This window comes from Pelophylax lessonae (assembly GCF_965119305.1).
Source record: "Pelophylax lessonae genome assembly, chromosome: 2".
In the NCBI taxonomy this organism is placed as follows: domain Eukaryota; kingdom Metazoa; phylum Chordata; class Amphibia; order Anura; family Ranidae; genus Pelophylax; species Pelophylax lessonae.
The window spans coordinates 400,446,950-400,519,038 of NC_138769.1; the positions used below are offsets into that span (position 1 = coordinate 400,446,950).

A 72,089-nucleotide genomic window follows, 5' to 3' on the forward strand; every position below is an offset into this window, starting at 1 on the left:
TCTATTAGTGTTGTAGCATTTTGTACCAACTAACCATACTTCCAAAGTTGTGCTTCCTAAAGACCACTTAAAAAGTACTTGTGTCACAGCAGGATCAATTATAAATGCTCAGAAGAAAAAAAAAAAACAAAAAAAAAAACATGAAAACAGAAAAGGGATGGACAGCATGGAAAAATGTAAGAGTGTAAATGAAATACACCAAACCAATTACCTAGAAGCCAGCCTAGACAAGGCATACAGACTACTTTCTGTACATGCAGCCCTGGAGATGCGAGTTGGGCACCAGGGGGATTAAAGGCACCTTGTAGTAATACATGGCTTCCCCTGCAATCGTTCCTGGCTCCTCCCCTTCGACAAGTGACCCCAGGAGGCCATTTGCTATGGGGGCACTGGTGTGTGCTCACTCCCGAGCCCTGCTCTATGCATCCATAAGACACAAAGCCGCAGCTCGGCCCCACCCCCTGCTCTCTCCTCATTGGTTATGATTGACAGAAATTAGATGAGGAAGTCCCGTGTCAGCCAAGGCTCTCGCGCATATTGCTGGATCAAGAAGGGTTTCAGGTGAGTATAAGGGAGGGGTTTGGGAGTAACAGCACACAGGTTTTTTTTTTGATACCTTCATGCATGAAGGTGAAAAACCTTCATCTTTTACAATCACTTTAAATTATGTTCCCTGAAAAAGCAGAAAAATAATTCAAAACATCATGTCAAATAAAACTATTTTATTGTCATCATTTAGCAGAAAACCCAACATACTGTATGTTTATACACATGATGACATTTTGTAACAGTGTACAAATATATTTTATGATGTTCATTACATTGAGAGATAAAGTTTTTGTGTTTTGTTTTTTTTCCCCAACCAGTCACCGGATAACAGCAGAAAGTCTTATCCCAGCTACCGCAAACACCCAAACTGATTTTGAAAAATCAGTTTGTAGTCTATAGCTGAGTGTCAACTGTGCTATTGCTGGTGTTCCTGCAATTCACCAGCTTTGCTGTAATTTTCAAATGTAGCAGAATAACACACTAAGAACGGACTTTAAATGAAATCAAATAATAAACAGTCCCCATAAAGATAAACATGATTTGCACATAAATGAATCCACATGTTCCAAAAGTACTTGGCTAGGAGTTTGTAACGTTTCTCCGCTTTATCTCTTATGTAACCATATTAAAATGGCAAAATATTAATTACACAAAAACACAATATTTGTGGCTCAATTGTAACATTACAGTTGCAATAATATGGGAAGAACAGTACAAGAAGACGGAGAAAATAAAGTAATAGAACTCAACTGTAGCAATGAAGACTGGAGAGACCAGGCAGGCATTTTTTTTCGAAGTTTTCATGAGACCGAAACACCTGCCAAACAGCTTTGCATACTATTGATATAAACATAGGTGAACTGCTTTATCTACTTTGTGATTCTGTCCAGCCGATCTTGGTATTTACATATCCCTGCCACACTTTTTTTTGCTAGTTGAGTTATACAGCCCTGTTCGGTCACTTGTCTGTTCACTGGAGAATACATGAGCAACATTCACTCTTTTGAGCCATTGTGCAGTGGGTAGGTGCTTTTTGACAGATGAAGCTATTCAGATACATGTAATCTTAGCTGTTTTATGTGGTTGTCTGCCTGAAGTTATTTTAAGTAATATGTTAATAGGGGACGCTTTGCTAACCTACAGGAAGTGTTTTAAGTGAAATTTTAAAATTGAAATTCGATAAGCGTTTAATCTAACCAGCAAAAGATTTGTATATTAGCTTCCATAGTGTCATTATCAGAACTAGTCTCTTCTGTTGGCTGCCACATCTGTTTGTCTTGCGGGGTAAGGAGGCGGGAAAGTCTTGGTTACTGCTCTGCAAAAACGATTTATAGGATAAAGATTCAGGACTGCACTTTCACAGAGGCAAGCTTGATGCCCACTGAAGCCCAGAGCCCTGTAGAGTGTAAGTATGTGTGTGAAAGAGCTCAACAGCTTCTGTAGTGAATGCCAACTGTAATTACTCCTGTAGCACAGTCTGGGTCCACAACAGGCAAAGATGAATTAATCTGTTATGTGTCAATTCACTTGCTCCATGATTCATGAATCACAATTAACCAGCATGTACTATGTTATCTGCTAATCAACAGACAGAAAATTGAAGCATATATGACTAACCAGAAGATAAATGAGATTTGTGTAGTCCTGCATACATAAGTGCCCTGAACTTCAATGGGTGCCATAACTGATCTGTAAACATTTGGGACCAGTTCACACTGCCCCACACACTAAACTGCAGTGGTTTAGTGTGTGAACAGTGCTCTGTTTGGCTCTGCTGAGCTGGCTGTAGGGGGTGGTGTGATGCGTGTTTCAGCACATAACACAGCTTCCTTTTTTTTAATTGTATGAACTTTATTTGATGTGCACAAGTGTGACACTTCATTCATGTCACTGTAGAGCAGTGGGGTGTGTTGTGCTGCTGTAAGGTGACATACGATCCTGTCCAGTGTTCTGCGACAATATCCAGCATGTCTGCACTGCAAGGCACCTCCAGAGCACGCTGCAGTGTGAATAGGAAACATAGAAAACAATTGTTTTCTGTGAGTTCTAGGGGTGACCAGCATTCTTACAGTGTGGTACAAATGAAGGTCACCACACTATGTGAACAGGGCCTTAAAGAATGAAAAAACTAGCATTTGGTTACAATGCACAGACGTATATTAAACCAGTCCATACCGATATGAATTATATGTAAATTTATGGCTTTAGGTTGAGCATTAATCCATTCGTTTTTTAAGTAAAGAATGAGGAAAGGAACTCTGATAAGCATAAGCCTTAAGTGACTTGATATTTCTATAGTTCCCATAACATTTTACCTCTCATATATCTGTATATAATTGTACCCAAATTTAAATTTAGAAGAGCTTTTTACTGGCGGTGAAATGATAAGCAACACTATTTTTACAAAGAAAAAACAGAATGTAGTAAATATCAGGTCTCCCTATGGACAGTGGTTATTACCAGATCAATTGTCAAAGAGAAATCAAAACAGATATGAAAACTGGCCAGTATACATAAACACACAAAGAATTATGAATTTCACTAATAATTCTTGGAAATATGTCTGTTTTGGGAGTTTGTATATGTTCAATCATTGCTGAAGTAATCCACAGATACATTTTTGTCAGTTGAGGCACCAGGAGGACATAGTGGATTACTGTAGAGGAGAGCTTTTCAATGGGATCATAATTCTGGATTCCATCTCCTGTATAAGGGGAACTAAAAAAATAACAAGTTAATAGATTGGAAATGCTTCCACTTTAGTGACAATATTGCATACAGTAATATGGGACAAATAAAAGGATCATCAAGTTAAAAAAAAGTTTTTGTTGCTTACATTTGCAAATAAACAGCAAGCCCCACCTCTGTGAAGTCAGTTCTCACTTATGGGAAGTTACAAACACACACACATACATACAGCATCTCACAAAAGTGAGTACACCCCCTCACATTTTTGTAAATATTTTATTATACCTTTTCATGTGACAACACTGAAGAAATTACACTTTGCCACTTTGCTACAATGTAAATTAGTGAGTGTACAGCTTGTATAACAGTGTAAGCTTTCTGTCCCCTTAAAATAACTCAACAGACAAACATTAATGTCTAAAGTGCTAGCAACAAAAGTGAGTACACCCCCAAGTGAAAAATGTCTAAATTTGGCCTAAAGTGCCAATATGTTTTGTGGCCACCATTATTTTCCAGCACTGTCTTAACCCTCTTGGGCATGGAGTTCATCAGAGATTCACAGATTGCCACTGGAGTCCTCTTCCACTCCTCCATGACGACATCACGGAGTTGGTGGATGTTAAAGACCTTGCGCTCCTCCACCTTCCCTTTGAGGATGCCCCATAGATGCTCAAAATAGAGTTTAGGTCTGGAGGCATGCTTGGCAGGTCCATCACCCTCAGCTTCTTTAGCAAGGCAGTGGTCGTCTTAGAGGTGTGTTTGGGGTTATGTTGGAATACTGCCCTGTGGCCCAGTCTCCGAAAGGGAGGGGATCATGCTCTGCTTCAGTAGGTCACAGTACTTGTTGGCATTCATGGTTCCCTCAATGAACTCTAGCTCCCCAGTGCTGCCAGCACTCATGCAGCCCCAGGCCATAACACTCCCACCACCATGCTTGACAGTAGGCAAGACACACTTGTCTTTGTACTCCTCAGCTGGTTGCCACCGCACACGCTTGACACCATCTGAACCAAATAAGTTTATCTTGGTCTCATCAGAACACAGGACATGGTTCAAGTAATCCATGTCCTTAGTCTGCTTGTCTTCAGCAAACGGTTTGTGGGCTTTCTTGTGCATCATCTTTAGAAGAGGCTTCCTTCTGGGATGACAGCCATGCGGACATATTTGATGCAGTGTGCGGTGTATGGTCTGAGCACTGACCGGCTGACCCCCCCACCCCTTCAAACTCTGCAGCAATGCTTGCATCTATTTCCCAAAGACAACCTCTGGATATGACGCTGAACACGTGCACTCAACATATTTGGTCGACCAAAGCGAGGCCTGTTCTGAGTGGAACCTGTCCTGTTAAGCCCCTGTATGGTCTTGGCCACCGTGCTACAGCTCAGTTTCAGGGTCTTGCCACTCTTCTTATAGCCTAAGTCATCTTTATGTAGAGCAACAACTCTTTTTCAGATCCTCAGAGTTCTTTGCCATAAGGTGCCATGTTGAACTTCAAGTGACCAGTATGAGAGAGAGAGCGATAACACCAAATTTAACACACCTTCTCCCCATTCACACCTGAGACCTTGTAACACTAACGAGTCCCATGACACTGGAGAGGGAAAATGACAAATCGGGTCCAGTTTGGACATTTTCACTTAGGGGTATACTCACTTTTGTTGCCAGCAGTTTAGACATTAATGGCTGTGTGTTGAGTTATTTTGAGGGGGCAGCAAATTTATACTGTCATACAACCTGTACACTCACTACTTTACATTGTAGCAAAGTGCAATTTCTTCAGTGTTGTCACATGAAAAGATATAATAAAATATTTACAAAAATATGAGGGATGTACTCACTTTCGTGAGATTATATATATATATATATATATATATATATATATATATATATATATATCCCCAAGTGCACCTGTTCCCATTTTATTGCTAGTTTTAAATTGATCAGAGGGGCTCCCATTGTTGCTTTGTTGGATTAGGTGCAGATACATATGGGAGTGTGTGTGTGTATCATGAGAAATGTTGGGCTTCTGGTGTGTTGCTTTAAAGAGTAAAGGGCTACCTCTAGGAAAGCCTATCAAGTTCTACATTGCATTTTAGTCAATTGAAAAGCAAGGGGGATAAATGAAGGTGTGTGGAAAACAGCCGGTCCCTAGTTTGAAATAGCAGACTGGTGGGTAAGTATTTCAAACTAGGGACTGGCTGTTTTACACACACCTTCATTTATCCCCCTTGCTTTTCAATTGACTATATACAGGGATGGAGACACTGTGCAGTGCTCGCCAGTGTCTCACTTAAAGTCCCAAAATTGCCCATTTCTTGCATCTTACCAGGGATGGAGACGCTTGCTTTACAATCGGGTGTCTCACTCAAAGTCCCCATTTGCCTTTAACATCTTTACTAAAAGGGATAGGGGTGTGTGTTTTCCAGCTGATCACATTTAGTTTGCACCCTATGGCTAGTATACAGCCATTAGTTTTTCATTGCCAGTCATGGATTGGAGCAGATGGGGGAGGATTGGGCGATCTCCAATCCCATCTGTTTCCCATCCATCCATTAGCATCATGTCCTTCCTTTGTGAAGACACTAAAGTTGAGCAGTGTTAGGTTCTGCAAGTTACACAGGATGCCTTGTTGTTGGCCTTGCAGCTTCCGCATGCATTTGCATATGTGTGTTAACTAAACTCCTGTTTTTAACCTACATTGTTAGACAGGTTTATTTGGTTTGTTAGCAGACTGGTGGGTAAGTATTTCAAACTAGGGACCGGCTGTTTTCCACACACCTTCATTTATCCCCCTTGCTTTTCAATTGACTATATACAGGGATGGAGACACTGTGCAGTGCTCGCCAGTGTCTCACTTAAAGTCCCAAAATTGCCCATTTCTTGTATCTACATTGCATTTTATGTCCAATAGTTCTGAGGTAGAGGCCACACTTTATTGAGGTCCCTTGACATGGTAGGGATTTTTTGTATTCCACAGTAACCACAAAAAAAAAAAAGAAGTGCTGGTGTTATTTAAATGATATCTGTGTATACAGTAGGTATCAAAATGCCTAAAATATAGTGCATTTTTATTCCAAAAGACATTTGAAAATAGTTTTACCAAGTTTATTTCAAATGATTACAAAACCTATAAAAAAAACATTTCATAACAAGTTGTGTTTTGTGCAGTCATTTCTCATTCGACCTAACAAAAGCTACAATACTGAACACAACAAATAATAGAATCATAGGAAGAGGTCTACTCAAAAACATATACCGGTACTTTAACCGCTTGCCGACCGCCGCACGACTATTTACTGTGGCGGTCAGCCCCTCACAGGCAAAGTGACGTAGTACTACGTCGCTAGCCTGTGAGGGTCTCAGGAGTGAGCGCGCACAGTCACGGACCCCCCCGCGTGTGTGACCGGCGGACCCGATCGTCCGCCGGTCACTTGCGATCGTCGGTGGAGAGGGAGAAAGGCAGGCGGCTAATGTAAACAAGCCGCCTGTCATTCTCCCCTATGTAGGAATAGTGATCATACGGTTCTACTATGTAGGACCGTTGATCACTGTTACTACACCTCAAGCCACAGCCAATCACAGTTAGAATCACGTCCCTAGGGACACACATAACCCCTCCCTCTCAAAAAAAGTTAACCCCTTCACTGCCAGTGTAATTGTACAGTAACAGTGCATATTTATAGCACTGATTACTGTAGTAATGTCACTGGTAACCCCAAAAGTGTCAAAAATGTCAGTCAAGGGTCTGATCTGTCCGCCGCAATGTCGCAGTACCGCAAAAAAAAAAAAAAAAAAAAAAAAAAAAAATCGCAGATCGCCGCCATTACGCGTTAAAAAAAAAAAACAACAAAAATCTTTCCCTTTGTTAGTAAACGCGATAACTTTTGCGCAAACCAATCAAAATACGCTTTTTGCGATTTTATTTACCAAACATATGTAGCATAAAACAAATTGGCCGAAAACGTTAAAAAATTTTGATTTTTACATTTTTTTGGGGGGGGGGAATTTCATATAAAAAAAATGTGAAAAATATTGTTATTTTTGCAAACTTGACGCTCTTTTTTTGTTTATAGCGCATGATCAAAAAATCGCACAGGTGATCAAATACCACCAAAAGAAAGCTCTATTTGTGGGAAAAAAAGGACGTCAAATTCGTTTAGGTACAGCGTCGCACGACTTCGCAATTGTCCGTTAAAGTCACGCAGTGCCGAATCGAATGGCCTGGTCAGGAAGGGGGTAAAATCTTCCAGGGCTTAAGTGGTTAATAGGGAATTTTTACAGTGCATCTGGAAAGTATTTAAAGCGCTTCACTTTTTCCACATTATGTTATGTTACAGCCTTATTCTAAAATGGATTGAATTCATTATTTTCTTCAAAATTCTACAAATAATACCCCATTAATGACAACCTGTAAGAAGTTTGTTTGAAATCTTTGCAAATTTATTTTAAAAATAAATAAATAAAATCACATGTACAGAAGTATTTACAGCCTTTGCTTAACACTTTGTTGAAGCAACTTTGGCACCAATTACTGTACAGCCTCAAGTTCTTTTGAGTATGATGCTACAAGCTTGGCACGCCAATTTTTGGGCAGTTTCTCCCATTTTTCTGTGCAGGACCCCTCACGCTCCTTCCTGTGTGTGGCGTGGTCTGCCAAGCCCGCCCGCCTATTTGGTCCTCAGCTCCCGTGGGAGACATACAGGGTCATGTGTCTGCCCCCAGTGCCAGTTGCAGTTAAGGCTACATTGTACATTTTGGGAATTGGGGAGCTCTGTCTCCCCTTCCTTTTCTTTTTTTCTCCCCCTTTCCAGTTTTTAATATTTGTGGTATGTGTAAAGGGAGCGCTGATAAATGAATCGATTAAAAAGCTGCAACTAAAATCAGATTACCCAGTGGGGATAATTAAGTGTACAAATAATTATGTGAAGCTTATAAACATAAATATGTAAACAATAGTGACACCAATATCAATAATATATAGCATGAGATCTAAAACATAAAAGTCCATAAAATTCATAAAAGGTCCATATATGCAAAAGTTCATATAAGTCCTTGAATGAAGAGATCCCAATACCAAACAAGTGATTTCAATGAAAACAATGAGGGAAAGGTGTTTCAAGGTGTTTGTTAAAGTGCAGGTATTCCCCTTACCAGACGGGTGAAAAATAAGGTGCAATATATCTCCAAACAAAAAGATGCGTGCAGTGATATAGATAGCCCAGCTCTGCCCACCTCGTGGCCGATTTGAGAGTAGATAAACTATTACCAGATAGCATAAAGCTTAAGGTGTATGGATGACTTCTGGATATCTTTCAGCCCAATTGTAATGACCGTTCCCCCAAGCTTGCGGCTCCCTGTTGTCCCTTGGAAGTCAAACTTCATCCAGGTGTTCACAGGTGATATCCTCTGCACTGCAGCCACTTCCTGTAATGACCTGCCCGCCTATTGGGTCCTCAGCTCCCGTGGGAAACATACAGGGTCATGTGTCTGCCCCCAGTGCCAGCTGCAGTCAAGGCTACATTGTAAGTTTTGGGAATTGGGGAGCTCTGCCTCCCACTTCCTTTTCTTTTTTTCTCCCCCTTTCCAGTTTTTAATAGTTACCATTGCTGCTTTCTCTCATACTCAATTATTTTTATAGATTCACGTCATGCATCTACTTCTGATGAAATGGCAATTAGTCCACGAAACGCGTCAAGTCTGCTGATGTATTGATTCCAATATACTACCTACTACTTTGTATACTCTGCAATGCTGGTCTCTATGAACCTGGACTTGGGGACTATTTACCAGTTTTATCATTATTTAATTTTGTTCTTACATATTATACATGTTATGGTTGTACAAATTGTATTTATCATTAAATGTGTGACCTTGTCCTGTCAACCTTGTCATGTCTCTCATTCAAAGTCCCAACCCTCCTTTATTCTCTACTTGAAACAGGGATGGAGGCGCACGACATCACCAATCGGGCGCCTCATTTAAAGTCCCAAACTTTCCCCTCATTTTGCAATCAGGTTGGACGGGGAGCGTCGGTGCACAGCCATTTTCAGATCTCTCCAGAGACGTTTCAATTGGGTTCAAGTCTTGGCCATTTAAGAACATTCACAGAGTTGTCCTATAGCCACTTTGTTACCTTGGCTGTGTGCTTAGGTTCGTCCAGTTGGAATATGAACCTTCACCCCAGTCTGAGGTCCACAGCGTTCTGCAGCAGGTTTTCATCAAGGATGTCTTTGTACATTGCGGCATTCATCTTTTTCTCAATCCCAACTAATATCCCAGTTCCTGCCACTCAAAAACATCCCCACAGCAGGATACTGCCAGACATGATGCTTGCCATTCAGTTTGGTGGAGTGCTGCAGAAATGGTTGTTCTTTCAGAAGGTTCTGCTCTCTCCATAGAGAAACACTGGAGCTCTGTCAGAGTGACCATCGGGTTCTTGGTCACCTCCCTGACTAAGGCCCCCAATCACTCAGTTTGTCCTGGGCGGCCCACTCTAGGAAAAGCCTTGGTGGTTGCAAACTTCTTCAATTTATGAATGATGGAGGCCGCTGTGCTCGTCTGGACCTTCAATGCTGCAGAAATGTTTCTGTACCCTTCCCCAGATCTGTGCCTTAAAACAATCCTGTCTTGGAGGTCTACAGACAATTCCTTGGACTTCATGGCTTGGTTTGTGCTCAGACATGCACTATTAACTGTGGGACCTTATATAGACAGGGGTGTGCCTTTCCAAATCATGTCCAATCAACTGAATTTACAACAGGTGAACTTCAATCAAGTTGTAGAAACATCTCAAGGATGATCAATGGAAACAGGATGCACCTGAGCTCAATTATGAGTGTCATGGCAAAGGCTGTGAATACTTATGTACATGGGATTTTCTTTTTAATATAGTTGCAAAGATTTCAACAAACCTTTTTTCACATTGTCATTATGGGGTATTGTTTGTCGAATTTTGAGGAAAATAATGAATTTAAAACATTTTGGAATAGGGCTGTAACATAACAAAATGTGGAAAAAGTGAAGAGCTGTGAACACTTTCCAGATGCATTGTACATTTAGAAATGGGTTTGATGGTAATCTATTATCAGGCTCGCTAGCCAGCAGACCCAGGACATGTTTTTCCAACTTAGGCAGGAGTAGAGTAGAGTAGAGTAGAGAGGAGGCAGGATGCATATTTCTGCTGGGTCCTTTCCTTACCCCTGTCCAGAATTATGATTGTTAGATATACACCCAGCACAACTGTGACAGGCTGAGTGTGGCTTGGGGCAACTAAGATAGGCTCTCTGTAAATTAACATGAAAAATCTAGTAACTTGCTAATGATAGAGAATTTCTACTCAGAGGCCTCTAATGGGAAGTTAAGTAATCTCAGCCTGGCTGATTAAGATGGCGCATACAGAAGTCAACCAGGAGATAAGTCTGCCATAATGTGTATAAATGCTGTGCATACTTGCACATTACAGCAAAACTCTGGGGCACCTCCAGTTTATTTCCACTTTAACCACCGGGCCAATTCTGACACTTCTCACATGCATGTAAAAATCATCATTTGTTTTGTTAGGCAATATTTGTTAGAAAATTAATTAGAACCCCCAAACATTATATTATTTTTGAAAGCAGAGACCCTGGAGAATAACAATTCCAACAACCACCATTTTATATGTTGTACAGACATTTTTAAAACTCAAATTTTCAGGAAAAAATACAATTAAATTTTAGTGCACAAAAACAATATACTATACATTTTTTTGTAAAATATAAAAGATGACGTAAGTAACATGTCACGGTTTAAAATTGCATACGTCCATGGAATGATGACAAACTATGGTACCTAAAAATCTCTATTGGCAACACTTCAAAAGCCTTTAAAGGTTACCAGTTAAGAGTTCAACAGGAGGTCTGGCACCATAATTATTGCTCTCACTTTGACATTCATGGCAATACCTCACGTGTGTTGTGCAATCGCTATTTACATATGTGTACGCGACATACGTATGCATTTGTGTGTGAGCAAAGGGGAACTACATTTTTTTTATTTGTTTTACATTTTATTATTTTAAACTTTTTTTACACTGTAAAAAAATATATAAAATTGTTATCAATTTTATTGCTATTACAAGGGAAGAACAATATCCCTTGTGATAGCATGGGCACTGGCAGGTACTCTTTACTGAGAGATGTCAGGTCTATTAGGCCCCAGATCTCTCCTCTACCCTCAAAACAGAAATTTGATAATGGCTTGTAAACATCAAACCAAAACCGAAGTTACAAATTCCTTGTCACTTCTGGTTTCTTATATTTCAGAGGGGAGGCGGGTACAGATGTACTTTCCTCCCCTCTTCGTTAAGTACTGTACAATATAGCAGCGGCCCTGGGCTCCTCGATCACATGGAAGAGCCCAGTACAGGTGATTGGCTGGCGAGTTGCGCTGGGAATTTTCTTTGGTTTTGGTTTGCGTTGCCCTTCCATGTGCTTCTTGCTGTGAAGAGCAGTTATAGGTGGGGGCAGTGACCAGTTGTTTATTACTGATGCAATATTGGTGAGGGACACACTGCACACCTTATCTGCCATTGTCCTGTTCACCCCTGTGCCTTAAGGGGGGCTGAGCTACCTCCAGGCTCAAATGCCCTCTAACTATCCATTAGAATGCATGTGCTTCCACTGTGGAGGCTCTCATAAATTTACAAGAATTAGGACTGCAGAAATATTGGGATGCCTTGGAGCGGCTCTGCAGCTTACAAATGTATTTCTAAACGTGTGCTAACTTTATAAACTCTGTTTTGAATGCAAATGGTTAGACAGGATAGACAGGATAATTTGGTTGCTAGCAGATTGGCTGGCGAGTTGAGCTGGGAATTTTTCTTTGGTTTTGTTTTCCAGTACAGGTGATGCCTTGCAGACGTGATTGGGTGGCTGGACAGCCGCTCAGCTCACTTTTACATTAAAGCCCATCACTGGCTAAACATTTTGGTACCAGAATCATGGCTGCAGCTATATCCATAATTGCAGTACAGCCACTTCAACCAGAGGGGATACAGGTACATCTTAAGGGGTTGAAGTGGTGTGTTGCATTTGATAGGGATATAGATTATATACACATACAAACACTATATATATATATATATATATATATTACACATACACACACACACAGGGCTTGACAAATTTGCCTGAAATCTAGGAGCCAGCTAAAAAAATTAGGAGCCAGTTTTTTTTTTTTTTAACAAACAACCAAGCTTTATTTACAAAAAAATAACATACTAAATTTACAAATAAAGAGGACTAGAACCCCACTCTCCTCTATAGGGCAATCGGATGGAAACAGACTGTCTGTCTGTTTCCATCCGATGCTATCTGATCCGATCCACGGGATGGATAGAAAATAGAACCACCATCTGACTGTTTTTGGAGGACAGGATCAGATGGCGGCAGATTACTGCTCCATAGAGGAGACTGAAGGGTCTGATCAGGTCTGCCTGAAAAACTGACAGGCGGACTTGATCAGACAGCACGTGTAAAAAGGGGCCTTCGGCTGCATGGCTGTGGCATGGCAATTAGAAATAAAAAAATATATATATATTTTTTTTTAATAGTTTAAAAAATAAATAATAATAACCACACTCCCTGTCCACTTACCTTTAAGCAAAGGTAAGTGGACAGGGAGATGAAGCCTGCAAAAATTTACCTCTCATCTCCTCTTGGGAAGGAGATGGACAGGCAGGGGAAACAGCAATTAGTGACTGCTTGTCAAACTCCTGGCCACCACAAGAGGGCGCCAGTTCCCCGTTCTCTCACTGAAGAAGGCTGAAAAGCCGCGGCCTCAATTATCGGATGGTGTGGTAGTCTGTGCACTCGGGGAAGGGGGGCGCAAAAAATGACAGGACACCTCCTGCAGTGCGCCCCAGGTCGCTAATTCTAGTCGCCAATGCAACATAGCGCCTGGGGTTTGTCGAGCCCTGTGTATATATATATATATATATATATATATATATATATATATATATATATATAAAAATGTATGCCCGGGTGGGTGTTTTCTAACTGTGGGGGGGGGGGGGGGGCTTATGGAATCAACATAGGAACCTGTGTTCCTAAATAGGAGGAACACAAGAGCCCTTTGATGATTGCTGAGTGAACAACGGTCTGCTGTGTTTGCACGGGGAGCGATCGCGGCAGCCGGCCCCGCGGATCAGCATCTCCACCCGCGAATGGGCGCGCGTGCCCCCACGATCGCTACCACAAAGCACTGTACAGGTACGGCAATTTGCGGGAATCTGCTGACTTGCCGCTGTACATCTGCGGTGGCTGGTTGGTGAGTGGTTAATAGGAAAAATTTCATTTTTGACTGGCGTTTCCCGTTATTTTCCAAAATGTAAATATTACAGTTATGATCAAAGTCTACTGAAAGTATTTTGTGTTTTGTCATCTCTTACCTGTATAGTAGACACATTCATCCCAGCCATCTTTCTGCCAGGCTGAATTTCTAATGTCATCCCTGCTCTGTAAGTCTTTGTAAGCTAGAAAGAAATTATAGTAGCAGGTAAGAACACAACTGCAGCCATGGCCTAAACACATTAATTGAATGATTACACCTACACATTTAACCACTGATCAAGGAAGGCCAAATATACACACATTTCAATTTGCTGACACTAATAATTACTGTATTGATGCAACAGGCAACAATAATAAAATTACATCAGGCATATATGGGTTGGCTTTCTAGCTCTACCAGAGAATTTTAATCCACAGTGAAAGGCTGGTGGACCACAAAGTCTACATACAGCATTAAGAGTGGATGTGTGCTCCTATGAATCGATGTGACTGTTTGGAAGATGTGAACTAGTGGGCAAGGTGGTCTCACAGGGCAACCATTCTCCACTAGGCAAAGACACCGTCTTGCATAGTGCACTTGGCTCATTATGAGAAGGTGGTCACAATCTCAGCTAAAAATTAAGCTCACATCTACAAAATTCTACTCCTTGTTTTTAAATTAAAAGGTAACCTTAAACCATAAAATGACAGCATTTAGATACACATCCTTTGAATGCAATGCGTTATCAAAAGACTAAAATTACTGATACTATCATCCTTTAACCCTTTTACTACTACCGATGTAGAAACTACTTTGTCAGCTTTGAGGGTGGGGCTGTTGGGAGTGTGTGTAAATCTGTCAGCTGTCAGATGGAAGTAATCCGGTGGCTATGTAACAGGGGTAACCCCCAGTTACTCCTGGTCCCCCTCCCTTTAGACCACTGATGTCTCATTAAAGAGAAATTGTCACCAAAGTGCACACATTGCAGTTCACATCACACATTAATTCTAAAGAAATAGAATTCCTGGACTTTATGTTTTTCAGCTTAACAATTCTTAGATGTGGTAGCCGCATTTGTTTTCTGTATATGTAGCAGTTAAAGGGTTCAGACAGACAATTTACTACTGACATGGGTGCTTACAATGATCAGCTTTTATTTATTTTTATATAGTTAAATAATAAATGTATGTAAAACATTTATCACAAGCATCAGACATCAATAAAAACCTGTTTAAACACCATCCCACTTAGATCACTGTTTAAAGTGTTACTAAACCCAGGACCCTGCATTCACTATATCTGGTCTCCCACAGTACACAGAACATGGAAATGCAATTATTTTAGTAAATATAAACTGCTAAATACTTTTTTTTTTTTATCAGCAGTATATAGCAGTCTTGTGACGTATCAGTGTCCGGCCGAGCACTGGGTAAAGCTTGTCGTTTTCATTCTGTTTTGACTGTCCCATGAGGCCACATGAGTGCTGATAGGCCCTGTGCTTATCACAGTAAACCTCGCAAAAAAAAATAAAGCAGCAATATACACCAAACTGAGCATGTGCAGAGAGACACCAAGGCTCTGTACTATCAGCAGATGAATTGGGGACAGTAAAAGAAGGGAAGGATCTTTTTACACAATACAGAGGATTAACCCCTTAGGTTCCACAGTGAGTATAACAAGCTTACGTTACTGTATATACACAATGATTTTACTGTTGTGGGTTTAGTAACACTTTAACTGTTCAAAACTTAAAATTCAAAAGATACAAAAAATTAAAACATTTTGATCAATAAGAGTACCTGCAGTATACTAAAAATAACATTTTATTCATTATGAAAAATGCTGGTTGACAAATCAATTTTTAACTTTCTTGTATCTTTTGAATTTAAGTTTTGAAGCATTAAGCAATGATCTCAATAGGGCGGTGCTTGAGTTTCAGACAGGTTTTTATTTTTATCTGATACTGTGTTACTAGAACCCTTACACTTTGACCTGCAGTATCTTGGAGAGGAAAGTGGCTCAGTCCTTGGAGGGAAAAATGTTTTTTACTTTATGGGGTTTGTACACCACATAGTCACTGAATATGTTTAGACTACCATACAAAAGCCTTTAGTTGTACTTTTATGGATGGAAAACATCTTTACCCCACAAATGATGGACCATGTAGAGTTGACCAATCTGTGAGAAAAAGCCAGCCACCGCTTCACTGCCATCCTGTCTATACCTTATGGCTCGAGCCCTGCCAAACAAAGAAAAATGCAGGTGAAATTATAACAGCTAAAAATACATTACATTATTCAAGCCTGCATACAGGCTCTTACCTGTAACCATGTTCACATTAAGAGCAGCTAAATTCTCTGCAGTGTAATAAATTCAGTTCTGAATGAAGGGTTCATTTACAGCTCTGCACAGTGTCAGAACTGAACATTTAAAGTGAATTTTCCAAGCGAACAGAACATGACTCTGAATGCTAATCTCTCTATTGGATTTAGTAACCATCAAAGGGGCCCGAGATTCATTTGCTATGCTGTGAATGGAACTCACTCAAAAAATTGCATAGAAAGGTGCAAGCAAACCATACACACAAATGCCAACATAGTTGAGGGGAAAACAAAAAAAAGTCACATGCTTGATTTCAACAGATGAAGTATAGAACTAAAGACGCAAATCTTTAAAGAGGAATAGTTCTCCATTCGTTTGCATTGTAAATTATTATTTTTACTTTTTGTATAGGTTCATTACTCTACCAAGCCACATCAAAACATCAGACTTCAAATTGACTTGGTGTTCTCCTATTAGAACGGGTCCTGTGCTAATCAATGGCGAGCGACCGAGCGCGACTTGTCAGGCTGACAAGTCGCCTGACAAGTCGCGCTAGTCTGAATGGGGTCTTATCCTCTATATCTGTTAGTAACAATTGTCCTCAGGACTGAAAGTGGTTTAAAGTTCTAAAGTTTTTACTGGAACAAGAATAGAGGGATTGCCTGAAATGGGTAAAGTTGCAGTGATAGATTCTAAGAGAGAAATTCAGTCAAGTTGGAGAGATTTACTCTTAGGTGTTGAGTCTCTGGGACAGGAAGGGATGTGAAATCTCCTGCATAGCACACAGATAGCAAAAAAAAACCTGGCGGGTTTTAACCCTTCCATACTCTATCCAAAAGAAAAGGGTAAAGTTTATCCAAAACTTTTCCAAGTACATCTGCATCAAAATTCATATAATTTCTTACTACTAGCTATGTTATTAAGGATTAAAATGTTACTATTATCGCTAATTTTTTTTCTTAAAAAAAAAAAAAAAAAAAAAAGGGCCTCAAGCCTCATGCACACTGGGTGTCAGAAGTTCTTCTTTAATAGCGTTTGGCATTTTTTTTTTCGGTTTTTAAACGCCCCTCTATGTTAGCCGATGGGTCACACAAAGGCATTTACAGGCGTTTAGAGGCAGAAAAGAAACATCACTTGCATGCTCAGGAGAGAAGCATTTAAGTAGAAAAGATGCCCCACAAGCATAAACATGCCTAAATGCGTTTAGCACTTAAGAATTCATTAATTTCAATGGCCAGAATAAAATAATTTTCTAGTTAATGAAATGAATGAACACCCAAAAGCTTGATGCACCTAAATGCTTTTGTAAAACACAGCTTTCTGCATGTTTTTTAAGAGCTGCTTTTCTTTTGCCTGAAGAAAAGACATTAAGAAGAGCTGGGCAAATGCCCAGTGTGAATGAGGCCTTATACTTAAGTGATAAACAAATAAAAGTCTAACAGTCTGTGTCCTTACCAGTGGTTTCCCCATTCAATCATAGTTCCAGGCTGGAAGAGAAAAAAAGCATGTCCCATGTAGCACAATGGAAATGTATGAACGATAGAGCTAACAATGTAAACTAGCTACAGAAATCTTATTTATTTAAAATTACAAAACGTGTTACATATGTGCAGCAAGATGCAGGTGCCAGCAAATGAGTATGATCTGCTATGCCCCAGGCTACCTTCAGGCTCTGCTACAGGTAACTGCTAACCTCACAGTATTTTTATATATTTTTTTGCTTTCCTAAATCTTACCTTACCTTGCTCAAGGCAATTAAATTATGCAAAAAAAAACACAGAATTTTTGTAAAATCTTACCTGTAAATTCCTTTCTCTGAATCCTCCGACAGTCGCCGCCTCATCTAAGTCATCACTATTGGGTATTGTCCACCTATCCATAGGAATAGCTAGGCATATAGACAGTCAAAAGACAAAAGGCATTAGCATATACACACCCACGGGGGCTGTCCCATCTGGTCAATACCCCCCCCTGCATCACCACTCCCAACTCAGTTTGGTAGCATAGCAGTAAGTAATAAGAACCCTAAAAGAGGGGCGGGGACTGTCGGAGGACTCAGAGAAAGGAATTTTACAGGTAAGATTTTACAAAAATTCAGTTTTCTCTTACGTCCTCCGACAGTCGCCGCCTCCTCTAAGTCATCACTATTGGGATGTCCCAAAGCAGTATAGACATGAGGGGTGGGAGACGCAACAGTAGAAAAGGCAACGCAGTACCCACATCAGAGAAAGGAATCCTATATGCACCGTAAGAACCAACTGGGCAACAGAAAAAAACAATGCTCAACAGGAGCAACAGTCCAGGAAAGCAAATGCCAACAGCCAGGAAACCAGAGAAAAAAATGCAAGGGTCCATCATGGCACAGCCGCACTGAGAACTTTGCGGCCAAAAGAAGCATCAGATGATGCCAGAACGTCTACTTTGTAGAACTTGGAAAAAGTGTGCACCGACGACCAAGTCGCCGCCTTGCACACCTGGGTCACCGAGGCCCGATGCCAACAGGCCCAGGAAGTACTCAAAGACCTGGTAGAGTGCGCCTTAACAGGGAAGGGCGGAACCCGTTCCATCAAGGCATAGGCCTGCTCAATGGTCTGTCTGATCCACCTGGCAATAGTCGCTGCCGATGCAGCCATGCCCTTCCGAGGTCCCTCAGGAAGGACAAAAAGAGAGTCCGCCTTCCGAAAGGATTCCGTAGATTTCAGGTAAACCTTGATCGCCCTGACAACATCCAAGGAATGCAAAGCAATCTCCTTTGGATGCTTAGGCTTTGTACAAAGCGAAGGGAAGACAATTTTCTCATTAAGGTGGAACTCAGTGATTACCTTGGGAAGAAAGGACGGGGGTGTTCTCAACACCACCTTATCCTTATGAATTATCAAGTAAGGGGAGCGGCAAGACAACGCCGCCAGCTCCGACACTCTGCGAGCCGAAGTGATCGCCACAAGAAAGGCAACCTTTTTCGACAGCAGAGGCAACGATATCTCCCTGATATTTTCAAAAGGAGCACGCTGCAACGCGGACAGGACCAAGTTCAAGTCCCATGGAGGTAAAGGCTCCCTCCTAGGAGGAGCCAAATGTCGCACACCTTGAATGAATGTGAGCACCAAGGAATGAGACGCCACAGGGCGTTGGAAAAGGACCGCCAGTGCTGACACCTGGCCCTTTATAGTGGCCAGTGCCAGGCGCTGATCCACTCCAGACTGGAGGAAAGCCAAGATTCTCGACACCGAGTAAGAACGAGGGGAAAACCCCCTGGACTCACACCAGGTGAAGTAGGCTTTCCAGGTACGGTAATAGATCTTACCAGAGGAAGATTTCCTAGCCTTGATCAGGGTAGGGATAACCTCAGAAGATAGACCCTTGTCTTTCAGGACCTGGGTCTCAACAGCCAGGCCGTTAAAGCCAGCGACTGTAAAGCAGGATGGAAGATCGGACCCTGAGACAGGAGATCTTCCCGCAGAGGCAGACGCCACGGAGGCGCCACTGCCAGGTGAACAACGTCGGCGTACCAAGACCGGCGAGGCCAGTCCAGCGCCACCAGAATCACCATGTGCGGTTCCGAGACCAATCTGCGAAGGAACCGGGATAGTAACTGAATCGGAGGAAAGGCGTACATCAGACGATACTGATGCCAAGGGGCCACCAACGCATCCGAGGCGTCCGCCAACGGGTCGCGTGGTCTTGCCACGAACCTTTCCGCCTTTCGGTTTAGCCGGGATGCGAACAGATCCACATCTGGGGATCCCCACTTCGCACACAGCATCTGAAAGACCTCCGGGTGTAGGGACCATTCCCCCTGGTCCAGGGTCTGGCGGCTCAGATAGTCTGCCTGCCAATTCTCCACACCTGGAATGTGAGTCTCGGCCCAAGACAGGATGTCGGTCACCTCCCGGGCCGCTCGAGCACTCCTGGTGCCCCCTGGTGGTTGATGTAAGCCACCGCGGTGGCATTGTCCGTCTGTACGCGAACAGGCAGGCCCTGGAGACGGTCCGACCACTGGAAGAGACAGAGTTTTATCGCTCGTAGTTCCAGCACATTTATCGGGAGGGAGGATTCCTCCTCCGACCAAGTGCCCTGGGCAGACAGGGTGCCCAGGACTCCACCCCAGCCCGACAGGCTGGCATCCGTGGTAACCACTGTCCACACCAACAGGCGGAAGGACTTGCCTTCCGCCACCGACGGGGACTGGATCCACCACAGAAGAGCCAATCTGGTCCGGCGACTCAAGGAGACCTCCAGATCCAAGGACTGAGGAAGTCTGTCCCACCTGGCCAGGATCTCCGTCTGGAGAGCCCGCGTGTGGAACTGGGCAAAGGGAATCGCCTCGAAGGCTGACACCATCAAACCCAGGCCCCGCATGCAGGCCCTGAGTGACGAGGACGGATTGTCCCTGAGGGACCGGATTTCGTCCCACAAAGTCCGGAGCTTGTCCTCCGGCAAGAATACCTTTGCCTGAGCAGAGTCCAGAACCATTCCCAGATAGGGAAGGCGAAGCGACGGAGACAACGCTGATTTTTGAACGTTGATGGTCCACCCGAACTCCTGGAGCGTCTGTACCGTGATGGACAGATCGCGCACAAGGCCCTGACTGGCACGCAATCTCAGAAGCAGATCGTCCAGGTACCCCAGGACCGCAATGCTCTGGGCCCGCAGCAGGCCCAGAACCGGTGCCAACATCTTGGTAAATATCCTGGGTGCCGAAGCGAGACCGAACGGTAACGCCACAAACCGGTAGTGGTCCTCTGCGATAGCGAACCGAAGGTACCACTGATGACCCTCGAAAATGGGGATGTGCAGGTACGCATCCTTCAGATCTATCGAAGCCAGTAATTCTCCTGGGCTCAAGGAGGCCACAACTGAACGGAGAGACTCCATTCGAAACTTCCGAACACGCACAAAGCGGTTCAGCGCTTTTAGGTCCAGAATAGGATGCACTTTGCCCTCCTTCCTGGGCACAGTGAACAGATTCGAATAAAACCCCAGAAACCTGTTCCGGTGAGGCACCAGGACAATCACCCCCTGAGCAAGCATGTCCTGCACCGCTTGATGCAAGTCCTGCAGACGCCCCGGAAGCAGCTGGAGATTGGAGGGAAAAAATCTGTCCGCCGGCCTGGAAAGGAATTCTATCTTGTAACCTGATCGAACAATTTTCCTGGACCCACCTGTCCGAGATCCGGAGCAGCCAAGGTTGGAGGAAACCGCGCAAACGTCCCCCCACCCCAGAAATGGGTGAGGGCGCCCCTTCAGGCAGAGGCGGAGTGTCCCTCCGAACCGGCATTGCCGGTCTTCTGCTTACCCGCCCAGGGTTTCTTCTGGTTGCCCTGGGCCTTGAAGGGCTTGCCCTTGGATTGGTTCCGAAAGGCACGAAAGGACCCCTGATTTGATCTAGGCGCAGAACCCCGCTTGCCACGGAAAGACTTGTTTTTCGGGTTCTGGGGTAGCATAGTGCTCTTACCCCCGTGACGCCTTTTACCAGGGTATCCAATGCCTCGCCAAACAGGCGAGAGCCAGCATAGGGAAAATCAGCCACAGTTTTCCGCAAGGACTGGTCGGTCGACCAGCTCTTCAGCCATATCAGTCGCCGGTTAAGTACCGCGACACTCGAGAGGCGAGCCACCAAGGGGGCCTCATTTAGGGCTGCATCACACAGATACATGACTCCTTGATGGATCTGGTCCACCATTTGCAGTCGTGCAGGCGGCACGTCATCGGACACCAGGTTGCTTCTAAGCACCTTGATCCAATCAGCCACCGCCTGAGCCACCATAACGGACGCGAAAACGGGTTTGAGCAACGAACCCGCCACCGAAATGTCGGGCTAGAGACTCCAACCGCCGGTCCGTGGGATCGAGGAAAACCGGGCTATCCTCAGTAGGAACCAAGGTAGCCTTGTTCAGCACGGCCACAGTGTGATCTACCTGTGGAGGCACACACCATCGCGATTCCGTAGCCGGCGCAAAAGGATAAAGCAATTTGAACCGACTAGGTACCAGGAACGGACGTTTGAACGTGCGCCACATTTCATTAACAGTGTAATGGAATTCCGCTGGGCAGGGAAAAACCTGCGCAGACTTGCGGGTCCTGTGCGTCCCAAATGAGGACACAACGCCCGGAGGACAGGGCTCATCCTCTAAATGTAAGGTTTCCTTAACAGAAACAATCAACTCATCCATGGTCGCCCGTTCTTCGGGTGACCCTGGGGAGGATGTGTCAACACCCTCCACCTCAGCCTCCCCCTTAGACCCCGACTAAAGCTGGAGGAAACTTGCTTTCCTGAGAATCCATGGCTCCAGATAAGAAAAAATTACAGTGCAAAAAATTAGAGTACTGTCCCCTTAAATAGCGCTGCGGAGTGCACAGCCCACCGCTACTGTTACAGCTATGAAGACCCCCAAAAGGAGAAAGAAACTGAGCCAGAAGCAGTATACAGAAGAAGACAGAGGGATAAACTGCAGAGCCCGCAGATCGTTGCTACCTTTGCCTGTGCTGTCTGAGAGGAAGAGGCAATGCTGCTGGAGGGGGATGGCCATAAGCCAGACCCCAGGGAAAATGGCTGCCCCATAGGGATGCATAGGAGGCTACGCCAAGATGGCCGCCGACATGCGGCCGAACCGATCGTTCCACCGCCCACAAAATGGCGGCGGATGGCGCCAAAATGAGCTGTATACTTGCCCCAGAGGGGCTATACGCTTGTGCATAGTAAAAACATGGCGGACCGCGTGATTTTTCCCCCGCAGCGGTTGCCGCACAACACACAGGTCTGTACCCCCAAACATGCACCTAAGGTGACACAGGGACAGGGACCCCCCGGCAAACATACAGATCTGCACACAGCGAACCCCGCAGGGATCGCACAGGGAGTCACACAGGCGCAGACATGGGGACACACAGCAACACAGACTGCCACCCCAGGCAGAGGCCCCACACAGAAAGTACTTACCTGTACCCGATGGCGTGGGGGAGCTTCTATGCACGGATAAACCTCTGTCCTCATCTGACAGGGAGTGCCGTGAGCCAGGGACATGACGCTGCAGTACCGCAGATAAGTCCTGTGAGGTAGCCACCTCACGGCTGCATCCCTGCAGCGAACAGGGATGGGTCGTTCTTAATGCCAGGGCGAACCATAGCTGAACGCTCGATGGCGGGCTGGGGGTCCATCTGACCCTCTGTGCCCTGGAGAACCAGGGCGGCCAGTCCGAATCCCAGCACCGCATGATCCATCTTCATCCGAAGAATAAACTAACACTAAAGCTGACAAAATAAACAGCTAGTAAAGTGAGAGAAAAAAACTGACATTTAAAAGGAAAATCAAATAAAAGATTTAGGAAGGCTGAGACCGAAGCCCCAGCACAAGGTAGCCTGACTATTCCTGATGCTAGGCAAACTAAAACTGAGTTGGGAGTGGTGATGCAGGGGGGTATTGACCAGATGGGACAGCCCCCGTGGGTGTGTATATGCTAATGCCTTTTGTCTTTTGACCAAGTCTATATGCCTAGCTATTCCTACGGATAGGTGGACAATACCCAATAGTGATGACTTAGAGGAGGCGGCGACTGTCGGAGGACGTAAGAGAAATTGGATTTTTGTAAGAACTTACCGTAAAATCCTTCTCTCCAAGCCCTCCGACAGACGCAGCTCTCAATGTTTCTTCACAAATGGGTAATGTGCCATCTACAGGAGTAGACTAGGCAGTGAAAGCTTTACACTTGACAGGCCTATAGGGGCTGTCCCACATGACATTACCCCAGACACACTGTGCTCACTAATCAGTTTTATAGCAAGTAGTGAAAGAAAACATAACCAACCCCAAAATAGAGGGGCGGGAGCTGCGTCTGTCAGAGGACTCAGAGAAAATTATGCTACGGTAGGTTCTTACAAGAATCTAATTTTCTCTTACGTCCTCTGACAGACGCAGCTCTCAATGTTTCTTCACGAATGGGACGTCCCAAAGCAGTGTAGGCATGAGGGGGTGGGAAGAACGCAACCAAAAACAGTTAACGCATTTCCAAGGCCAACAGGGTAACAGAAGCTCAACCAAACCAACAGGAGCTAACGCATTTCCAAGGCCAACAGGGTAACAGAAGCTCAACCAAACCAACAGGAGCTTACCCCAAAACGAAAATCGACCCCTGAAGAGAAAAATCAAGTCTCTTTGTCAAACAGCAGCCTGCAAATCCTTGCAGCCAAAGGAAGCATCCGAGGATGCCATTAGATCAATCTTGTAGAATTTTGTAAAGGTGTGCACAGACGACCAGGTCGCCGATTTACACCCCTGAGCCACAGAAGCCTGATGACGAAAAGCCCAAGAGGCACTCAGCGCTCTCGTAGAATGGGCCCTCACAGGGAGAGCAGGAACCTGACCCTTTAATGAATAGGCCTGAATCATAGTCTGTCTCATCCATTTTGATATGGTTGCAGCAGACACAGCCGAACTCTTACGAGATCCCTCAGGAAGGACAAACAGAGAATCAAATGTCCAAAGGGATTCCATGGCCGACAGGTAAACCCTGAGCGCCCGAACCACATCCAGCGAATGCAAGGCAAATTCCTTGGGATGCTTAGGCTTAGCACAGAGCGAAGGCAAAACAATATCTTCATTACAGTGGAAAGCGGACACCACCTTAGGAAGAAAGGATTGGTTAGGTCGCAGAACAACCTTATCCCTATGAACTACCAGATATGGCGAGCGGCAAGACAGAGCCGCCAACTCAGACACCCTGTGAGCAGAGGTGATAGCCACCAAGAAGGCAACCTTCTGAGACAGCAAAGGCAAAGGAAATTTCTCTGATATTCTCAAAGGGAGGCTGTTGAAGAACGGACAAAACCAAATTCAGATCCCACAGAGGTAAAGGGGACCTCCTCGGCGGAGCCAGATGACACACCCCTTGAATAAAAGTGCAAATCAAGAAATTATTCGCCAAGGGACGTTGGAAGTAAATGGCCAAGGCCGACACCTGACCTTTAATCGTGCTGAAAGCTAAACGTTGCTCCACACCTTTCTGCAAGAAAGCCAAGACCCTCGCCACAGAAAAAGAGCGAGGATGCAACCCTTGCATCTCACACCGGGCAATGTACATCTTCCAAGTACGATGACATATCTTCCTGGAAGTCGCCTTCCTAGCCCTCAACAAGGTAGGAATCACAGATTCAGAGAGGCCCTTGTCTCTCAACACCTGGCCTTCAACAGCCAAGCCATTAAAGCCAGTCACCATAAAGCAGGATGGAAGATCGGTCCTTGAGACAGCAGATCCTCCCTCAGAGGCAGCCACCAGGGTCCGCGTACCAAGACCTGCGAGGCCAATCTGGAGCCACCAGAATTACCTGCACCTTCTCCACCGCCAACCTGCGGAGGAACCTTGACAACAGCTGTATCGGAGGAAAGGCATAAAGCAACCAATAGTGGCTCCAAGGCACCACCAGTGCGTCCGCAGGGTCGGCCAGAGGATCTCGAGCCCTGGCCACAAACCGCTTAACCTTTCTGTTTAGACGAGATACAAACAGATCCACCTCCGGAGTTCCCCACCATAGACACAGGAGGCGAAAAGCCTCCGGATGCAGGGACCATTCCCCCTGATCCAGAGCCTGATGACTCAGGTAATCCGCCTGCCAGTTCTCCACCCCTGGAATGTGGACTGCAGAAAGAAAGTGCGCCTCGGCCTAAATCAGAATCTCAGCCACTTTCCTGGTCGCCCGTGCACTCTTGGTGCCCCCTTGGTGATTGATGTAAGCCACAGCCGTCAAACATTTCTCAAAAGAAAAGAAAAACTGAGACCAGAGTCCCAGCAGGGAACCTAGGGGTCCTACTCCTAAAACTAGGCAGCAAGAAACTGATTAGTGAGCACAGTGTGTCTGGGGTAATGTTATGAGGGACAGCCCCTATAGGCGTGTCAAGTCAAACGCTTTCACTGCCTAGTCTACTCCTGTAGATGGCGCATTACCCATTCGTGAAGAAACATTGAGAGCTGCGTCTGTCAGAGGACGTAAGAGAAAAGACATTAGCAATCACAGCATTCTAGATATACTAAAAAGGACATCAGAAACTCAATTTCCTCATACTTCAGAGAAATCCTGTTTAGGGTACAGAACTCATACAGATGTCACCAAGATACTTGTATGAGAATAAGGTTTTAAAGTTTGACCTTGTGACTTATGTAGTTTTAAAATAGCATTGAAGAAGGTGGTAGAGAACAAAATCGGAGGAAACCTATTAAAGTGGAACTAAACTTCCATCACTAACTTTTACCTATAGGTAAGCCTATAATAAGGCTTACTTATAGGTAGTGTAAATATCTCCTAAATGGGCACCGTTAAGAAGATATTTACTGTACATGCAGCCAGTGACATCACTGGCGCATGCGCGCTGAAGGAACGGACTGCCGTACCAACATTCCTTCAGAGCTAATAGTAAGGGGTGGGGGATACTGCGCTTCTAGGAAGTGTTAAGACTAGTCTTAAAGTGAATACTCAATTGTGAAATAATAAAGAGTGATTCATGTATAAAATGATTTAGTCCCTCAAGAAAGGGAAATTGATACTAATATTATATAACAATAAAGTGCATTAGTGTAAACAATCCAAAATTAGATAATAACCATTAGTACTCTTATCTCCATAAAGATACATACATCAGGTATAAAGTGCATTGGTGAAGTACATATTTAAATGAATAATACAATTAAGATAAGAGCATTAACTTGTATTATTCATTTAAATATAGACTTCACCAATGCACTTTATACCTGATGTATCTTTATGGAGATAAGAGTACTAATGGTTATTATCTAATTTTGGATTGTTTACACTAATGCACTTTATTGTTATATAATATTAGTATCAATTTCCCTTTCTTGAGGGACTATAATTTTATACATTAATCACTCTTTATTATTTCACAATCGAGTATTCACTTTAAGACTAGTCTTAACACTTCCTAGAAGCGCAGTATCCCCCACCTCTTTTAGCTTTTTTACTGCATGGTTTTCAGTACCGATACATGCAGCATCTGGGAAGGATCTTATTTTATCACACATTTCCTCAGACAGCGCGTGACTCATATCTTTATTTTATAAATTCCTTCAGAGCTGTGCCGTAAACTGTGATGTCATTGCGGCTCTGGGCAGTCACAGGGCTGGAGTCTATGAACCCGGAAGCAAGATGAGTGACGATGGGAGTGCCTGCAGCTCTGTTATCTCGTCACTGGAATAGCTTTGTTTTGAAGGTAAGTTTCACAATGTGCTAGTATGCTAAGCATACTAGCACATTATGACATTACCTTACAGTGTAAGAAAAAATAAATAAATGTCCAGCGGCTTACAACAGCTTTAAGTGGTCCAGAAGCAAGAGCTGCAGAACTGAACTGAAACATGATGTATTTACAAACATAGTATATACTACCCAACAGTGGAGTTTCAGTATGGTGTGAAATTATAATTTTAAGTATCTGAACCTAAAAGTAATGGTATCCTGGCATCATATGTAATATGTTTATTAGTTACATCTCTCATGCTACAATTGAAGCACAACTATTGCTCTGAAATCTAGTACTGTCTCAGCTCACCAACTTTCTAGCAGATACAGCAAAATCCTAGTATTAGTGAACAAGTATTTTTCCCAAAATCCAAAATGTAGACATATTTGTCTGAAAACACAGTACATGACAGACATGAAAAACCATTGACTATTATTATGTATTTTCAGAAAAAAAACAACCTACCCTCAGCTGGTAGGACCTCAGCTCATATATGTTGGGCCCTTGCCTTGGGACAGGTTCATTCCAGAAGCTGAACTCTAGAAGCAGCTGATTTTTACGAGACAGCAACATGTTGCCTCGTTCTTTGCGAAACTCTGTGAACTCCTTGGAAAGAAGAGAAATCACAAAATAAAGATGTAAATAACAGCAAGAACAGGGCATCCAATAAAAGTGGAGACCTCACTAGGCTAATAACGTCATTTACTGATAAGTCAGGTTCTTGCTTACATTTTCTAGCCAACTCTAGAAAAAGACCAGTTGACATTTGAGATGGTCACTGCCATTTTTATTTTTTACAAATCTGGTATCAGTAATAATTCAGGAGATCATTGAAGAAATGTAGCAGGGTAAATATGGAATATGAAAAAAAAAAAAAAAATGGCACTGTGGTATACAGAAGGAGGAGTCTGTTACTTGGGTACACCTGTACTGGGTGCTTGCAATATTACTTTAAGAGCAGCGCTGCATGGAGGACACCTTAAGGTGCCATAGCATATATTTATTGTGACAGCTCACATACCTTCCCTAAAAGTTGCCCGAGGTTAAAGTGAAAATTTCTACTTTTTATAGGTGAATTTTGCCATAGGCCTTGGCAAGCCCCACTAATGCCGACGATCAGTCCTGGCCATAGGTTGGTAAAGCACCAAAAGCTGTCTTGTAGGGAGGCGGCATACAGTGCCTTTGAAAAAGTAATGACACCCCTTGAAATTTTCCACATTTTGTCATGTTACAAGCAAAAATGTAAATGTATTATATTGGGATTTTATGTGATAGACCAACACAAAGTAGAAGGAAAATGATAAATGGTTTTCAACATTTTTTACAAATAAAAATTTGAAAAGTGTGGAGTGCATTTGTAATCAGCCCGAACTAAAATCTAGTGGAACTAATTGCCTTCAGGAGTCACCTAATTAGTAAATAGAATCCATCTATATGCAAATCAATCTCAGTAAAAATACAGCTGCTCTGTAAAGCCCTCAGAGGTTTGTTGGAGAACCTTTGTGAACAGACAGCATCGTGAAGGCCAAGGAACACAGCAGACAGGTCAATGATAAAGTTGTGGAGAAGTTTAAAGCAGGGTTAGGTTATAAAAAAAATATCCCAAGCTTTGAACATCTTATGGAGCACTGTTCAATTCATCATCCAAAAATGGAAAGAGTATGACATAACTGCAAACCTACCAAGACATGGCCGTCCACCTAAACTGACAGGCCAGGTAAGGAGAGCATTATTCAAAGAAGCAGCCAGGAGACCCATGGTAACTCTGGACGAGCTGCAGAGATCCACAGCTCAGGTGGGAGAATCTGTTGACAGGACAACGATTAGTCATGCATTCCACAAATCTGGCCCTTATGGAAGAGTGGCAAGAAGAATGCCCTTGTTGAAAGAAAGCCATAAGTAGTCCTGTTTGTAGTTTGCGAGAAGCCATATAAGGGACACAGCAAAAATGTGGAAGAAGGTGCTCTGGTCAGATGAGACCAAAATTGAACTTTTTGGCCTAAAAGCAAAAAGCTTTGTGTGGCAGGAAACTAACACTACACATCACCCTGAAAATACCATCCCCACCTTGAAACATGATGTTAGCAGGGACATGGAAGCTGGTCAGAGATGATGGGAAGAAGAATGGAGCTGGTCAGAGATGATGGGAAGATGAATGGAGCTGGTCAGAGATGATGGGAAGATGAATGGAGCTAATTACTGTTCAATAGTAGAAGAAAACCTGTTTGAGTCTGCAAAGGACTTGAGACTGGGGAGGAGGTTCACCTTCCAGCAGGACAACGACCCTAAACATACAGCCAGAGCTACAATGGAATGTTTTAGATCAAAGCATATTCATGTATTAGAATGGCCCAGACAAACTCTAGACCTAAATCCAATTAAGAAACCTGTGGCAAGACTTGAAGATTGCTGTTTAGACACTCTCCATCCAATCTGACAGAAAATTAGCTATTTTGCAAAGAAGAATAGGCAAAATTTCACTCTCTAGATGTGCAAAGCTGGCAGAGAAATACCCAAAAAGACTTGCAGCTGTAATTGCAGCGAAAGGTGGTTCTACAAAGTATTGACTCAGGGGGGCTGAATACAAATGCACGCCACACTTTTCACATATTTGTAAAAAAAAAAAAAATTGAAAACCATTTATCCTTCCACTTCACAATTATGTGCCACTTTGTGTTGGTCTATCACAAATCCCAATAAATGAATTTATGTTTTGGGTTGTAACATGACAAAATGTTGAAAATTACAAGAGATATGAATACTTTTTTAAGGCACTGTATCCCTCTGTTAATTATTTTCAGCTCTTACAACACTGGAAGTGAAATCTCACAATTAAGGTATGCCCTGGCACCTTATGTTGCCAGCTATACCATGCTGGCCATAGTCTGCACCCATTCTAGGTATACAACTAAGTGTTTACCTCTGGAAATTATTGGGTAAACTAAAGATTCCTTTTTTTTTTTTTTTTTTTTACATACCTAAGCCCTGTCAAGTGCATGTTGGACAAGCTTTTTACACATAGGGAGTACAAACACGTGATATAATTCTCAATAAAAAAAATTTCATCCAATGCCAGCATATTCATGCGATTTGTTGTGTTTTTCATACATTGTCCTGTTTTTTATGACAATTACTGTAAAAGATTGTTTCAGCACTGTAGAAAGTGAGTAAATGGAGGGCTATATGACTAACATTACACACAAATACCTAAGGAAGAGGAACTTAACCTAAAAGAGCAGCATACCATATAGTAGTAACTATAGGGAAGGCTTACCTTGTTTTTTCTGAGTTTATTCATCACCTCTGTCAGTGCTGGATATCCTCCCTCATACCTCCACAAGTGAACTGCAATGTAAAAAAGTCATGAAAGTCTGTGCACCACACATTCTTTCAGGGTTTGTAAAATTATTTAAAAAGGAGAAGTAATATTTATCCATTTTATCCATTGCTGAGAACGTTAGGTATTGTTTTAAAATGCTATTCCATTGAACAGTTTTAGAATGTTATAGAATTCTAAGGTCCCTTCACACTGCTATATTGCATTAAGTCAGGCCACTCATAAATGGACTACTGTAATGCAAAAAAGTAGGTGCATGTACTATTTTTTCTAAAGAACCTTTAAATGCACCATAGTGTCTTACCCCGCGTTGTCGAATGCTACAACGCATGTAAAAGGTGCATTGGGGGACCATGCAGAATAGCACCGCACCAATGTACAGCAATGTACCCTATTGATCCCTAAAAACAAACTTACCATAAAACCCTTTTCGTTCATTAACGTAAACAGTTTATTGCTTGAACATACAATAGTAATCAAACAGTAAAACGTAAAAAATATAAAGTGCAAAATCCTGCAAACAGGAATTTAAAATGCAACATACAACATAGCAGCTGAACTTGAGAAATTCTCAGTGAGAATAAACTAAAAAGTTGGTCAAACAACAAATTGATCACACATACAGATAGCATTGTAATTTGTAAACATGTAGTCCTGTGTCACACCACCATCACAATTTGATGGTGGCGTGCGACAGTGACACTGGACTACCTGTTTACATCACAATGCTATTTCTGTGTGTGATCAAGTTGATTCACACATGACACAAACATGACCTGTGAATGGTCACTTAATCAGCAATGGCAAATTCTCTCTCATGAAGACAAGCATTTCTGCTCTCTCTGCTTTAAGTCTATTTCTCTTCTCATCCACAAACTGTGCTGAACACTCTCTCAATTTCTGCACTACTAGTGCAGGGGGCAATACAACATAGCAGCCTGAACAACAACTTGATCACACATACAAATAGCTTTGTAAACATGTAGTCCAGTGTCACACCTCCATCACAATTTGATGGTGGCGTGTGACAGCGGCACTGGACTACCTGATTACATTACAATGCTTTTTCTTTGTGTGATCAAGTTGATTCACACATGACACAAACATGACCTGTGAATGGTCACTTAATCAGCAATGGCAAATTCTTTATCATGAAGACAAGTATTTCTGCTCTCTCTGCTCAGAAGTCTTTTTCTCTCTTCTCATCCACAATGCTGGAAACTGCTGAACACTCTCTCACTTTCTACACTAGTGCAGTGTATTTTGTGGCAGTGGCAGCAAAACAAGGTAATCTGTATTTGTTGACTCCCCAGAACTAGTATGGGTTGTCTGAGGCAGCGATGGTTTTCGCTACAAAATATCCATGCAGTTGGACTGCAGGGCTTGAGCTGCTTGCTGCACTGGCATCTAGTTCAAACTCCTCCACAATTTGGTCAAACTCTTGCATAAAACTGCTCGGTGCTGCTGCTGCTTCCACCCAAGGGAACTTGTCTTGTGGTTCTGCGGCCTGTGATGCTCCAGCTGTGCTGCTCCTCAAGTCTTCCTCTAGTTCCCCTGTCAGTGCATCTTTTGCACGCTTTGCAGATTGTGCACTTGTAAAGTATCTGAAACAGAAATAAAACATAGGTTAGGCTAAATATGAAACACTTGATGACACTAAAAACCCTGAGGCTGATTAAAGTTATATATATATATATATATATATATATATATATATATATATATATATATATATATATATATATATATTTTTTTTTTATTATGAATTTGTATAATAATAAATTATATAAAGAATGTAAGCCTATATAATTTATATTCTAATATATATATATATATATATATAACTATACTATAGATAATGACAATGACATTATGTCTATATATTATAGATAGATTTTTTATTCTCCTCTCCACAATAACACTTCTACGGTATTTGATGAGATGCCATGCTGTAAATTTAAACATTTAGAAATTCTAACACTCGATGAGCTAATGTAATAATTAGGTTACACAATCTTACCTGTCTTTATATCGCCGGTCAACCAGGGTGGCAAGTGCATATAAGGGTTATCTTCCACAGTGTCGAAGCGTTTGTTGACAGCTTGAAGCAGGGTTTTTATTGTTTTCATGCCAGTATCCGCATTGCCTTCTTTAGCAAGGATGCGTTTGAGGACGGTGACAGCTGGAATGACGTAAGCGGTGGAGGCAGTCGATGAGCTTACTTTCCTTGTTAGCTCTTCAAATGGTGCTAGAACAATGCTCGTTTTTTCTAGCAAAGCCCACTGGTTAGTGGTCAGTGTACTGGGCAGGTCATCATGGTCAGCAATGTAAGCACAGAGGACTCGCTTCTGTTCCAGAAGACTCTATCATCAAGTACTTCTTGTTGCAGGCGTTTAGGTTGCATTTGCATCTGGAGCTGGATATCTTGCATATCTTAAATACGCAAGTTGAGAATGTTTAAAAAATGCCCCACAATTTGTCTACCGATTGCAATGGCATACCAATTGCAATGCCCCACAATTTGTCTACCGATTGCAATGGCATCGCTCACACTCTGTTGTGACAGTAGTCCCTCATTGACTACAAGCTGCAAGCTGTGAGCAAAGCAGCCTAAGCTCCGTACCCCCATTGTGTCCATGGGCTTTTTCATGTTGCTGGCATTGTCTCAGAGTATGACATGCACTTTATTCAAAGGAATGTGCCACTGGTCAAGTATATCCTTAATTGTAGCCGAAATGGTAGCTCGTGTCCAACCAGTGGACTGTTAAACTTAAAAGCGACATTGGACACACATCAGAGCACCATACATCTGTAGTAAAGCTCATAGCCTTTATATCTTTAATCTCTTCTGAGACATGTTCGCAAACTTTTTTGTACAGTTCTGGCAGTGCGGTCTCGGAAAAATACTTGCGTGGTGGAAGAGAGTACCTCGGCTCTAAGTGTTCCAGTAGGCGACGGAAGCCCTCATCTTCAACAACTGACATTGATTGAGCATCTAAAACAATGAATTCTCAAACTTTCTGTGTTATTGCCGATGCTTTCAAACTTTCCTTTGGAAACTTTTCGCGTTGTTGAAATGCATACTGCATAGTTAGTTGCTGCTGGGCTGTATTGTCCGCTCCTTTTGTTTTGTTGAGCTGCAGGAATTCAGCGTGCTCCTTAGCATGGTGTTTATGGATGTGCTTGATTAAATTGGTTGTATTGAACTTTGCTGCAATATCACCTCCCCTCGAAACATTTACTTTGCAGACATTGCAAACAGCCTTCGAACTAGTTGGCGTGGCAAGTGTGAAATATCTCCACACAACCGACTCTTTGGCGCACTCCATGTCCGACACACACGTGAAGCTGATGAATGACGTAGGTTCTGCTGCGACGAAACCGATCGGCCTGTGGATCTGTTAATTTTACTGATCCCAGATCCAGTTATTTTGCCAGTATCGAGGCCGATATATGATCCTAATATCGGATCTGTGCACCGCTACTTTGGTTCAGGAGTTTGCAAAGGCTAACAAATATCCCCAAACTCTGATAAGTGGGGGCATCTCCTCATTGAAAGGAGGACTTGCACGCAAGGTTGGAAGGTTTTGGTGTTTAAATCATGGACTTGTGCAAAGAGAAACAAAAAAGAGTGTTTAGTTCCAGAGGAAAAAAGGTTTTCCAACGTAATCCTTCACTTTTCTTTTGCTGGGGCAAAAGGGTACTCCTTCCCCCTAGCTTTAATAAAGTTGATCAAGTGCCTGGGTACAGCCATCAAGGCAGTGCTGAGGAACAGCCAATCTGGAAAATTGTCTTGAACTAAGTAACTTGATTGAAAACATGTCTTAATAAAAACAAAACAAAAAAACAAACAACCTATGGTTGTTTTTCCTCCACAGAAAGAGAAAAGTCATCCATTCTGATAGGACACTAGCTATACTGCCTGTTTAACTTTTTTTTTTATGTTGTTCGTATCTAACTTTTGTGGCAGTATAACTCCATGTCCTAGATTTCCTTCTGACCGTGTCCCTTATTGACCAATTAGGTAAGTTCATATTACTTTACACTGAATTGGTCATGGGAACATTTCAGGGGCTGGCAACGCTGATCTCTTTATGAAACTGCTAGCTGCCTGACAGTTCTGACCCACCAGCCTCAAAATTTTAAGTCACTGGCCCTGAACAAACATGCACATGAAAAAAGCTAGAACTCCTTATCTGCATACTGGTTCCAGGAAAGTTTATTGCAGCAAGAGAGCAAGCATTTTGGATGTAATTCCAACATTTTACATGCTCATTCCTTCACATTTTTTTCAATTGTATTATACTTTTGTAGATTAGCTACTAGTAGTAGCAACTCCATGCTATGACAATGGGAATAAATTGTTTTCAAAGAAATCGCCAATTTATAAGCTTGAATTGTGAGAAGTAGTACATCAAAGCAGGCAGAGCTTTTATATGTAATGTGTACGAGGCTCTTCCTCGTACAGTGGATTACAAACTGTACATAAAAAAAGGTGTTCAAAACATTAATATAGATAGGGAATTTTACCATAAAGCAAATCTCTTTTGCGTATATATTTAAAAACACAAAAATAATAAAACTAAGCATTCTCTGAAAGAAACCTCATGTCAGTTCCTACTGAATGTGACTAAGATAAAGAAAGGCTAGTAATGAAGATGTCTAATGGTGCACAACCACTAGAAGATGGATTTTGCTCTGGTGTGTCAGAGGAAAAATTTAAACATCTGACAAGACTTGCTGCCCCTCTGAAAACGTTTGTGTTCATCAAGTGTCAGAGGTGGTTTACAGGCGGTGAGGAGACAATATGTCTGTTTTAACACTAAATGCACGGGGCTGTAGCTCGTGGTCAGTGGTGGTACCTTCCACTGAATGAAACATGCTGTTTAATTTTTGTGGGCCACACATCTGAACTTGCCTGTGGTCAATCACAAATGGAGAAAACCTGATGGGAAACCAGTGTCACTGAATCCCCATCAGCCCTACCCACCCAGCTTCTAACACTTGACAGAGTGACCATATGGTACATAATTCTGTCAGTCGCACCAATATTTGTCACGGAGGAACAATGCTAAATATAGGATTTACCCTGCCAGTGTTTTCCTTTCCAAATTAATACGCATGTTAAAACATAAATCACAAAAATATGTGTAACTTCACATTTATTTTTTAGCTACATAAATTATTTTTCCTTGAACTGGGGCTGTCAACAACAAAAGTGAATAAAGGCTTATTCATACTAGCAGTTGGGAGGGGGGGGGGGTGTCAATAAAGCCCCACAGCTGAGCCATACTTTTAACTGCTGCCACCTTTAGCTGCATAGGTGGCAACAGCCACTGGTATACACGTCATGGCCCCTTGAGAATTTATACCTCATGTCGCTTTTGGTGGGCATAGTGGCCTGAAAACGCCACCCATTCAAGTTATAGGGGCCGCTCTGCAAGCACCCTACAACAGCGGGAGCTACCCACGTTACACTAGTGTGGGATTCAAGGGGTTAGAGCGGGAGGCAAGGAGGTAATAAAATGCCTCATCACTGCCTGTTAAACGCTTTCTGAAGAGTGATTCACGTTTGGACCAAAGCTAGTGTGAATGAGCCCTTGAAAGTAGCACTTTGCATTAGAGACCTCCACAATGTTAAGCATTTGGTTTTAAATGAGCAATTTAAAATCATGTGATGCTAAGAGGTTTGCACTTGCCTGCCTGATCTTGTTCTCCATACCATGTATTCCAACTGCCTACTAGCGTACAGGGATACTCTTCACCTGCATGGATCTTTGGCAATATCTCTTCACTTAAATACAACAAAAGTAAAACAATTTTACATTAGATGATTACAGCAGTTATGGAGCACTACTAACCAAACCGTTGAGTACTCTTCATGATTTTGTTTATTTGCACTAGCAGTTCATTTTCATTTATAAAACAGTAATGTGAACCACTATATGATCAGAACAAGCCATACTCATATACTGTACACACATTAATTAGCGCTTGTGAATAAAACTTTAACTGTTGTAATTGTACATGCTATAGAGAGCGCAAACAAGGCACTAACTAAAGATGCAGTATCTCACGAAAGCGAGTACACCCCTCGCACTTTTGTAAATATTTTTAATATACCTTTTCATGTGACAACACTGAAGAAATGACACTTTGCTACAATGTTAAGTAGTGAGTGTACAGCTTGTATAATAGTGTAAATTCGCTGTCCCCTAAAAATAACTCAACACAGCCATTAATGTCTAAACCGCTGGCAACAAAAATGAGTACTGTACACCCCTAAGTGAAAATGTCCTAATTAGGCCCAAAGTGTCGATATTTTGTGTTGGCACCATTATTTTTCCAACACTGCCTTAACCTTCTTGGGCATGGAGTTCATCGGAGCTTCACAAGCTGCTACTGGAGTCCTCTTCCACTCCTCCATGACGACGTCACGGAGCTGGTGGATGTTAGAAACCTTGCGCTCCTCCACCTTCCATTTGTGGAGGCCCCACAGATGCTCAATAGTGTTTTGGTCTGGAGATATGCTTGGCCAGTCCATCACCTTTAACCTCAGCTTCTTTAGCAAGACAGTGGTCATCTTGGAGGTGTGTTTGGGGTCGTTATGTTGGGAATACTGCCCTGCGGCCCAGTCTCCGAAGGGAGGGGATCATGCTCTGCTTCAGTATGTCGCAGTACATGTTGGCATTCATGGTCCCCTCAATGAACTGTAGCTCCCCAGTGCCAGCAGCACTCATGAAGCCCCAGACCATGACACTCCCACCACCATGTTTGACTGTAGGCAAGACACACTTGTCTTTGTACTCCTCACCTGGTTGCCACCACACACGCTTGGCACCATCTGAACCAAATACGTTTATCTTGATCTCATCAGACCACAGGACATGGTTCCAGTAATCCATGTCCTTAGTCTGCTTGTCTTCAGCAAACTGTTTGCAGGCTCTCTCGTGCATCATCTTTAGAAGAGGCTTCCTTCTGGGACGACAGCCATGCAGACCAATTTTAAGCAGTGTGCGGCGTATGGTCTGAGCACTGACAGGCTGACTCCCCACCCCTTTAACCTCTGCAGCAATGCTGGCAGCACTCATATGTCTATTTCCCAAAGACAACCTCTGGATATGACGCTGAGCACATGCACTTAACTTTTGTGGTCAACCATGGCGAAGCCTATTCTGAGTGGAACCTGTCCTGTTAAACTGCTGTATGGTCTTAGCCACTGTGCTGAAGCTCAGTTTCAGGGTTTTACCAATCTTCTTATAGCCTAGGCCATCTTTATGTAAAGCTACAATTCTTTTTTCAGATCCTCAGAGAGTTCGGTGCCATGTTGAACTTCCAGTGAGTGAGAGTGAGAGCGATAACACCAAATTTAACACACCTGCAACCCTGTAACAGTGACGAGTCACATGACACCAGGGAGGGAAAATGGCTAATTGGGCCCAATTTGGACATTTTCACCTAGGGGTATACTCACTTCTGTTGCCAGCAGTTTAGACATTAATGGCTGTGTGTTGAGGTATTTTGAGGGGACAGCACATTTACACTGTTATATAAGCTGTACACTCACTACTTTACATTGTAGCAAAGTGTCATTTCTTCAGTGTTGTCACATGAAAAGATATAATAAAATATTTACAAAAATGTGAGGGGTGTAACTTTTGTGAGATACTGTATATACATGATACAACATTACATGATACATAAAGTATAGAAAAATAAATCAAGTGTGAACACCTATATAGTTGGCCATAGCTGTCGGATTTTTTCCTAATCGATCAGTAAATGCATATATCTAAAAGACATTTTTCAAGCATCCAATTTTGCATGCTGCCATTTAATAAATTAATATTAATAGTGAAAGGGTGAGCAGACAAAAAAAAAAGGGTCTGTTTAGCAGAACATAAAAGCAATTTATTCCTTTTTGTACTGCTGTCCCAGTTCTTGCCAGGGAAGGGGGGTTAGGAAGGCAGACTGAACTTAAGGCCTGTCACCTTCCTGCCTCATCCAATCAAAGAATGCTCTGTATTCATTCAGAAAATACGAAGCATTCTCCAAATTCTGCCCTTGCCCATCCTCCTGTGTTCACAATGCAGCAAGCCAGTTACTTGGCACAGGACCCAGAAACAAGTGGAGTTCACTGGAGTAGTGGTGTGAACTTCGGTGATTTCCAGCTTCCACAGGAATCGACCAGGTATGCTATATACATAGTCACATTGGTCTAAGCTGGACCATGCAACTATGTATAAAATACCCATACCTGTAATTCATCTTTAACAACTACATGCCCATAGCACGTCATATGACATCCTCGAGGTTGAAGCTGTTATACCAGGATGATGCTTGCAGCTTCAGGCATCATCCCAGTATCAAAATTTCCAGCCAGAGATTCTCAATTTTTGTAGAAGTGTATAACTGACATTTTTCCCTCTCTGTGAGATCAGACCCTCGGTGACTCTCAGTCAATGGCTGGGAGCACTGACCAGAGTGTTCTGGCAGGGGGTCGTACCCCTGTCAGAACACAACAGCTCAGCGGGGGAGATTGCTGTACTAATATCGGATCATGAGTACAGTGGCCCTGACCGAAGCTGACAGTTTGTTTTATGTGCAACCCACTATTAGTGTGTACCAGGCTTAAGAACAATAATTCTAACACCAAACCTGCTGCATAACTCTACAATGGTAACCTGTAAAGGCTTTTTAAAGCATTGCCTATTAAAAATTGAATGTACCGTAGTTTCTTTCCACTCCACGGGTGTGTGCAAATTTTAAAGCGTGACATATTCAGTATCTTTTTACTTGCTGCAGCATCATCTTTTATATTTTACCAAAAAAAAATGGGTATTATATTGTGTTTGTGTTCATTAAATTAATAAAGTCTATTTTTTTTTCAAAAAAATTGAATTTGAAAAACTAGCGCTCAAGTACTGGGTGACTTAAAAATTGAAAGCATCCACCATTTTATTCTCTATGGCCTCTGCTTAAAAAATATGTAGTGTTTGGTGGTTCTAAGCAATATTTGAATACAGTATTTAATCTCTTGAAGCAGTTTACAATCAAACTGACTTAACACTGAAATGCCCAGGTACACTAACCCTAAAGGCTCATGTAAATAAACTCCAGGCACAAGATGCAATTGGCTTTCATGTGCTATTGAGCTGGTTGGACATGCACTGACTTTTATGAAGAAGAAAAGAAACTCATGAGCAAAAAATAAACTATGTATAGCCTTTACTGTACCACAAAGATAAGTACTTAACCACTAGCCGGGCCATTTCTGACATTTCTCTGATGCATGTGAAAAAAATAAAATCTGCATTTTCCACATACATCAAAAAATGTTTCACAAAACGATGTCAGAGATGAGCCACCAAACCCCATGTGTACTGGCTCGAACAGATGTAGACTCAAGTAAGGGCTCAACAATATGACCATCAAACTCAGAAGTGAGTGAAACGTAGTATTTCATACAGTTGCTTCTCAACTGCATTGCCTCTCGTTTGCTTATGGAGCTGCTTCTGAACGGCTTCAAGTATATTCTGTATTCATATTTGACATGTATGAGATAAAGTAGTAGTTCAGACACAAGCATAGGCCTGTGTATAAAAGTCCCAAGCTAGGATGTGGGTAAATTAGACTCATTCTGAACAATAGCAGACTTACCAATGTTTGTTGTAGGCATCTAGACATTCTGGCTTTACATTGTGAACTAGAACAAAAAAGTTTCAAGATTAACTACAAAGCAGACAGTTCCAATGGACTTACAGAATTCAAAATACATATCTTTCATAAATGCTTACATTATATATTTGGAAATAATGGACAGGTATCTAGATCTCGCACTAAAAACTCCCATACCCCTCCGGTTTGGTTCACATTTATGCGATGCGGGAAGGCTGCGAATTCGCAGCCTGTTCCTGCATCGCACACGCACCCCCGGCAGTTCACACTGCCATATGCGATACGCTGGGGGTGTCAATGTAATCTTAACGACACCCCCAGTTTGATCGCATATCGCAGTGCGATCGTGCAGTTCGCACAGGAGCGGATCGCACAAGTGTGAACCACTGTGCGATCCGATCCTGATGCGGCTGCAAAAATGCCTCCTGTGCGTGTTTGCTCCGGGTGCGATGCGAATTTAGCCATAGAAACTGTATGGCTAAACTCACACCGCACAGCTGATCGCATGTAATGTCGGAGCAGTGCGCTCCGACATTACATGCGAACCCGGCACTCGCAGAAGTGTGAACCGGGGCTCCAGGTATGGATATTTGGGTACCTAAATAGTGGACTGACAAGGGCCTCTACCACATTGGACACTTTTTCAACCAACGTGGCCCATTCACTCTTTCCCATTGTGTTTACAAATTAGGGATGCCCCTATCTGAATGGTTTCGTTTTTTTTATCAAATTGTTCATTTTGTACGCACTCTTCGACCCAACTTGAATGATCCCCCTTCATTGACTGCCTACAAAAAATGGTGTACTGAGGATCAGGGCTTACAGGGATGTATCTCCATGATATATGCATCACTACTTGCCCCCCTCAGAAACAACCTTACATGCTGGCCTAGGAAAGGAATCTAGATTGTGACATAGAACTGGAGTCTTAGTGCTTTTGGACTCAGATATTTTTTAAGGGGATCCTGAAAGTGTCTCCAGTGGAAGTCAGTTTAAAGGTTTTAACTAGATAATATCTGGTTCCTTCCTACCTTGCCAGAATGTGTCTAAATGCAACTCGGGAATCACCAAAGTCCGAGTGATGCTTGTGCTGCGAGACAGTGGAGCGAACATGGTTAAAGGTATGAGACTTGCTGAAGTGTCAGACCTCAGTTGCATGGCACACACCCTCTAACTGGTGTTAAATGATGGTCTGTCAAACCAGAAAGCTTTGCTGGAAATTATTAGCATGCTGAAGAAGTGCGCAGGCCATTTCCATCATTCTGTTCTTGCCAAGCAGCGACTGAGGTGCATTCAGGAAGACCTTGGCCTACCCAAAAACAACCTGATACAGGCTGTTCCAACACGATGGAACGCTACACATGTTACAAAGGATGCTGGAGCAGAAGCAAGCTCTCACTATATATTCTGGTGAATATGGACCTAGAGGACATTCTTGTCCTACTGCAGATCAGTGGGACATAGTAGCCAACATTATTGAGACGCTCGTACCCATTGAGGAAGGGACATTGGAGGCGAGTCATTACGACTCATCTGTTTCCTTTGTGATTCCATGTGTGAGAGTCCTGTAGATGCTTCTTCAAACAGAATGAAGAACCCAACACACGTGGCATCAAAGCATGTAGGCTGGCCATGAGGGACAGCCTCGCCAAAAGGTTTGAGAAGCATGAGGAGAATAAAAATGTTGTGCTTGCATGTCTTTTGGATCCTCAATAAAAGAACCATCCTTTCTCTTCTGATGATGTATTGGCCAAGGCAAAACAATGGCTGACAGAAGATATTCAACAGAAGGTGCAGGAGGTTCCTCCTGACGAAAAGAAAAGTCAAGAAGAGAAGGTTTCTGATGTGGAAGAGCAGGATGCAGGAGAAACATGTCCCAAAAGACAATGAACAGAAGAGAAAATTAATTGTGGTCAAATAGATGCAATGTTCAGCGTTTTATTGGGGCCTCATGCGGAGGATTAATCAGAATCGGCAATAAGGAGCCTGGATGATGAACTTCATCTCTATTTGAAAGAACCAGTAATTGACAGAAGAAGTGATCCTCTTCAGTGGTGGAAAGAAAATGAGGCACGCAACAAAACACTTGCTTCCCATGCTAGAAGATACCTTTCTGCTCCTCCTACCTCAGTACCAAGTGAGTGTATTTTTAGTGAAGTGGCAGCAATTTATGAAAACAAGTTTAACTGGTGAACATGCTGAAATGTTATGCTTTCTGCACTATAATATTGTTCTACTTAACTGGGAGTATTGATTTGAAAGTGTAGTAGTAGTGTCTGTCAACCAGTCCGAGTCTACTCCAATCCACTGTCTAGCTATTTTTTCTAGAAGTTTTGCACTGACTGCGCTGCGGTCAGTGCAAAACTGCTAGAAAAACAAATAGACAGTGGATTGGAGTCAGTGCCAGTGGACTACTGCTGCAGTAGAGCGCTCATCTTGTTGTGTCACTGCCAAATCACCAGCTGTCCCATTAAAGCGGTAGTATACCTCTTTTTTTGACTTTTAACTACAGGTAAGCCTATAATAAGGCTTACCCGTAGGTACAATTAATATAAGGGCTGCGCATCTTCACTTACCTCACGATTCGATGCGATTACGATTATTAGGGTCACGATTCGATACGATTCGATTCCGCGATGCATCACGATTACTATGGGGACCCTTTTCTAAAGGGGGATCTATGGTGACCCTGCTCTAAAGGCGGCTCTATGGGGACCCTTCTCTAAAGGGGGATCTATGGGGACCCTGCTCTAAAGGAGATCTATGGGGAGCCTGGGCCTGTCCTAAAGGGGATCCAGGGGAACTGAGCTCTAAAGTGGGACCTATGGGGACCCTGCTCTAAAGGGGGATCTATGGAATAGATCCCCTTTAGTGCAGGGTCGCCATAGATCCCCCTTTAGAGTAGGCCAGCATCCCCAGAGATCCCCCTTTAGTACAGCAGATCCCCCCATAGATCCCCCTTTAGTAGAGCAGGTCCCCTCATAGATCCCCCTTTAGAGCAGGCCACATCAGGTTAGAAGAGTTACCTGATGCTAGTTGTAGTACCCTGGTAAGGAGGAATGCTGGGCTCTGTAGTCCCCCTAGTTGTAGTATAGCAGGCTCTGGTAAGGAGGAATGCTGGGCTCTGTAGTCCCCCTAGTTGTAGTATAACAGTTGTAGTATAACAGTTGTAGTATAACAGTTGTAGTATAACAGGCTCTGGTAAGGAGGAATGCTTGGCTCTGTACAGAGCCGAGCATTCCTCCTTACCAGGGCCTGTTATACTACAACTAGGGGGACTACAGAGCCCAGAATTCCTCCTTACCAGGGCCTACTGTACTACAACTAGGGGCACTACAGAGCCCCAGCATTCCTCCTTACCAGGGCCTGTTATACAACAACCAGGGGACTACAGAGTCTGTAGTAGTCCCCCTAGTTGTAGTATAACAGGCCCTGGTAAGGAGGAATGCTGGGCTCTGTAGTGCCCCTAGTTGTATTATAGCAGGCCCTGGTAAGGAGGAATGCTGGGCCCTGTAGTGCCCCGACTTACCAGGAAGCAGAGCTGCAGCCAGTTGTGGATGAAGTAGCGGTAGGTCTATGGAGTAAGGCTCGGACAGGTCCTGGGTGATGAGCCTCATGTCGGGAATTTGGAGCTCGGACTAGTGCAGTGCACGGTACAGGCGGAAAGCAGGGCCTCCTCGCTCCCCTGCGGTCAACTCAGGCTGTCTGCCGAGAACCGCACCGCTACCAGAAGTGTACCGAGCTGGGAAGGCCGAGACTTTGGGCGGCCGGGCTGTCAGAGCGGGCGGTCGGGCAGCAGCGTGCTAAGTGGGCGTGCCGTGTGTATCCCGGGGCCAGAGAGAGCACTGATAGCTCTGCTCTCCTCCTCTCCCGCGCCGCGAGGAGGAGCTCCGTATCCCACAAGCCCGGCCAGCGCCGCCATGTCACTTCTGTCCCCGCACCCGGAAGTGACGTCATTAGGTAATTGATTATTCAACCACCCTGAATCGATGCAGAATCGCGAAGGGTCGCATCGCGATGCATCGATTTGGCGATTATATTCAGCAGCCCTAATTAATATCTCCTAAACCTGCATGGTTTAGGAGATATTACCACTGCATGCAGCCGCTGACGAGTGCGGCGCATGCGCTCTGAAGGTCCTGCGGACCTTCAGAGTTCCTTGCCGAAAATTGCCGGAAAATTACTCCCGCGCACATGTGACGTCACCGCGGCTCCGGCCACTCACAGCGCCGGAGCCGCCGAACCCGGAAGAGACGCCGAGGGATCATGTCAGCTCCCACAGCGGCGTCCTGGGGTCTGTGTCAGGGCTTCGTTCGAAGGTAAGTTTTTCATAATGAGCTAGTATGCGATGCATACTAGCTCATTATGCCTTTGTCTTGCAGGGTTTTTTTTTTTCCATTAGAGTATACTACCACTTTAAAGTGAATTGGACTGTTGGTGAATCAACAGCGGGTCAGAGGAGGAGCCGCTGCGGGACAGAGATGACAGTTGCTCTTAAAAAATTATAATTTAAATTGAGTGGATTTAAATCTACTAGTGATTTAAATCAAATTCACTCTGACAAGGGGTCAGCATGATCTGGCGAGTGTGCTGTGTGGTAGAGTGGTTCATGCATGGTTGGAGAACATGTAGTCACGATTAAGGGCACAGAGTGCAAAAAATATGCAGACTTCTTATACACAGTTTTCATGATTTTTTTTTTATTTGTTGTGTATAAGTTTGCACATTTTTAAGTTTGTTGTTAGCTCTGTGTTGCCCTATATAACTTGTGTACCGGTTTTCAACTTTGATAAATAATAAGATTCATTGTTTAATGACAGCAGCAGTTATTTCACTATTATTTTTAGGGCTGTGCAGGTGTCACTCATTTATATAAATAGTGTGAACCTTGCCTAATATTCTCTGTGTCTACATTCTTATATGCAAATGATATATCTTCCAAGATTGCTTCTGTTTTCTATGTTGCTTGAATATTTTAGAAAAATCTAATAAAAAGAAATTAAACAAATATTTTATATTCCCATGTGTCTAGCTATTAGTATCAAAAGGAGCTCTACTATATAACTCTACTGTAGACATCTGTAATAATTACATTGTATTTTGTAGAGGTTGCTGGTCTCTTTCTTCGCCAGCAGATTTGAGTGTGCATCCTTGCGAGGGTCGACCTTACGCACAAAAAGGGATCGGAGCCAGCTGTCTTCTTTGGCTTTCTGACTAGATGATGCAAGGCCCCTGCAAGGAGATTACATAAATAAGTAAAATATTATAAATATCTTTACATACAGTATACCTATACATTACATATCTCTTTCATGATACTGCTGAAGTAGGTTGAACTTGTAAATACCAGGTTGCAAAGAACTACTGGTTACTTTGGTCATACTCAGATTAGCCTTGTGAAGATGGCCAAACGGCAACATGCTTGCAGGTATGTTCCAGTCAAAATGATTAAGTATCACAATGCACAGGGGGAGCACACACTCCTGCTGCTTACCAGTTTGTAACGTAGAAGCACTCATAAATATTCTATCTCACACATTAAAAAAAAAAAGACAATTACTGTATTGTGTAATTTCAAAGTTCATTACATTGGACCCCAACCTGCCATGTTTTCTGATTCTAGCTGGTCAGCAAGCAGAGATAATTTTTTCTAAGCCTTACTAGTACTAACATGTAAGCTAAGATTTTGCCTTTAATACTAGTTCATATTCAGTTTCAGTGTGGTAATAAGAAAATCTTCACCCCTGTAAATACCTTTAAAAAGACCACTGTCAGTACATTAAAAAAAAAAAAAAATGAAAGAAAGTTTGCATATGAACATATACAGCAGTTAACAATATGTTGTTGTACACCCTCCTTTACAGCCAATCTTTGCACTCTCGCAGAGTTAAGTAAAAAAAAGGATTGAAATTTGTCTGGTTCAGCAGGGACCAGCCAAACTCTAATTCATGCCATGTATGGGCAGGGTGTTTGTACAGAAGTTGATCCATCAATAGATTTCTGTACAACTGCCCCGTCAAATTTTTGCCACTCAATTAGCACCATCATTTATAGTGAGTAGCGCTGATTGGTGTATTCTGGTGACGGGGAAGTTTGTATCAGAATACAATAGCTTAGTGGGGAGGATTCTCTCATCCACACTAAATGTGTGGATGGGGGGAAATAAGTCTTTTTTCTTCATTCAACCTGCTTGGTAAACGAAAAAAAAAAAAAAATACTTATCTATGGCCAGACTTAGGCTGACCATACACAGTTCGAATCTGCTGAACTGCACGAGATTAGAACAGTTAATGGGCAGGCTGAATGTACCAAGTTGATCGATCGATCAACATGGGTACAACCAGCATTCCGGATTTTCTTGCGATTATCGCTAGTGGCTGCAATAACCGCTAGTAATAATTATGGTCTTCTCCCGGCAGGGATGGATTTCCTACTACCCCTGCCAGGAGCAGCCAATAACTCGGTAGGAGGGATTGCCCTGTCAGCACTATCCGTGTTGATGGGGGAATGGTTTGAGTTTCTTTCCTGCAACCAGCAATAATTGAAACTTCAGCATCCACCATATCTGGGTATGTCAAATGCCTATATCTCCCTGCTGTGGGCTCCCCCTTCACAAGCATCATGGCAGAGTTGACAAGTTCAGTGGTGACAGGGTACACAAGGAAATGTCCTCTTTATAGAGGAGAGTGAAGACACAAATTATGGTATACTGTATGTCAGCGGCTGCCTAGAAAAGGGTACAGCCTTGGGGTATGGTAAATATTCTGGTCTGTCACAAGGTAGAAGTTGACTTCAGGCAAATAATTAAATACACAACTGAACTATACAGTATTTATATTGTGGGTTACTTTTCATGCCATCCCTGTGATCCAGGTGCCCTTGAGAGATAGCACAGCCAGATCTGTGAGGCTACACTATAGCTAGGCAAAAAAAAAAAATGTATTAACAGTCTGATCAGCACAATGAACGAAGCTGACCATACACTCATAGCATGTTGTTTGAAAACGTTTGTTTTAAGAACGTTCGTTTGATTTTCTCATGGTTAGTGGGGTCAATTTGATGTTTGTTTTCAATTGCAGTTACAAGAAAAGTCAAAGATGCAGGATGGAAAACTTTCTTGAACAAATTTCTAACAATATTAATGGTTTTGTTTAGAAAAAATGTTATTCACTAAAAAATTGAATGTTAAAAGAACACTTTTTTTAAGTACTTTTGAACATTTATCAGGTATTAATGAGAATGTTCATATGAATGTCCATTAGAAAAACTACTAGTGTATGGCCAGCTGTTCCCCAGAGTTGGAAAAATAGCACTGTGGAAAGTAATAAAAAAACCCTGACAGGCTAAGTGCTGACCCTCTCCCTCCCAGGGTGAGTGCTGCTACCGGTATGCAGGGGGCAGAAAGTGGAGGGATTTAGGTACTTTTACTAGTTGTATGCAAACACAAGTAATTCATTATTTGAAATACATGACTGGATTGAATGGTGTCTATCTCTTCCTGAAGTTAATCCTAATGGTGATGTCTATGTCAGCTCAGAGTTCATCTTTAAATAGCTGAAGGTGATGTGCATATAGTAACAGGGTCACACAACATGAGTGTGACACCGTTTGACTTTACTGTTACAGCATGTACATAATAAAAGCAGACTGACATTAACATCATTTCAAACCAAAACAACACCAAACTAACAATAAAACCTAATAAATCCATAGAAATGCACTGAATGCCCTGCCACAAGGAAACCAAAAGTAAGACTAAACTACGCTGAAAAAACCTGAAAATAAAATTTATAACACCTCACTGTTTTTTTGCATTGGTTTTCTTTTTGAAGTTCTGAAAGGATAAGTACAAGAAGAGTGCAAATTACATTCTTGCAACCCATAACCCTCCCTAACAATTCTGGAATATACACAAACTAACCTAAACTGAGATTATTGCCCAATGCCAACAGTTACTCACTCCTCTCACTCCTGCACAATATTCATGAGGCATACAGTATATTGTGAATGAACGGAGAACTGCAGCCAAATCTTGTTTGGCTCTACTTCTCCTATGGATCAGAAGGAGTGCAGTTTATTCTGCACTGCTGTGAGCCATTTTCAGCAGACTGAAGCAGCTGTCGGCTGACGTCACAGTCACTCCAGGCTCGGCCAATGAAGTAGGGATCCATCCACATGCCTGGACCGGCAGGAAAATGGCTAACTGTGCCCAAATTGGACATTTTCACTTAGGGGTGTACTAACTTTTGTTGCTAGCAGTTTAGACATTGATGGTTGTGTGTTGAGATATTTTAAGGGGACAGAAAGCTTACACTGTTATACAAGCTGTACAGTCACTACTTTACATTGTAGCAAAGTGTAATTTCTTCAGTGTTGTCACTTGAAAAGATATAATAAAATATTTACAAAAAATGTGAGGGGTGTACTCACTTTTGTGAGATACTGTATATTGCTCTCTCAAATAACTCAGACACGGATTACTGCTTGGTTGCCTAGGTGGCAAAAAGCATTGCAGTTTGAGCACATTAGTAGTGATGAGCACTGGTTAAAGAGTAAACAGGATCTAATCTAAAGTGAACACATTAAGACACAGAACCAAATGGCTTCAATTAAATTGTAATTCATCTCATTAACATGCATTTATTTGTCCAATCTTTCTGTTCTGTATATTAACACGAGTTAGAAAAGGGTTACAGAAAAACATCTTGAAATAAAAGGTTGTGGATTAAATGGATGATTTCTTTATCTTTCAGTACAGAACAATTGCTGCCCAGTTTTTGAAGAAACAGATTATGTTTTCTGGTGTTGTCAAGTGTCAAACACCGATCAGCCATAACTTTATGACCACTAACAGGCTAAGTGAATAATACTAATTATCTCATTACAATGACATCTAAAAGTGGGTGGGATATATTAGGCAGTAGGGATCGACCGATATCGGTTTTTCGTTGCCGATACCAATATTTTGTACATTTAAAGTTTTGAAAAATAAAGACAATTTTTGTTTAATGGCTGGCACCCTGTGGTGGGTGGGTGGGTGGGTGGCTGGCTGGCTGGCTGGCACCCTGTGGTGGTGGGTGGCTGGCTGGCACAGGGGCTGTGGGTATGTGGGTGGCTGGTAGAGGGCCTGTGGGTGGCTGGCTGGCTTGCTGGTACAGTGCCTGTGGCTGGTACAGGGCCTGTGGGTGTGGGTGGGTGGCTGGCACCGGGCTGCTGTGGGTGGGTGTATGGCTGTGATAAACTCCTGCGAGACCAGTCCTGACTCCAGACAAGGCTGTTTAAAGGCGAGGGAGGTGGCCTAAGAAGGCAGAATGACGTCACGAAAATATCGGCCAGTTTCGGGGCCGAAACCGATATATCGGGAAAATTGCATATCGGCCCTCAATATATCATCCTTGCCGATAATCGGTCGATCCCTATTAGGCAGCAAGTAAAATCTTTGTCCCCTACCTTCTACCGTGTCTTTTGGACCAGTTCTAAAGCTGGCTATACATTATACACATTTCTTATTAAATTTTCTTTAGATTTACCTTCAACCGTGTAGAGCAAAGGGCCTGCCTGATTGCATACAAAACTGAAAGTTCTTAGGCCTGACCTTTTATTGTATGGTTTTGGTTAATCTAAAAAAACTGTACAAGAAAATTGTATAATGTATGACCAAACTAAGTTACAAGAGTACTGCAAAGAGGTGATCTATGTAGTGAATTCAGAGGGATTACTTTACCAGCTGATGCTCCTATTTTTCTCTTGGACATCACCGATAACCGTGACATTTCCCAACACATGAGGGTGTTTACTTTCTATCCTACTTTGTACGCTAGAAGAGAGATTCTGTTAAAATGGAAAATCACAGTCCTCTACTTCAGTGTTGAGGTGGAAGACCGTGAAGGAAGTACTCCCCTTGTACACAAATACTTATGCCAGCCGTAATTGCCCCAAGAAATTCAATAAGATCTGGTCTAGCTGGGTTGATGCTCATAGCCTGACTGTAGAAAATCGTGTACTGCCTCTCCTACGCAGTTTTCTGTGGTTCTCGTTTGCATTTTCTGGAGATTGTCCAGAGGAAGGAGCACTCTTGCTAAGGCCAAGTCCAGAGTCAGACCCAGATTGTCCAGCTTTGTGGACGGAACCAGAGCAGACTTCTTAAAATTCAGAATCCAGCCAAACTCCCTCAAGGTTTGTGATTTCCAGGTTTTGTAGCAGAGCAGTTTGGAGACTGCGCTCGCTGGAGGAGGTCCTCCAGGTAGCCCAGTACCGCGATCCCCCATTGATGTAACAATGCCAACACTTTCGTGAAGACCCGAGGAGCGGAGGCGAGACCAGAGGGTAATGCAACAAACTGATAATGCTCCTCTCCCATGGAAAAGCGGAGGAAGCACCAATCGATCCTCAGCAGAGAGGGAGAGGACCCCACTAGACTCACCACCCCAAAGATACCAGGCACCGCAGCCACCAGGAAAAATCTGCACTGCACAAGCAGCGATCTGGAAACAAAAGGATCCAGGAGTCAGCACCAGGGAATGAGACCAGCCAATTGTGCAGTCGCCGGTGGCGCACCCCCCCTGCCCCAATCACCACCATAGCGCCCTGCCCCCAAACCAGGAGGTGGACCAGACCACCCACACAGCCCCAGCATAAGTTGAGGGGGGTAAGATGGGGTGGGGACAGATGAAGGGGGTGCTTGACGGGAAGGAGGGGAACCTGGGGGTCTCCCCCAACCCATGGAGGGGCTCACGTCTATCCAAAAAACCCTAAAAGGGAACCAGAGGAAAGGGGGCACAGCTACACACCATACCAGGAACCAGAGGGGCACTGTTCCAGACAGAACCCCTCGCAATCGAAATGGGGGGCTGTCAGCCAGGAGAAAATCTGAAACTTGGGCCGAGACCCAGTCGTAAGCGACCTCAGGAGGCGTTTAACTTGCAGGCCAACCCCCGTCTGGTGGGGCTATGTCGTGGCCGACCTAGTGTGACGCTGAGGTCTGCGCGCGTGCTGGCCAGACTGGGGTGACCACTGGATCTAGATTATCCAGCCCGTCGCCCAGTCCGGCAGTTGATTGTAGATCTCACAGGAAAAAAACAGGAGAAAACAAATCTATCTAAAAATAAAAAATTTGCCACGACCAGGAAATCCAGAAAGGAACTAAGTCCTTACTCCTGACTAGGCAGAAAAAAACTGAGTACCTAAAGCAGAAAGAAGGAGTATATCCCCTGTAACTGCCCATAGGCATAGCCAGACTTTTTTCTGCCTAATGTCCTACTCCTGTAGAGGGCAGAATAACCCAATGGTTAAGAAGATCAGGAATGAAAGAAGATCATTGAATGAAAGAGAAAATACATTTTTATAAACACATTATATTTTTCTGTTTCCTAGGAGAAAAATGTAAACAAAGGCGAGTGTTAAGGACCCGCCCAGATCTCACGTTAGCAGGAACTAGCACTCCTGCTCTCAATTTCTAAAGTGTGATTTACACAAGTTTCTGCGTGTCATACATAGGACCACCCTATGAACATTTATAGCCCAAAAGAAGCTTCTGCTCTTTTTTGTGCGAAAAGCTTTGCGTGGCAAAATCACATCGCAATTGGGGTGCCATCAAGATTGGCAACCAAATGTGTGTTGTGCATTTTGCTGCGCTTTGGAATCACAGGCAGGATCGCTGTGATTCCAAATTGCATAATGTTAACAGGGCCTAAAAAAAAAAATGGTCAGGGCCAGCATGTTTTAGGTATGATAAAAAAAAAAAGTGCAAAATGTTCATTATTGCAACATACACACATGTGGTATTGCTTTGATTGTCAGGTGTAGGGAAGTTTAATTTGGATTGTTTTTTGACAGTAGGTTATGAGAATAGCAAGAATTATACAGCTATATTTTATTTATAATTTTAATTATTTTTTTTTTGTACTATTTATTGTGAAAAAAAGGTATTATTCAGCTGGATTCACTAAGTCAGTGGTCTCCCAACTGTGGCCCTCGGCGCACTATTCCTCCCACTAATACAAGACACTATTCTGTCAACTGATACCAACAATCAGGTAACATTTCTCCCAATGATGGGTCACTATTCCTGCTAATGACACCAACGATGGGGCACTATTCCTGCTAATGACACCAACGATGGGGCACTATTCCTGCTAATGACACCAACGATGGGGCACTATTCCTGCTAATGACACCAACGATGGGGCACTATTCCTGCTAATGACACCAACGATGGGGCACTATTCCTGCTAATGACACCAACGATGGGGCACTATTCCTGCTAATGACACCAACGATGGGGCACTATTCCTGCTAATGACACCAACGATGGGGCACTATTCCTGCTAATGACACCAACGATGGGGCACTATTCCTGCTAATGACACCAACGATGGGGCACTATTCCTGCTAAAGACACCAACAATGGGGCACTATTGCTCCTAATGGCGCCAACAATGGGGCGCTATTCCTCCTAATGATGCCAACAATGGGGCGCTATTCCTCCTAATGACACCAAACAATGGGACACTAGTCCTCCTAATGACACCAAACAATGGGACACTAGTCCTAATGACGCCAAACAATGGGACACTAGTCCTAATGACGCCAAACAATGGGACACTAGTCCTCCTAATGACGCCAAACAATGGGACACTAGTCCTCCTAATGACACCAAACAATGGGACACTAGTCCTCCTAATGACGCCAAACAATGGGACACTAGTCCTCCTAATGACGCCAAACAATGGGGCACTAGTCCTCCTAATGACGCCAAACAATGGGACACTAGTCCTCCTAATGACGCCAAACAATGGGACACTAGTCCTCCTAATGACGCCAAACAATGGGACACTAGTCCTCCTAATGACGCCAAACAATGGGACACTAGTCCTCCTAATGACACCAAACAATGGGGCACTAGTCCTCCTAATGACACCAAATAATGGGGCACTAGTCCTCCTAATGACACCAAACAATGGGACACTAGTCCTCCTAATGACGCCAAACAATGGGACACTAGTCCTCCTAATGACGCCAAACAATGGGACACTAGTCCTCCTAATGACGCCAAACAATGGGACACTAGTCCTCCTAATGACACCAACAATGGGGCACTATTCCTCCTAATGACACCAAACAATGGGTCACTATTCCTCCTAATGACACCAAACAATGGGTCACTAGTCCTCCTAATGACACCAACAGTGAGACACTCTTCCTCCTTTATTACCAAATGTGGCAACCTTTACTCCCACCGATGTCAGGAAAGTTTCCACTTCCGCTGGCCACAGTCCGGCCCCCCTAAAGTCTGAAGGACAATAAACGGGAGCTTCATTTAGAAAATCTGGGGACTCCTGCACTACATAGATGTGATGTTTTACCAACACATGTCAAAGTTTAAAAACTGCTTTCAGGTGTTAGGATTTTGTATTACCTACCCTCTGTCATCAAAGGGTTAAAAACCTAGTGCGGCAGAAGGAATCACAGACGTCAGCGCGCTTGTAATCCAGTGTTTGTTTCCTCCAGCCCAATCATGGGAGGTTCATACCTCTATACCTCCACACAGACCTGGGGCTGGAGGAATAGTCTGCACTGGTTGCAATGCTCTGTACACTTGAATGCACATATCTATACACACGTTTTTCCTTTTATTATTGTGTGTGGATAAGATGTTTTGGTAAAGGTGGACTAAATGGTGTGTGAATGTGTGTTGAATACAGGAGGCCCCCTGTATGAGGTGTATGGGGAAGGGTTTCCATGCTGTTCCCATACAGGGTAAGGTATCCCTGTCATGTCTGTACACAGGAGGAGGAGAGGAGAATACACAGCACTGAGGTGACCTTGAGCAGAGCTTAGAGCAGCTGTCCCTAATCTCCAGCACATGGTTATGGTATACAGAGCCCTCTATATACAGCACAACAATGAGGGAACAGTGAGGACACCTCCACACACTCACTGACTGACTACACACGTCTCTGACTGTCTCCTACAGACTGATACTGACCGCGCCAAGCACCACTTTACCGGACTTCTCACAGGAAAGCCTTATAGCTCGTTCTTATTCACTGCAAGGGGGGCATACTAAGTCACTGCACATGCTCACCTGGCAAGCAGAAGACTAGGCCCGCAGGCCTGCATCCTATTCGCCCTACTCCAAGCCGCGGACACAGCTCTGCTCGCCATCTTGCAACAATCCGCTGCCAGTGCACGTCAGGGAACGGAGGAGGAGCGCCACTGCCATACACAGGCTCACCGCCAGGAGGACATGTGTTGTCTTAGAGAGGTCCTTAGAATGAGCTGTAATATCACAGCCAACCACCAGAGGGACCTTACATGAGAGGCGCTGCCAGAGTTTATCAGTGCTTAGAAAGTCATTTCCTAAACTATTGCGAGCTATATCAACTATTTAATAATAAAAAAATATAAACGTAAACAATATTTATGTGCTGCTAATGCTAGGGCTGGGAATACAATATGAGATATATCAACTGTATAATAATAAAAAAATATATAAAACTTAACAATATTTTGTGCTGCAAATACTAGGGCTGGGAATACAATATGAGCGATATCAACTATATAATAATAAAAAAATATAAACATAAACAATATTTTGTACTGCTAATGCTAGGGCTGGGAATACAATGTGGGATATATCAACTATATAATAATAAAAAAATATATAAATCTAAACAATATTTTGTACTGCTAATACTAGGTCTGGGAATACAATATGAGATAAATCAACTATATAATAAAAAAAAATATATAAACGTAAACAATATTTTTGTGCGGCTAATGCTAGGGCTGGGAATACAATATGAGATTGATCAACTGTATAATAATAAAAAATATATATAAAACTAAACAATATTTTTTTTGTGCTGCTAATACTAGGGCTGGGAATACAATATGAGCTATATAAACTATATAATAATAAAAAATATATATAAATCTAAACAATATTTTGTGTTGCTAATACTAGGACTGGGAATACAATATGAGTGAGTGATATCAACTATATAATAATAAAAAAATATAAATCTAAATAATATTTTGTGCTGCTAATACTAGGGCTGGGAATACAATATGAGTGATAACTATATAATAAAAAAAATATAAACCTAAATACTACTTTTGTGCTGCTAGTACTAGGGCTGGGAATACAATATGAGCGATATCAACTATATAATAATAAAAAAATATAAATCAAAACAATATTTTGTGCTGCTAATACTAGGGCTGGGAATACAATATGAGTGATAACTATATAATAAAAAAAATATAAACCTAAATACTACTTTTGTGCTGCTAGTACTAGGGCTGGGAATACAATATGATCTATATGTAGCACCCTCCTAGACAGGTGCTAGGTAAAAGCATCAATTTTGCTCCTGCTGCTTATCAGGGGAGCTGATCTGTTAGTTTGCCTGTCACATGTTTCCAGGTGTGATTCACTGGGTCTGAAGGAGTGTCCCCACTGTATCCAATGAGGGAGCTTGTTGGACAGTGGGGGAAACCCGGCCATAGACATATCCTGTTTCATGGCAGTCCCAGTGGGAGGGCATGGGGCAATGCATCCTGGGATTGGCCATAAATAGGGCGGGAGCATGTGACAGGGTGTCTTTTGGTGGGGAACAAAGTCCCAGGAGGAGGTGGACGGCTGTATCTCCTCCTGCAGAGTGAGGAAGGTGGTCCAGGTGGTCAGCCTAGGGACCAGGGACCAGGAGTGGAGCTGGGCTGCAGAGGATCCAGTGTGCTGACCAGTGGAGCTGCTGGGCAGAGGACTTTGGGAAAAACAGTATCATGAGTACCAAGGGATCTGCCTAGGGGGTCTGCCTGAGAGAGGGGACCACTCCAGAGAGATCAGGGGGATCAAGGAGCTAGCTCACTCAGAGTGTTACAGTAAAGGGGGTGCCGTGTAGTGAACCCTGAAGATTAGGAATAAAGGGGGTGTCAGGAAGGGCCATGAAGTTGTTCAGCATTACAGTTCAGTTACTTCAGAGTACAAATTACCTCAGAGTACAGATTACCTCAGAGTACAGATTAACTCAGAGAATTACTTAAATTCTGCATCATATCTAGTGACAGACTGAAACCAGCGGCCTAGCCGTGACTAGCTCAATTTCAGTGTTACCCAGTGTTACTCAGCGTTAACCGGCATTTACTCAAGTCGTCCCTGCCTATTGTGCATAGTTTAGTTCAGTTTAATTGGAGTATCCCACTCATCTCTTCTCCTATCCAAGTTCCTAATAAAACATAAAAACCAAAGAAACTGGACTGATTCCTGTCTGAGGTAAAAACACTTGGAAAATGCCAGATTGTTCTACTGTTGCTAATGGTAACCCAGGGGAACCCATAACCAGCAGCTCCCTTGGGAGCAGTGCTACATATATAATATTAAAAAAATACAAACCTAAACAAGATTTTTGTGTTGCTAATACTAGGGATGGGAAAACAATATGAGCGATATCAACTATATAATAATAAAAAAGTATAAACCTAAACAATATTTTGTGCTGCTAGTACTAGGGCTGGGAATACAATGTGAGCGATATCAACTATATAATAATAAAAAAATATAAACCTAAACAATACTTTTGTGCTGCTAATACTAGGACTGGGAATATAAACTGAGATATATCAACTATATAATATTAAAAAAATACAAACCTAAACAAATTTTTTTGTTGCTAATACTAGGGATGGGAATACAATAAGAGTAGGGTTTCCAGGTCTGCTTCCAAAAATAGCGGACAAACGGGGAGGGGTGGGGCTTGGGGGGGTTTAGTAGTAAAAAAAAAAAAAAAAATTTTTAAAATTTACAATTAAATTATACATTTTCTTACAAACATTTTAACACGTATTAAAATAATCACTTCAAAACTTTACTTAAAATTCATAACATCAAATATATTACAATAATATGTAAAATATTAAATTACATTTTACTTTGCTGCCATGTGTATTTTTTATTTGACAGCACAGCTTTGATCATTTTTTTGTGTTTAAGGAATAATTCTTTAACTTCAGTACAACGTTGAGAAATATTAAAAAAAATACTCGAAGTGATGGTACAAGCAGTCAGTTACGTTCGTCAGTCCACAAATTTCCCATGACGTTGAAAATTCGTTCAACGTTTGCATTTGATACCGGAATTGATGCACAATACTGGAACAGTTTCAGTAAACTCAGAGCTGGCTCTTTCTTGAAAAAGTACGTCCACTTTTCAAGGGATGAATCGCCCTGCAGATGAACATAAACTTCTTCTAAGGCAGAAGTTTCATCGAAGAGAGTGTTGGGTGGAAGTTCTTCTCGCCATGGTGATAATAACCAGATGTTCGTCATTTCTTCTAAAGTTGGAGGATTATTGCCATCAATTCGATTGAACCAACTTAGCGTCGTCGTGAAAAAAAAAATAGCGAACATAATGTGAAAAAAGTGGACTGTCCGCTCAAATAGTGGACACCTGGCAACCCTTAAGAGGTTGTAAACTCACTAAAAATTTTTTTTTTTCCCAACCTAAAAGAGAAACACATAATGAGCTAGTATGCATCGCATACTAGCTCATTATGAAATACTTACCTTAGAACGAGCCCCTGCCGTGCCGCCCGCTTACCTGTATGACGGGCGACATGTTCAGTCGCCCGTCTTCCAGGATCGGGGAATCCGGTCATTTGATTGGCCGGACCCACGATTACGTCACTCCCGCGCATGCGCGCGGGTGCCCACGGTCACGGCACAGGGCTCTGAAGGAACGGCACCAGCGGCTGTTCCTTCAGAGCGCATGCGCCAGTGATGTCACTGGCTGCATTTAAAGCGGAGTTCCGGGCACAAAATCGATCTTTTTTTTTTTTTGTGCCCGTCCGCTTGTTCTCCTTCACCTGAAAAGAAATTGGATAGTTAGGGTTTTTTTTTTTTTACTCACCTTGTAATTGAAGATCGAATATACTCACCTATTCTTCACTTCCTCCCTCTGCGCCGCGGCTCCGCCGTCACTTCCTGGCTTGCAATGATTCCTGGGAGCTGAATGTCATCGCTCCCAGGAATCAATGCGACGGCACCGGCCCCGCTCGTCACTTCCGGGGCGACGCCGCATTCCCTGCTAAACAGCTTCTGGGCATGCCCAGAAGCTGTGGAGGAATGCGGCGCCGCACCGGAAGTGACGAGAGAGGCCGGTGCTGGCGCATTCTGGGAGAAGAGGACGCGGAAGAAGACGCAGAAGAGGATCGCGCCGGCTTCAGCTGCCCACAAGAGAGATGGCAACGCTGTGGAAGAAATTTTATAAGTGAGTATTTCTTCTTGCAGGTAAGTGCGAACCGGGACAGATCAGAGGCTAGCCATTGTGGAATGTACTAGCCCTGACTGTCCCGGGGGTATGTTCACTGAAAATTTTTTTCTGTGCCCGGAACTCCGCTTTAAGGTAAATATCTCCTAAACGGTACTTACAGTACCTATAGGTAAGTCTTATCATAGGCTTACCTATAGGTAAAAGTTGCAGAGGAGGGTTTACTTCCTCTTTAAATATGAGCGATATCAACTATATAATAATAAAAAAGTATAAACCGAAACAATATTTTTGTGCTGCTAATACAAGGGCTGGGAATGCAATGTGAGTTATATAAACTATATAATAATGCAAAAATATAAACATAAACAATATTTTTTTTGCTGCTAATACAAGGGCTGGGAATACAATGTGACCTATATAAACTATATATTAATAAAAAAATATAAACGTAACTAATATTTTTTGTGCTGCCATTGCCATAAACTAAAAATAATCAGTGCAAACAATCCTGCATAAATATGAATAATTGCGACTGAACACTCAAGGCCAATCACACAACACCTCCAAATAAGCTAATAAATGAAAATAGTGCAGCGCAAGAAATATTCATATATTAAAAAACATATAAATCTTATAAAATATATTAGAGAAAGTCCAAAATATAAATACATCCTAGGCAGGACTTGAGGTCAGCGGGATGTAACACGTACAGGGGAAGAAGCCACGCATGACGTTACCCACGGCCATCTTATCTGATTATATGTGTATACACAGAGCGCTCGTTTGCGCACTTGTGACAAGTGCCAGAATTGTAAGTGCTTTTACATTTATTGAATAAATGATTATATAACAGAGAGCACTAGATCAGTGCCCAAACTGCGACACAAAACCAACTTATTTATTTCAAAGTGCCAACATCCATCACCATGCAGCACATCACACATCTCCATCACACTGTAAACTTCTAGTACATAATATGTATCGCCCTTCAGCTCACGACTCTCTGATGTCCGGCCACATCACATCAGTGAGCTACACATTGTCATGTAACTCATAACACACCTCCTCACCATGCATTCCATCCTCCATACAGCTCATGGCACAGTTTCCTCTCCGTCACACATCTGGTCCCCCCTATGCAGCTCACCACCCCCTCCCCCTTCTGCTGTGGTATGGCAGCGGTGCAGTGACACTCATGTAGCCCATCATGCTCCCTCTGCCCACACACCCATTACACATGCCCATAGCACAGAACACGGTCACATAGCACATACTGTAGCTCCTGACTCATCTCTGGGCTTTCTCCCCAATGGGACGAAGTGGCTGCATTCGGCAACCCCCGGGCAAAAAAACGCCCACTTCTCCTCCCGCGCTAGTCAATTGGCTGTTCATTCCGTGGACGAGGGAGGTGATTGGCCACCCAGTCAATTGGCTGTTCATCCCATGGCTGGGGGAGGTGATTGGCTGCCCTTCCTGCTGGTCTGTGAGTTGGTCCAGCAGCAAGTCAAAGTGCTGTGGGTGATCTGTAGGAAGGGCAGTGCCAGGACAGTGCGTGGACACTGGGCACTGTTTCCTCCCCAGTGAAGTGTAGGCAGCTTTTGTGTGCCCAGAGCTGTTCAGAAAACTATAGCTCGCGTGCCCATGGACAGGACTCTGCGTGCCAGCGGTGGCATGCGTACCATAGTTTAGCCATCACTGCACTAGATTCATTCTATTTGCTTTTATATCACTATCCACAATCCTACAGAAGAACTGGTTGTCTCGGATCCACTCTAACCATTGGGAGACTAGTAGATCTTTCATGGGAATGCTTGTTTGACCGTCCTGTTGGTTCAAGGGGTGGTGGTCCTAGGGTGAGCGGCTATCTGTGTGTATGGTGGAGGTGCTGCACATTATATGACACCTGCACGTTCAATCTAGAGACACCACTTTGTACCATCCGGGATATTTTTATGAACTTTTTTTTGGAAATGTATTTTGGACTTTCTCATATATTTTCTATGTTTTTTTTAAATATATAAATATTTCTAGCGCTGCACTATTTACATTTATTGGCATATAATGCCTAGTACACACAATGGGAAAATCGTAGGAAAAATCCAGTTTTCATCTGATAATCTAATCATTAGTACACAGCTTTGGAGAGCCGATCATGACAGTTCAAGTGAAATTATCCAAAGGGACAAGCACGAAAATATTTTTCATATACAATAACAGAACGATTAATTTTCGTGTATTTAGTATGGTATTTGCACAAACAAAATCTTGTGACCAAGACAATGACCACAGGAACAAAAGAATATATTAATACAATACATCACTTTCAAAGTTGTATTCTATTGTATGGGAATTTTTGTAACCTTGGTGTCCTATTCGTTTTTTATATAAGACTAGTATGCAAAAAAAATGGACAATCATTTGTCTGATATTCTTATCGTGTGTACTAGGTATTAGACCAGGGGTCAGCAACCTGTAGATCGCAATATACCAGTAGATTATGGACAGGTGACTGACTGGTAGATCGAGCTCTGGGCTTTCTGATCCACCATCCCAGAACACCAAACTGAGTGCAATGCAGAGGGACTACTTGTAAAGTAAAGCCCCGTACACACGTACCGAATGTCGGCCAAACGATCGGCCGTCTTTTGTCCAGGGCTGTCGTGTCTGTTGAAAACTGCAAAAGACTGCACACAAATTTTGTCGGCCAACAACAGCCGACTGCAGAAGTGATGTCATGTGATGGTTAACTTTCCTTGTCTTTTTTCTTTTCTGAGCATGCCCAGTCTTGCTAATCTGCTGTCTGTCGGCCGAAATCTGTACTGACTGGTGAACAATCGGCCGTTCTGGTGTTGGCAAACAAAAATTTTAATGCCTGCACGACAGATTCTGTTCGGCCGAAAATGCGCTGTCGGAAGCATCATACTAACAAGCCAATCGGTCATTGGCCGAATATTTACGGCCGACAATCGGTACGTGTGTACGGGGCTTTAGAGCTGTAGCAGGGAACAAGAAAATGCCTCCTCTGTAGTGTTGGCTCCTGTCCCATGCCGAGCGATACCAACTGCACTCCACCTCCTATCCCGGCTAGCGGTCTCCAGAGTGGTGCCAACAGCACCAAAGGAGAAAAATGTTCAGGTCAGGGTGAAGCGATACACTGGGCATAATAGTATGAGGCTGCTTTCACACTGATGTTCCTGTGGTTTACCCACACCGCGGGTGCAGTGCAGCATAGCTGCAGCTTTTCTGTGGGTTTGCTGGGCTTAGCCAAAGACGTCTAATATATCCTGCTGGTTTGGTGCACTTTCTGAATGCAGGAGTTTTGGTGCACTTTCAGTAAGTGCACCACACCTGCAGGATATAATAGAAGTCTATAGCAAAGCACAGCTTACCCAGGAAAGCCGCAGATAAACTGCAGCACATCAGTGTGAAAGCAGTCTTATAGGGGGCTCAGAACAATAGGGGTTCAGTTTGAGGGGTGGTAAAACCCCATAGTTTAGATGTGTTTTTATCAACCTTGCTCCAACCCCACCCCCTTTAGCTACAGTAGCCAGGGGTGTACACGTCACAGCTGCAACCAGAGTTATACGCCCTGTCATGGTTGGTGGGTATAGCACATGCCGCAGCAGATATTAAGCCCTCTGTTGCTTTTGGTGGGTGCTTCTGCCTGCCAATCACGACCTATTCAAGTAAATGAGGCCACTCTGCAAGTGCCCTGCAACCTTGTGCAGTACAGCAAACAAAGGGTTAAAGCAGGTAATAGGTTGCTTTCTCACCACCTGTTTTAATCCCTTGGACCCTGCAGAAGCATTCAGTTGTAGGGCACTTGCAGAGTAGCCTCATTTGCCTGAAAGGGTCGTGATTGGCAGCCTGAAGGACCCACCAAAAGCAACAGGAGGCTTAATTCCTGCTGTAGCATGTGTAGACCTTTGGCTGCTGCCTTAGCAGCTAAAGGGGGTAGAGATTTGGGGCAGTAAAACCGTGACTCAACCCCTGGGTTTCACCACCCCTCAACTTTACGTGTGAACGAGCCCTAAGGGTGCCACTGCCGAATGCAACTAAGGGTTCGTTCACAAGTGCAGTAGACACTACTGCTCCTCTGAAAAGTGATCAGAGTGTGTTTGACTGGTGTTGAGAGGGCGATACGCTGCCTCCTCACCATCTGATTTAAACCCGTGATTGCTGTGCAATGCATTGCGACACTTAAGTATGGCAATTAGAGGTTTAAATCAGGTGTGAGGAGGTGACACTGTGCTTGGTGATCTTTGACTTCTCCCATGTTGTTCCTGTAGATCTCCACCTCTTTAAGGTTGCTTACCCCTGGTTTAGGCACTTCATTTTCTTTAGTAAACACTGCTGCCAATGCTTGATGATTTCCTCATGTTTTCAGAAGAAACACAAGGATTGATTTACTAAAGGCAAATAGATTATGCACTTGCAATTGCACTCATTTTTCCCAGAGCTTAGTGAATGGGGTAAAGATCTGCTGATTGCAATCATCCAATCCAAAATGCTGTTTTTCATTTTTGTTGTGCCTTATTGGGAATTCTTTATAAAGTAAAGCTTCATCATATTGACTATGCTCAGGGGAAAATGAAAGCAACTGCACTTACAAAGTGCAGTCCATATGCCTTTAGTGCAAGAGTTCCCAAACTGTGGGTCAGGACCCACTGGTGGGTCGCGAGCTGCGTTTGAGTGGGTCGCGCTGAGTCGGAAATCACTGGGAGCGGGCCTGCTTAAATTGTGCCGTGCGAGCCTTCGCAAATTACAGAGAGCCAGAGCAGTCAAATTGCGGTGGATTCAGGACCCCGCCCACACGGTTTACGGAGGCTGGTCTGCATTTCCCGCTAGGAGGATACTTGCATCAGTGAGTACATTTGTGGGCTGTTATGTAGGATATGTTCATGGGATGCAGAGCCAGCTGGCAGCAACGGTGATGGCTAGACTGGCGGCGAGATTCTCTCAGCTATAGCAGGTAGAGACGGTGGCCTCAGTGTCATAGGAGGACCAGGTGGCCCGGCGGTGTCAGGAGTTCATGGCAGCTTCTGTGACCCCAGTAGAGGATCTGAAGAAGAGCCAGGACGCCAAGAACAACATAGAGCTCCTCATCATGGAGATTCTGGGTGAGGTGTGCTGGGCCCTGGAGAGGGCATACAGGGGCTTCACCTTCACTGTGGACCGCTGGGAGAGGAAGGAGGGTGAGTGCCATATAGCCTGCTGATCACTGTCCTGGGGTGGTTGATTTCTGTCCTCTGCCTGCCTTATACTGTCCATGAGGGTACTTCATTTTCTTTAGTAAACACTGCTGCCAATGCTTGATGATTTCCTTGTGTTTTCAGAAGAAACACAAGGATTGATTTACTAAAGGCAAATAGATTATGCACTTGCAATTGCACTCATATACTGTCTATGAGGGTGCTGATTACTTACAACTCCGCTTATATGCCAAACATGCCACCGCTTTCTGACACCCCCTCTTAAAACATCTGGCAAGTGTATTCAATAATAAATTGAAAAGTAGTAAATTTATATTCTTAATTTAGCATCCCCTCCCTTTAAAATATGTATTATTATTTGCATTTATATAGCGCCAACAAATTCTGTAGTGCTTTACAATATTCAATTACAAGCAAGTGGGTCCAGAAAAATAACTTTATTCAGAAGTGGGTCTCGGCCCAAAAAAGTTTGGGAAGCCCTGCTTCAGGGAATCGACAACACGTTGTGAAAAATGAGTAGGTTAATCACATGAGTATGCCACTATTGAGGAGCATTGCGTTGGGATTGAATTGGCTGTTAACATACAAAAAATATATCTGCATTTCCATGCACTTTAGCACTGCACCACTTTGTGGGTTTGTTTTGGGGGGGGAGGGGCATAAACTTTGCAATGTGCATTTATTGAAGTTCTTGTGCGAATGAGCCCTAATATGTTTTCTTGGACTGTAAACCAATGCTGTCCTCTTATGCCCCATTCACACCTAAGCGTATCAGAATCGCAGGAAGAATTACGCGATTTTTAAGAACTGCAGCTAAACATGCAACGCGCTTGCAGTGTCATTATTTCCTAATGGAACCCAAAACAGGGATGTGATTTTGCTGCGATTGTCACACAATAAAACGTGCAAAAATTGTGGCAAAACACTAGTCGCCAAACAGGCCTAGCTCAGTGTCAGCCTTTGGTACTTCTTCGGCACAACAAATTGGCATAGGGCTGCCCATTCAAGTGAATGGGGCTGACCTATGCATGGAAAAAAAAAAATCAGTTGACAACCCCCGCCCCCCCCACCACACACACACACACACTTCTCCCTCCACACCCCTCTTTTTTTCCCTTTCTTTCTTTATTCTTTTTGACATTTGGTTTATGCCTGCCCTCTATTCTTGTCTTTCCATGGTACGCTTCTAAGATTTTTGGTCATTTACGCAGACCCACAGCCCCAGTTGCAAGGTCAGACTACTGACATTTTATCCTACAGAATTGCTGTGATGTATGTGATCCTACCTACATTACTACTTTACACTTCTTTTTTAAGATCCCCCTGCTTTTGTTATATTCAACAAAAATGATTCTACCAGAAAATGCACAATGTCTTTAAATATTCTGCCTGTGGAGTGACACATCTGTAGGATGTATACAGCCTACTATAGCAGCACTGGCATTTACAAAGGAAAAAGACATACTGTTAAAATACTGATAAATTGAGCCTGGTCCTGAGGATTTTGGTGGGCCTCTTTATGGAAAGTCCACAGCGCTCACCCGTACAACAGATCTCAGAGCCCCCAAAGTTCCCCTTTAAATCAGAGTGAGCAGAGTTCCCCCTTACAGTGCAGTAAGCTAAAACACTGCATACCCTGATGTAAAGGGGAACCCCACGGACAGTGATGCAAGGGGGAACACTGAACTCTGGTGTAAAGAGGAACACTGGTGTAAGTAGGTTTCTGGGGGCAAGGGGGAACTATGCGGACTCTGGTGTAAAGGGGAACTTTGAGGTAAGGGAGTCTTTGGTCACCAGAGCCACCCCTCTTTACATCAGCATCTGCAAAGTGAATACATTATGGTAAGGAGGGGGGACACTGATGTAAAAAGGAAGTGAGGACACTGATAGAAGAAGAAAGAGAGAGGGAGAGAAAAAGGGGAGTGAAAGAATGCCACTCCTGCATGTCTGCACACTGGATTATACCCACTGGGCTTGGCCTATATTAAAGTAGGGGCCTGGAGCTACAGCTCCAGTAAGCCCCTACATGAATCTGGCCCTGGACACATCCACCTTAAAACTGCACATAGAAACTGAGCTGAGGCTGTCAATCTGCTGGAGGTCCTTCCCATATCCCCTTTTTTCTCTTGGCGTCAGGAAAACTTTTCAAAAGTCATTCATGCTGATAGCAGATGAACGAAGCAGCAAACAGAAATGACACCTAGAGACAAGTATACACCATAGAGGGATATTATTTGTTCATATTTCATGTCTGAGGTTTACAACCACTTTAAAGTATAGCATTCTGTGAGTGAATATTTTAAGTTCTTACTGGAGGTACCTATAACAGTTTCAGTTGCTTCCTACATGCTCAAACACTGGCCATCTCTGCATGGGAAAAAGCTCCAACACTTTTGGGTAGTGCTGGAACTTGCCCGTTCCCTCTCATCCCCCACATACCTATTGGTATGGCAACGCGTGCTGAAGCTTTAGTGGTTCAGAAAGACCTGGCAGTTTGTCTCAGATTCAAAAATTTCCTTATGACAGAACAATAAAATTTGCTGGTAACAGAATCACAGTCACATATTTGGTACACGTGTTTTTTGTAGAAGATTTTGAACATTCTTGAAATGTGACCTTATTTAGAAAACTCACCTGTGGCGATTACAGCAGAGGCAATACCTTGTAAACCCCTAAACTCCTTTCACATGGGCAGCCAGGGGGCAGTAAAAACTAGGTGGTTGATCCCTGTTTTTCCTACAAGCGAACATGGTACCACCCAGAGCAATACACCCTATCGTTGTGCTACACGCAGAGTTTGACAAGCAGCACCATCTGTCAAACTCTCCCATGTAGGTGAATGGGGCTGTGCAGCAACCGCGAGCCAAATGCAGTCCTGCAATACAAAAAAAATCCCCCCAAAAAACAAAACAAACAGGCATTAGTTGACAGCAGTATTGCCTCCTGAATGCCTAACCCCTTTCTTTACTCCTTGAAAAGCAATTCACTGTGGAGTGCTTTTCAGGGGGGCAGTAAATCACATTAATAGGATTATTGAAGCAGAAGTAGGGAGATACGAGCAGCACTGTACTGACAATAATAAATCTCACTAAAAATCTCGTCAGACTAGCAATCAGAGTCAGCAGTGCCTTAGATGTTATCAAAGTGCAGATTTAGAGCTTTTAGGCTGGAGAGCATAAGTGCTTATGCACAGACATATAAAAGAAAACTGCGCTTTTTTAAGAAGCAATCAAAACAATAGATATTTCAGGGTACAGCTTAGGCACAATTTAAATTTCTAGATGTTCCCTATGAGATAGCAAATCTTCACTTTCCGAGTTTAGGTCATTTTAATGTAATATAAAAACTTTGTTATAAACTGATTATAGTAAACCATATAGCAACATTTTGACAATATATAGTATACAAATGTAATGGCAGCAGTCACCCGATCAAATCAGAGCATGACAGCGCTATGATCTGCTTTTGCCTTTCTTATCTGCCTTTATTAGAAAAGTTTGTATAGTTGTATTTTACACAGTTCAGTTTACTTTATGAAACCAAGCTCATCTAGTTTTTTTTTCACATTTTTCCAAAAAAAAAAAATGAGTGCATAATAGCCTACGGTTGTGAAATTCCTGGACATGTGATGGGTTTGGCAGTAACTCAGCAAACATTGGCACAACCCAGATAACATATCCTCAAATGAACTGTTATTTTGGGTGTTTTATTGGTTGTGGTTATTGATTTGGTATCAAACTACTTAAAAAAAAAAAAAAGGAAATGTAATTTAAATTTAGAACATGTTTGGTGACATTAAAATATATCCTTATTCTTCAACTTCAATCCATACATATCCACTAATTTCTCTGTATTAAATGTATCATGAAGTTATTGCTTCATTGTTTTTTTTTTTTTTCTTTGTAACATCCTCCTTTTTATCATTCTTACCTAGCTGGATGCAGCATAGGTCCAATGCTGCATCTGTCCAATGCTGAATCAGGCTCTAAAACTGAGAACTGAGCGATCAAACACTGCCGATCGCTCGTCCTCACAGCTCTGTGAGCAGAGAGCTGGTGACTGCCCCCCTGCAGTCACTGGAGAGCTGGGCTGTGGAGGGGGTGGGAGCAGCCAGCTTAGGCTCTCAGTAGCTTGCTAAGAGGCTGAGCCGGGGTGCCGGCCCAGGCATGTGGGTGGATCGCGAACATATGGTTGCGATCTTTCCCGAGCCTGGACCGGCTCTGTGATGTTAGCGGACAGCAGTCTGCTAAAAACTGGTCACAGGAGTGCACAACGAACTGTACTGCTGTGATCCACAGAAGAAGTACAGCCAAACGAGCTTTGGGTGTACTTCTCTTTTAAAGTGGTATTAAAGGTTTGAGTATATATATTTTTTTTAAATAACAAACATGTCATACTTAAAGATTGGCTACAGTTAGAATAAACCAATGTGTTAAAATGTAGGAAAAAATATTTTAATTACTTGTAAATGACAACAATTAGACATCATAGACACCGGTATTGTACACAGAGGTAAGTCTTCAGGAATCAGCCTTCTTTTCTTCTTGACTACTTGACTCTGCTGAAAGGTGGATGCTCTGGAGCCTTTTATCAAGGCTATTCACATCAATGTCCTCTAAACTTTCTTGAAATGTGGTGCCTGCGCACAGTTTTCCAGTGAGGGGGTCAACCACTCTGCCCACTTTGAATATGATTTCAGCCAGTTCATGCTTGACATGTTTACTCCTCCTTTCAGGTAGGGCTTTCAGCAGTACAATATCTCCCACTGTGCACTGCTTGTGGGCATCGTGAGCAAAATAGGTCTTCCTGTTGTTGTAATACTAGACAAGGAAACAAGAGACAGCCGTTAGCATTCTGTGCTCAACAATTTCTCATATACAGGCAACGGCCTACCAAAATTTATAAAAGAATTTAAAATATATATGAGTTTAGCTCGTCATATTTTTTTATGGTACAGCATTGCCAAGATTACAACTTATTTGGTTGCTACACAGCGCATCAACATACAGGGGTTGATTTACTAGAAATGTAGAGTGCAAAATCTGGTGCATCTGGGAAGAGTAGCCAATCAGCTTCTAACTTCAGCTTGTTCAATTAAGATTTACCAAAAAAAAAACTGGAAACGGATTGGTTTCTTTGCAAAGCTGCACCAGATTTTGCACTCTCCAGGTTTAGTAAATCAACCGCACTGTGTCAAACAAGTATATATGTGTTTTCCCATTGGTGGAGTAGGTTTACATACAGTTGTTAGGTTACCATATACAGGCATTGCTCAGAGTTGTGAGTGAACAGCAGGGTTGCCAGCTATTTTTATGAACAAGTGACTTAATGTTTGCATCTGTCCGTGAATGTCCATTATGGACATGCAGACTGCTTGTTCATAATAAACATTCATGAAAAGAGGCAAAAATTATAGATTTAACAAACGGTTCGTAAATTTACTGAAAGTTGGCACCCCTGGTGAACAGTGCTAGAAACATCCTGTGAAGAAATGTTTCTTGTGTTCAATGGAGGTAGTGGTAAACGTAACAGAGGGGAAATAAAGGAGAAGTAAAAAGGTGGAGAGGATGGGAAGTGGGGCCTTTTTCCTCCCCAAATTCTAAGGGAATCCACAAAACTTAACCACATCCCGCCCGGCCTATAGCAAAATTATGGCTGGCCGGTGGCTTTCCTGTTCTGACTGGACATCATATGATGTCCTTCAGAACATGGCACTCGTGTATGCCCTTGAGGGAGAGCAGCGCGATGATCGGTGGTGCAGTGTGTCATTTAGACACACAGCATCTCTGATCGCGGTAAAGAGCTTATAACGTTGGCACTTTACTAAGTGATCAGCAGTGTCCAATCACAGCTGATCACAGTGTAACTAGGAAGTGCTGGTTATTGGCATTCCTATACTCACGCTGAAAGCATGCGAGTAGCGGAGAGCCGATAAGCAGCTCTCCTGACAGGCGGGGATCTGCACTGATAATCTGATGTTCACCAGTGATGCCTATCAGTGACTCCTCATTGCCGACCATCTGTGCCCATAAAGGCTGCCCATCAGTGCCCATAAAGGCTGCCCATCAGTACTGCCTATAAATGCCCATCACTGCTGCATATTAGTGCCTCCTCATGAGTGCCTGTCAGTGCAACCTCATCAGTGAAGGAGAAAAAATTACTTATTTACAAAATAGTAAAAAAAAAAAAATATATATTTTGACATTTTCAGTCTTTTTGAATTTGTTTAGCAAAAAATAAACTCTGTGGTGATTTAACACAGCCAAAAAAATAGCTCCATCTAAAAAAAATAACTTTTTTTTGGGTACAGCATTGCATGACCGCGCAATTGTCATTCGCCGAAAGCTGAAAATTAGCCTGGACAGAAAGGTGTGTGAAAGCGCCCTGTATTAAAGAGGCTAAAGTGGAACTTTACCCATAACAGTTCGATAACAAATAATGTTCTATAAAAAAAAAAACATGCATTCTAATTTAATATTTACGCTATCAAAGTGTGTGCTGTACAGTGCCTCCAGTATTTTTCCTGATTCTTCTGGCTGGAGGCCACCATTTTGTTGAAGCCTGGAAAAGTCACTTCCTTATTGAAATCTCTCTCCCTCTCCTTGGTCTTAAAAATTTGTTCTGTCACCTCTCCTGCTTTTATTTTATATCTCCCAAATCTGTGTCCCTGCCACACAGCCCCTGTCATTCCTGTTGCTTTCTTACCCCTTAAACCCAATGTCAGCAGATCAGCCTCTAGTGACTCTGATTTTAGAAACAGTGCTGAGAATAGATATCAACTGAGCATGTGCAGAGTGAGAAAATGTATTACTGGATTTTAACCAGTAAATGCATTTATTTTAATGATTTACATAGTTCTACCAGCAAAGGGAGCCAGTCTAAAGTGATCTTTTGGGACCTAATTTTCTGACTAAAGTTACAATTTAAAATAGATAGCAGTAACTGACAAAATCAGGTGGTTTTAGTGGGCAATCCAGGGTGCCCAGACTCTACTGCTGCCTACCCTGACTGCTTCAGTAGCAAGGAAACAAAGCGCCCCCTTAGAAGTGGTTCCAAAGGCATGCTCTGCTTTAAGCTTCTGTATGCAGAACCCCACCCCCACATACTTACCCAAGCTCAATCTCAATCCAGCACTGTGCCCAAGAGTAGCAGCAATCTCCACTCTCTCTCTCCTCACTGGACAGAGAGGGAGCAGTGGGAGCCAATGGCTCCTTCTGCTGTCTAACACAGCCTGTGAGGAGAGAAAAGGGGACAGGGCAGAGCCACACTCTGTGTAAAGGACACAAAGAGCGCTTCTCAGGATCAAGCCCACACAAGTGCTACAATAACAAGCGGCCTATGGGAGTTCTCGGCTGGGTGGAGGAGCCAGAATTTCCAGAGGGGGACCCAAGAAAGGAGGAACAGGACTGCTCTGTGCACAACCATTACACAGAGCGGGTATTACATGTTCATTATTTTAAAGAAAAATAGGTTTACAATCATTTTAAGAATCAAGAGTACTGGATTCCCTTTGCACTAAGCGGGTTGAGCCTACATTTCCAATGTGTATATGTAGGGGTCATTGAGGGGCAACCACAGTATGGAAAGGGAGCAAAGAATCTGTTGGAAGTGTTGGTTTCTTTATGGTTTTCAGCGGCCAATTTAATCTACTACTACAGGAAAGTGCAGCAGGATAGGAGAGCATCCAAGTTTTTTGTAGGTAGCACTTTATGGTAGACACGTGAGCTTGGGGCCTTAGACTAGAAGCTACTTAAGGGCAGGAACTGATGTGAATGTACATTATATAAAGCTCTAACTAACTTGTTGGTGCTATACAAACACCTGTACTAAATAAAATATATTTTTACTGGGCATCTGTATTATCCAAATACCCAGTATGAGTTTTTATATTTACAATTTACCCAGAAAACATCCAAACAAGCGAAAAGTGAGCGAGTAAAACAAGAAACGCACATATTTACCTTTAGTAAGTAGGTGTCTAGCACCATTCTTGTCACTCTGACTTTTGCTGTTTTTGCCATGCTTGTGCCAATCACTTTTCCTACAATCCATTTGGCATGGACTGAAGCACGTACACCAGACATGGCGATAGGACAAACTTTATCTAAAACAAATAAATAAAATAATATATTATATATACGCACACACACACTCAATATGAATTAAATGATTCCTGACAAGTAAAATAATAAGGTAAATGTCAAAGTGATCCAGGAAATATTGATACTTTATTAGAAAGTCGACTCAATTTACCGGACTTTTATTCTTATATAAATTGCCCATGATTCCTTGCAGCTCTACTAAGCAGGACTTTAAAACATCTCCTGGAAAGACTAGAACCTTCTGCTGCCCATTTGATGGTGAAGAGCAGGGAAATGCAAACTGTGGCCCTCCAGATGTTGCAGAACCACAAGTCCCATGAGGGATAGCAAGACTCTGACAGCCACAAGCATGACACCCAGAGGC

At 43.0% G+C, this 72,089-nt stretch overlaps 2 protein-coding genes across 2 annotated transcripts in view; both read right to left on the bottom strand.

The window, feature by feature from the left end:
• Positions 1-2,953: 2,953 nt before the first annotated feature.
• On the bottom strand, positions 2,954-54,354 carry NIPSNAP2 (nipsnap homolog 2). Its single transcript, XM_082245482.1, has 10 exons — positions 54,223-54,354; positions 45,229-45,368; positions 40,119-40,164; positions 36,158-36,252; positions 30,396-30,466; positions 27,587-27,727; positions 17,329-17,360; positions 15,696-15,790; positions 13,670-13,753; positions 2,954-3,267 (listed from the first exon to the last, which is right to left on the bottom strand). The coding sequence occupies exons 1-10, from the start codon at positions 54,300-54,302 to the stop codon at positions 3,203-3,205; spliced, it is 849 nt and encodes a 282-aa protein (XP_082101608.1). The 5' UTR covers positions 54,303-54,354; the 3' UTR covers positions 2,954-3,202.
• A 13,701-nt stretch (positions 54,355-68,055) lies between these two features.
• The window catches only part of MRPS17 (mitochondrial ribosomal protein S17), an 11,427-nt gene continuing 7,393 nt past the window's right edge, over positions 68,056-72,089 (bottom strand). The window contains exons 2-3 of the mRNA XM_082246307.1: positions 71,585-71,727; positions 68,056-68,443 (exon numbers count right to left, since the gene is read on the bottom strand). Of these exons, the coding sequence (XP_082102433.1) occupies positions 68,144-68,443; positions 71,585-71,707 (423 nt within the window). The 5' untranslated portion in view covers positions 71,708-71,727 and the 3' untranslated portion in view covers positions 68,056-68,143. The remainder of the gene's footprint in view (positions 68,444-71,584; positions 71,728-72,089) is intronic.

Excerpts from the sequence above, each read along its gene's own strand:
- NIPSNAP2 (XM_082245482.1), bottom strand. The coding sequence starts at position 54,302 with ATGGCGAGCAGAGCTGTGTCCGCGGCTTGGAGTAGGGCGAATAGGATG. Across the intron at positions 27,728-30,395 it reads ATAAACTCAGAAAAAACAAG|GAGTTCACAGAGTTTCGCAA; the intron begins GTAAGCCTTCCC and ends CTTCTTTCCAAG. Across the intron at positions 3,268-13,669 it reads TGAATGTGTCTACTATACAG|TTCCCCTTATACAGGAGATG; the intron begins GTAAGAGATGAC and ends TTATTTTTTTAG.